General features: G+C 37.1%; 1 long non-coding RNA gene and 1 other non-coding gene across 2 annotated transcripts; both read left to right on the top strand.

The window, feature by feature from the left end:
• Positions 1–3,345: 3,345 nt before the first annotated feature.
• Positions 3,346–24,358, top strand: LOC140619958 (uncharacterized). Its single transcript, XR_012019715.1, has 3 exons — positions 3,346–3,476; positions 13,257–13,403; positions 23,945–24,358. It is a non-coding gene; the product is annotated as an uncharacterized lncRNA (long non-coding RNA).
• On the top strand, positions 19,582–19,684 carry LOC140620462 (U6 spliceosomal RNA). Its single transcript, XR_012020247.1, has one exon. It is a non-coding gene; the product is annotated as a U6 spliceosomal RNA (small nuclear RNA).
• Positions 24,359–61,550: the final 37,192 nt, after the last annotated feature.

Raw genomic sequence — 61,550 nt, 5'->3', positions numbered from 1 at the left:
ACACTATGTGCAAATAAGCCACTACATGAATAGAAAGTTGAGATTAACTTCAGGCATCAGTGAGCTTGAGGTGATAAATCACTAATGACAATCTCTCTCCTCTTTCAGATATGATTAGAGGTGTTTTAGGGATAGTTGATACAAAATGGCGGTTGAAAATTGTTATGAACACAAGTCAGATATGTATGCAGAGAAAATGTTTTGTTGTTGTTTGTTTATGGTTTTCCACATGAGCCCCCATCCCCTAGCTAGGGGAAAAATTTGAAATACATCTCTAACCCATTTCAAGCCTGATCTAATTTGATTATTTTCATAGTCTCTGAAGACAATAGTCTCCCCAGGAGTGGGAGGAAATCTCAGTTCTCAGATCTCCTCTGCTCTCCCTTGTTTAGCTCTGAAAGAAGGCAGCTGGATGTATGGGAGGGGTAAAATGGAGAAACATGGAGGTCCTGAGCACAGTGCTCTGGTCTCCTAGATGATGTTGCCTTGTCCATGTGGCTGCTGTCTGTCTTGTCATTCATGGCTAGAGTCTGTAAACTGGTCCTATTCTCCCAATTTAGTTATAGCCAGTTGACTCTATGGCCAATCCTGTCTCACTTTGGCACCTGCTGTATCCAAACCCTGAGGCTCCTGGCCAGTGTCTGCTGTTAAGACTCCCCTGTGCCTCAGTAGACTCCACGCCTACTCCAAGGATCAGAGACCAATCACCTTGGGAAGCCCAGGAAAGCTCCAGCTCCGCAACAACACTGCAAGATTGGGGGAATGACAGTATGCTTACTTAGTGCAGGAAGACTTGAAGATCTATCTTTGTGAGCCTCAGAAGGGAGTCAGGACCCACTGGACTCCTGCATCTACTCCATAGTCCAGAGAGGGGAAGTAGGGAGGCACACATCTGACCAATGTGTTCCTTGCTTCTCTTCCTCTCTGTCCCCTTCCCATTATCATCTTCCAGGCCTAGGAAAGAGGTTGGTTTTGCTTTTTGTTCTGCGTTCTATCTCTGTGAAGAACAGAACTTTGCTGTCATGGGATGGAAGGATATTTCTCTGCTATGGGATTCTCTGGGTTTAGCACCTGATATGTTAAAAAGGGAAAAAACAAAGGCATTTGGGAAATCATCTCTCAGGATGATAGTCTGGGTTAAAATGCTTTTATTTTGCCTTATCCCTGCTTTTCATTCCAGGAATTATATATTAGTCTGTTTTTCTCTTCATCATTTTTTGTAATGAATTCTCTTCCTCTATTAGGCAGAGGGCTGTCTCAGGTTGACGGGGCCAAAGGTCATGGACTCTGAAAGGCAGACACATTAGTAATGTCCAAAATCATACCACTCACCCCCACATCCACATATATCTATATATGGTTAGCAGTTCCCTTATGTCAACGTTACATGTTCAAGACAACATAGATGAGTATGCAAAGATATTACTTCAAATGAACAATTTCTTACATAACATTTGTTAAAACACTCTCTTTTGTTGTAGTTTGTTTTTAACATATGACATCTATTGGAGATGACTTTGATGACTATCATTTCTGTGGCATTACTGCAAAGAAAGAAAAATTCCTAACTTTATGGCAAACGTGATAAGCTTATGTATTAAAAAACATTTGTTTTATGAGTGACTGGAGTGAATGGATATATTTATCCCATTAAGGAATGTTGGGTGTGGGAAGAGTATATGGGGAACAATACACCTGCCTTCTAATGCTTAAGGAGTTTAGAAGTAGAGAAACCAGCTTTGCTCCACATGAATCCGAGAGACAAATTTGAGATTAAGGAAGAAGAAAATGGGTAATACAGTCTGGCTTGGCTTTCTAATAGTCAAAGTTGTCTAAATATGGAGTGGGTTGATGTCTTGAGATTCAATTATTATACTAACTGGGATTGTTCAAGCTGGGCCAAGTGACCACTTGACAAGAATATCATTTCAATTATTTAAGAATGTTAAGCTTGTTTCCAACACCCGGAGCTTCTATACCTCTTAGAATCTTCAAAACTGAGAGCTACAAAAGTTAAAATCCCTGATAAAAGATAGAACATGGAAAAAAAAAAAAAGATAAAACATGAATGATACTGGCAGAAAACTTGACCATGGCCATTCTTTGGTGATAATCACTCAGCTATTAAGTAGGAAAAAGTCCAAATTACCTATTTAAAACAGAAGCAGAGTTTAAATTACAGATTTTGACAAAATTAGTGAAAGTATGTCCATAGAAGAAAACTCAGAAAGTTTCGGCAATGGATTCTTCAAATTAAAAGAAATTGATGACAACTGATTTCCTGGTGTGGTGAAACAAAAGAGAAAAGTATCATTAGTACCAACTCTTATAAAGAGGGAAATAAAGAGTATAAGGTACAAAGTTAAAATGGTGGTGGTGTTAAATTTAAGATGATGCCATTTTTGAAGATTTAACTTATTTAGTGGATCCCAAGAAACCCCAGCTTATATCTTTATTGATTCTTTCCTCTCCTCCTTTAGTGTTTCTGCTAACAATGATAACAGATGTGTAACTGATAACTGTTAACAGGTAGTTTACCCGTGACAGGAAGACAGGTGTTGGGAAGAAGTATGGAGGACAAGACAACATGAAGGGTGTGGATAGGAGGTTGCAGCACTGGTCATCCTTGTCACAATGTCATGACCCACAAACCCACAGTCATTAGGGAGAAGGCCAGGAAAGGGAAAGAGTCAAATTGGCCAGAAACAGGTGTCCAGTGCCTGGAAAGGCAGTGGACTTGTCCAGTGCAAGGGGAAGCAGACATGTCTCCGCGAGTGGATGTCAGGAGAAAGAAGTATATAGGCGTTGAGCATGTGCTAGGTACCAGCCACTGTAATAAACACTGTATATGGTTAACTTGTGAATTCTTCACTTTTATCCTAATAGGAAAGTATTAATATTCTCTTTTTATATTTAGTGAAACTGACACAGAAAGAGCTTACGCAGCCAGGAACTAGTTGCTGGGATTTCAAATCCCAAAGCTCATGGTCTTTCCACAACACCACACTAGCAAAATGTGCTTAGGCATGAGCTGTGACAAGTGATCCCAGAGACAGGAACCAGGTGGCAAAAATAAATCAAGCTGGAATGAATAAAAACAATGAGGCACTGGGAGGTAGGAGGTGGTATGGGAAGGGCTGGGGTGTCTACGATTCACAGACAGGCAGTCCATTTGAACTAAGCTAGAATTCTACTCAGGAGCCAGAAAGATACCAAACATGGAAGACAGTGGGGGGTTGAAAAAGCAAGGGTGTTTTTAAAAAGAATCCTATGCAAAATACTCTTAAAACATTTGGGTACTGTTACCATAGTCTTGTCTTTTATTAATCCTTTATTCTTCTTTATTAGGGGTTTCCATCTGCCAGAAACTGAGGGGAAAAAAGAACTTTTGGCTTACTCATATCATTCTTCATTCTTCCTTGATTGGCACTATAACCTGTGATTATGAGCTCTCCAGGGTCACGCTCCATCAAAAGGTAAGACTGAAACAGAAAGACTCCGGAGAGATTTCAGAAGGGAGTCACTACACTGTTTCCTCTTCTAGAATTTTTTAAAATTCATTTTTCCATAGAATCCATGAATGTCCTTATAATGAATGGTTCACAAGTCATCAGTGTCATTTGAACCACAATAAAGAGGAACAGAAGGCAAAATGAGCAAGGGCAGTAAGCTTGCCATCTTACAGACTGCCGCTTGCATGGTCGGATTCAGTAATTTTTATCAACTGGAAGCCCTTTTTGCATTTGGACAAAAGCCCTAGTTCAGTCATTTTCCAAGAGGAATCATGAAAAAGGATGTCTTAAAACTAAACAAGTCAAAGGATAGACTATGTAAGATGCTCTCAAAGAATGCAGTAATTACCACAAATAAAATATACTATAATTATGTTCTCAGAAATAGGTCTAGTCAAAGAAGTCATTCGAATATGTGATTATGCGTGACAGCTAAATTAAGGCAGCATTAGCAAGGGTTGTCAATATGCAAATGCTATTGCTACCAGGCCATTCTGATATCATTTATCAAATGGAATGAAACATCTGAAAGGAAACAGATTTCTCTTATTTCCCTAACACACAGTAAACATCTCTATTTCCATACACATGAAATAGTCTCTTCATTTATTGCAATACATTGCTAATAATTAGACTCATTTTCTTTGGATTTTGTTTTTAAGGCTGAAATATTTCATGGTTTCTATATTTTATTACAATCTAGATATGACTCATTTGAAAGTTTTGTATTACTGGGAAAGTAATATTACCAGAAATTGCTTTGCTGGCTCAGGGAGTTAAAATGTGGCAGATTTGCAGACATGCCAATACCAAATTCACTGCTATGAAAACATCTAGTTGCACACATACGTACAAATATACACATATACGTATACACCCACACACATTCTCTCACTCTCTCCCCATCTCTCAAACTTCAAAGGAAATCCAGAATATCTTTTGCTAGCTACCCATTATAATTTAGTGGTGTATGACTGAAATATAAACTTACCATATATATGATCTCCTACAGCCATTAATCTAAGCTTCGGGTTAAGGGCCCCATTGAATATTTGTTTTTTTTTTTGTTTTTTGTTTGTTTGTTTGTTTTTTTCCCCATTGAATATTTGTACAGATGTTACCTTTGCTGACTTTTCACAAGTGGCTCCATCAAAGCGTAACATGTGGCTTCCATAATTGAATGTTATTTATATCACAATGAAAAGGGGCTGTGTAATCATAACAGTGCTTGAGGTCCATGATTTTTGCACTAGTGACTACAGGAACACCTTCTGTTTCCAGGACAATCATCTCCTGGTTAGTCCTGATTAGTGATCTCATTCATGGGTGGGCAGAGCCAGAGAGCATTCCATGTGTCCAAGCACCGGCAGCACTTAAGAGCAAGGGAAAGAAAGAAGTCTGGAGCTTGGGTCTTGGCAACATCTGCCTCCCACTCCACAAAGAAGCAGGGGCCGCCCTACAAATGAGGATGAGTGCACAGGTCCAGGAATGGGAAAGTAGAAATAGTGTGGCATCATAGAATGACTGCTTCTAAATGAACACAAAGGAAAATTTGATATCCAGGCCACAGACTCCCCCTCCCAGACTTCCAGACTCAATGTGAGGAGCACACAGAGCCACAGAAGAGTAAAGTCAAAAGAAACAAAACCAAACAAAACCCAAAGAATCTTAAAGGAACTACTCCCACAAGCTCACAGGGGGCCTAGCACCTTCTAGAGGGAACCCAATTTGCCCAGGATTTGGGGTATTACTCAAAGACAGGAGTTAGGGCTTCTTAGTACACATTAGTTGGCCATAGCCAATTGAAGGGTACTTGATCAGAAACTTAGGGGAGCAACTTCCTTTGTATCACCCAAATATATGCCTGCCTCTGTCTGCTTCTTCATTTGATTCAGCAAGTATTTGTGGAATACCTATTATATCTATGGCTCTGTATAGGCATTATAAGAACACCCCTGATAAATAAAACCTCATCTCTGGCTTCAGAGAGAAAACTCCCTGGTAAGAGAGACAATCCTGTAGAGAACAAGTCTAATTCAGTCTAGTAAAGTATAGATTTTTATAACTGCTTATAGTGCAATAAGAAGCAGCTTCATTGCTTAAGAGAGGAAACATTTAAGGTGAAGGACATTAAATCCCTGGTTCCATCATGGCTCAATCCCTGATGTGTATTTTAGGGAAAATCACTAATATCTGTTTCTTTTTCTCTGAAATGAAAATGATGACACCCACCTTCCCTTTCCTAGCACTGTCTTTGGGTTCAAATGAAATGTATCTATAGAGCCTTTAGAGACTGGACAGCTAGCTAGTATGAGTTAATATTAATGAAGCTGTCCATGCCACACACTGTGTTAAGTAATTTAAGTATTTTCTGTTTTAATCTTCATAACAACCCCAGAAGCTTAGGGAACATGCTGGAGACCACACTGACTCCTAACTACACTGTTGTACTGTTGATTCTCTGCCACTTACAAGTTCAGTGACTTTAGATAAGTCTTTTGACACCTTTGATCCTCATTTTTTTTTTCATCAGTAAAATAAAAATGGTCTCAATGAAATTGTCCTTTTTTTTAATTGTGGTATATAACAAGATCTACACTCGTAACAAATGCCAAGTACGTGATAGAGTAGTGTCTGCAACAGGACAGTGTTGTACAGCAGATCTTTAGAACTTCTTTCCTAACTGAAATTTTATGTCTTTTGAACTGTAACTTCCCATTTCCCTCTTCCCCAGGCCCTGGCAATCACCATTCTACTTTCTGTTTCTATGGTTTCATCATTTTAGAGACTTCATATAAGTGGAATCGTTCCATGTTTGTCCTTCTGTGACTGACTTATTCCACTTAGCATAATGTCCTCCAGGTTCATCCATGTTGTCACATTTGGCATTTGGTTGTCGTATAGTTCCTTTTTTCTTTTAAGGCCGAATAATATTCCATTGTATGTATATTATATAGCTCATTTTCAATGAAATTTCTTAGGCCAAATAGTACTGTTACAATAGTAGTATAGACTGTTTTGGGACCACAGAGAAGTCCCTTTTTGTCAGGAGTTTATTGGTGTGGCATAAACCCCAACTCATTACCCCACTTTTGGTGCACCTATCAGATCATCCTTTTATGGTTTTATTGACATTTTGAGTCCTACTGGCAGCTGAGCCTTGTTCATTGTTATTACCTTCCTGAGACCTTACAGATGCTTGTTGAAGTGACTGGATGAATAAGTGGGTAGTTGGATCTTACCTGATAACTTAAGTCAATTTTGGTCTTCATTATCTTTTTTTTTTTTTTTTTTTTTTTGAGGCAGGGGTGGGGGGAAAGATGGATTTGGGGAGGGAGGCAGAGGGAGAAGGAGAGAGGGAGAAAATCTCAAATAGGCTCCACACTTAGCTTGAAGCCCAACACAGGGCTTGATCTCATGATCCCAAGATCATGACCTGAGCTGAAATCAAGAGTTGGATACTTAACCGACTGAGCCACCCAGGCGCCCCTTCATTATCTTTCTTTTTCTGATCCCTTCTTTACCTTCTTAAACATCTGGACCAGGTCAAGTTCCCTTGCTCTGCATGCCCATAACTTTCTGAACATTATTGTGCTTGCCTATGGATGTCTGCCTTCTCCACAAGATCTTAAGTTTACTGAGATGAATACTATCTGTCATGTTTACCACTGTGTCTCCAACGCCTAGCTCATAGCAGGTAATCATTAAATATTTAAAAAGCAGTGAACTACTGAATGAATTTTCTGAAGCCTATCTTTTTCAGTGACCTAGTTTTTGGCCATCCAAAAATAAATTTTGCTCATAAAAAACCTTGCTGACCTGGTATTGCTGCTCTACTTAAGATAAAATGCTCAGCGTACTTGATTTAACATTTGTAAATATCAAAAGACTAGATATATTTTATAAGACATATTTTCTTGAAGTAACAGACACATACACAAACACACACATATACACAAGGTTGATAAAAAGGTGGTTTTTCAAAACTGCTTCAAAGTTGCAAACTGAAGATGAATTCTATTTAGTCCAACTACCTATGGATTCTATGTTAATATCTAGGTCCTAGATAGCCTGAGAAACATTATAAGAATCTAAAGCATCAAAAAAGAGTAAACAAAATTCAGTCTTATATATTAATGCAGGAGAAAAGAAAGAGACATTTCAGAAAGATTTTTAAAGATTTCAGTGTTTTCTAGTTACCCTGAGTTAAGCAGAATGAATCTGAACATGCTACAGTATTTCTTAAGCCCCGTGTTTTCACTAGAAAAAGCTAACATGAAATATTTGAATCCTACAACCAAACTTCCCTTTATCTTATTCCCTGCCTAGTCTAGCAGTCAAGGTCAAACCAGGAAAACAGAAGACAATACAAGGTATTCAAAACACAAGGATATTTAATGCAGGGAATTGATTGCAAAGCGTTAGAATTACTGAGAAGTCAAGTAGGAGTTGGGGAAGCAAATCCAGGAACTGGCAATAGCAGGAAGCTGCAAACACTAAGCACCACTGGGCTAGAGGGACAAAGGGAAGAGGGCCTGTTACTGGAGCCTAAGGGCCAGAATACTTGATGGGAACCGGAACCAGGCAGGAGACTCAGCTACTGCCAAAGAAGCCACTGAAGGCAGAGACAGATGAGAAAACATACCTTGACTTTTTTTTTTTTCCCTCCTGTTCTCTGATCTGAAAAGTACAGATTACAGGAGTCAGCTCCTCTGTGAAACAGAGAAGAAAAAGGGCAGACCAAGGAATGAATCTGTTTGAGCGTACACAGGCTCAGAACCAGAGCTCCAGGCTATTGTTGATCTGCTTATCTGGTTTCAGGGTCACTGCAACAAAGATCTGACTCTGACAGCTGATTTCCCATTAATATTAATAAACTGTTATTTTGATTTACAATATTTTATTATTGCTATAAAAAACCTCCTCTAATGTGTTGTTCTTAAGCTCTCTTCTTTTATATTCATTTCACATTTAAAGTTGCTGTTTCAAAAGATAACACTAACCTGCACATAATTATTATGTAAAAGACATATTACCAAAAAAACCCTATTCAATGTTAAGGATTATTCATAATAAGTGCAAGCAGAGGAAACTTGCCAGTTTGCTTCTTTAGAGTGGAAAGTGTAGTTAAAACTAAGATCTAAGGGAAGAACAAATAAGGAGAAGCATAATAGCATTCAAAGGGCTAGAATGCTAAAAAAAAAAAAAAAATTCAGACAAATTTCTGATGTCAAATAATCATTTTGGAGAACAAAATCTTTTTTAAAGCAGGCTTAAAGTCACCATTGTCAAAAAGTTCTTATAGAAACTTAAGTCATCTGATTATTCAGAAGACATATCTTGGAATATACAGCATGCACAAGACTTGCCCAGCTCATATTAAATATCCATTTTGATTGGCTAGTGCAGTCACTCCACTATAAAGTCCTGACTTGGACCATGACCTCATCAGATTGTAGAAGCCAGATAACTGCCAGGTGTCACCACCATTGTTCGGATGGAGTCTTTCCTACCTGTGGTAAATCATGGTACAGGGAATTGATTCTAAAGTGTGTCTTAGACAACCAGACGTGGTTTTAGTGCTCTGTCATTCCCCACTACAGCTGATTCTTCCAATCTCAAGGGCCATTTTCTTTTCAAAACATCACAGAGCGTGTGTTGTCATTAAAATCACTGGGAAGCCTGCTTAGGCATGCCCAGTCCAAGACTCAGCTGAGGCAAGCTCAGTCTTGCGAGGCATGTGAAACTCAAAGTTCCAAACCGCTAGTGCCCATTAAGGATTTTCTGGCAATTTTCATGATTAGGAATGGCCAAACAGCAACTGGGGAAATTACATTCTCACTCCCTCCAACCCTCTTGTGGTTTTAAATACATTAGATCTTTTCTGCTTTTCCTGCTTTAAAAAGGTAAATTAAGGAGGCAGTTGTGCATGACTAACCAGCTACTGTATTCCTTCGTAGAAGGGCAGTGTCTTGTTAATTCAGCACGATCTGCAGACATTACCTGTTCCTAACACAACAAATGAAGGAGCACGGTTTACCTCCTTAGAACAATTTAACCTACTTCTCTCAGAAATTTTGAATACTTAGAAGAGATCAAGGACAAATCAATTTTTTTTTCTTAAAATGTCCCCAAATGTCTCAACAATACAACCTTATTACTTAACACACCTTTAAACAGAAGCAAAAGTGAGAAATGGACACCATGGGATGAGAAAGCACTCAGATACGTCAACATAGAGACCAGTTTTAAATCAGGCCAGATAAAATAAATTAAAAAATTAAATAAATAAATAAATAAATAAATAAATAAATAAATAAATAAATCAGGCCAGATAATGATGTCTAGCAGCATATCCCCTTTCCATTCTGGTGACACAGCTCCCGAAATGGCTCCTGAGTTCCTGAGCCTGGCATGGCAGCAAGCACCACCTATAAAAGGCCATTGGAGCCCCAACAGTTCCACCAACGCCCTTTTGATACAAGATTATCCCTCAAACCTCCAAACATGATACCCTAGAACTGCACCATACAGCCATATTTCACTTTTGAATGGTTGAAATAGAAGAAATTGCAAAGTCCCAATGTGCCTTCTAAGATGACCTCCAATTCAAGTCAATACTTCAGTAACATCAGTATTCCGGATGAAAGAGCACAAAAGAAAATTCAGTACAGAGGTGTCCTGAAAGGTCTCTTCTTCCCTAAAAAAAAAAAAAAAAAATTATTTTAAAAGTAAGCTAACAGCATTTGACGGGATGGGCATTGGGTGTTATGCTGTATGTTGGCAAATCGAACTCCAATAAAAAACTATATTAAAAAAATAAAAGTAACTTTGGTGCAGAGGCATAAGGAGATTTGGCTTTTCCATCTTCATGGTCTTCATGAAACCAAAATATCCTGATAGGAAATGAATGAACTAATTAGTTACTCAATTATTCATATACTGGAACAGAGTTTCTAGATTTCTCCCCAAATATCCAGAAGTCTGTTATCCTAAAAGAGGAAAAATCTTTTAAATGGTTTATTTTCACTTTAAGAAGAAATTGATTTATTTTCCCTTTAAAAGCAACTTCAGGATGTTGTAGATACAGTCATGTAGCAATGTATCTTCTTAGTAAAATGCCCCATGTTTTACAGCATCTTCCCGCAGGATGTACCATACACCATAGTTTATTTTTCTGGTCGTTTGTCATAGTGATAACTCTCTCCTCCACCGCTTCCAAATGTGGTCCCCTGCATGGCTGAAATTACAATGCAGTTCAAATAGTCTGTTGGGTACAAGAGCCCATTTTGAAAACGTAGCAATATGTCTAAGTTTTAGTTTAAATGAAAATGACCTAAATGTTGAAATGGTTTTCTTCTTGCTACGTGAGGATCCAACTAGACTAGACTACAAAATGATTAGGGAACAAAATGCTAAAGAAAGATGAAGAGATGGGATTACTCACACCGACAGGATAAGGAAGGATGACAAGTGGTAGGAAATGAGCTGCCATTCCCTGTTCCAGCTTCTAGCATTCCAAACAAATCCTTGTAAAAGGAAAGATGTTTCTTTTTTTCTTTTCTTTTCTTTTTTTTTTTTTAAGATTTTATTTATCTACTCATGAGAGACAGAGAGAGAGAGAGGCAGAGGCAGAGGGAGAAGTAGGCTCCCCAGAGAGCAGGGAGCCCAATGCCAGACTCCATCCCAGGATGCTAGGATCAGGGCCTAAGCCAAAGGCAGATGCCTAATGGACTGAGCCACCCAGATGCCCCAGGAAAGATGTTTAATTAGAAATTCAGGTAATAGTCACCTAAGGAGACATAAGACATGGTATCTATGCCACCCCAGAATGGAAAGAAGAATATAAAAGAATATTAAATGAAAATTATTTGACAGAGGCACAGATCAAGAAAAGGTACATTCGTAAGTCCAGAATATTTGAGTTATTCATCTTCTTCTTTAAAATGTGCCAGTTGTAATGAACTTCACCAGAGCTTTTCATACCAAAGCAATTAATAGGGCATTATACTGAGAATAAAAAGTAAAATCATACCCTTTAAACAAAAGTCTTTTTTTCCTTTAAATTATTTTTTTAAAAGAACAGAAACTAGATATTGAAATTAATAAATCCAACATCTCTCACAATTTAGGCACCAATATATCTAAGGATTATCAATCTATCAGTTTTCTAATAAAACATGGAAGTAAACACACTATTAACAAAATAATAAGAAGCTAAGTGGAAAAGCATAGACTGGACTGCAAACAAATAGCGTGAGTCTCAAAATGTCCCCCTGTAAAATTCAGAAGCTGAGCAAAACATCTGTTTGGCTGGCTGGCAGCCATCCTATGCAATGATCCATGCTTTTTACTTCCTGGAAAAATAATTAAGCAGTAAATCTAAGTTTCTTCCAGCTCCCCCAAGAACTGAAAGTGCCAATGACTCAGAAGTTTATTATAAAAAAAAAGATTAACCCAGACCTTGGATTAGTAGGCTGCTCAGGACCAGAAACAAGGCAGAGATGTAGGCATGGTGTAGAGCCCTGCCCAGTGACGTAGGGCTCCTGTGTTTGGTGTTTTGGTTGTCGCAAAGCTGCCCCGAGTTCTGCGTGAGTGACCTACCATCTCTAGCTTCTCTCCATTCTCTCAATGCCTCCGCTCCGCCAAAGGGACCCCGACGAAGCAGGGACCTGCATGGACCAGTCCTGACTCTGTGAAGCCTCATTTCCTCTATGAAAACAAAACACGTATCCGCAGGAGCTGAAGTAATTAGTGCAAATTCATCTGCTTTTGCTTCGATTATTCTTATCAATAAGACAAAACACAACCTACCTAGTTCCAACTCATGAGTAAGGAAAAAGGAAAGGAAGCCCACAGTTCTATCGTACTTCAGTTTTCAGTGGTTAAAGTAGGGAAAGTATCCTATATATGCTACGTACTAATATATTTGGGATGTTGCTTCACTAATGCATAATGTAAAAGAGAATTAAACCTGTTAAGAGAAGGATTTATTCTACATTATCATTTAATTACCAACAGGTCTCTATATTCAATTATAGTACTATCGTTTCATTAGGCATATGCACTGAGATTTTCTAATTAAAACCCTCCCAGGTAACCCAATGCTTCAGTAGATTTGATTAGCATTTTTATCTTTCTTTTTCCTCATTGAAAGTAAAATAACCTAGCTTTGTATGTAAGTCAAAAATAGCAGCGTTCTTCCTGGGTCTTTTTTGCAGACACTATTCACCACAATTTCATGCAGTTTGCCTCTGGGGACAATTTTACTTTGCACAATTCTATTAGGGGATGCTATGGCTTTGTATGGAAACCAAATACTGTGTCTCCCTACACCAGCATAGTTTAAAAATTAAAAGGCTTTGGAGTCAACTCTACCACTAACTAGTTACACTTCTTGCAAATGACTTGATTTCTGTAACAATTCCACATTTGTCAATTATTGGGGACTGTTAAGAGGAACAAACAAAAAAATACATGAAGTATTTAGCTCAATATCTGTGCATAGTAAGTGGTCATTTTTATTATTGCTATTGTCATTTTTGTTGTCGCTGTTGTCATCAAGACACAGATAAGGAAAATATTCAGAGACTTCAATCATGGTATATGTTCAAAGGCAACTTAGTTTCTGAAAGTCTGTATTATAAACATCTTGTTCATAGACTGATTGGTACCCATTCATTTAATATTAAGTTTTGAACAATTTATTTGTCTGGTTATTTTTTAATTGTACCACCCATTCAGCTCTCTAAACCTCCTGGCTCTGTTTTTTGTATCTCTACGGACTGACCCATCCCCTCTCCATCACCTGAGCTCTCCTGCCCTCTGACTTCTGGTCGGATCCAGCCAATATGAGGCGCCAACAGGAAGTCTGAGACTGAGAGAAGACAGGTCAGAAATATCTTCCTTTACTGCCACACTCTTTGGGGGCCATAGTTCTAGCAGGGGTCATATTCCTTTGCAACTACCACTGGAGATCCCTCCACATCTCCAGCTTTCACTAGACTCTGTTAACAATGCTAGTTCTTCCTCTTGTTCCTTCAGGACCATGGTGGTCCTCTCACTAGTACCTGAGTTCTAAACCCAAACTGGTTTATCTATACTTTGTAAATAGTCTTTTCATTAAATTCTCATTAGACTTTCACTCATGTATGCCTCTGTTTCCCATTGGAACCATGAATGATGTGGCCCTTGCTTAATATTTTCCTGTAGCCAACAAGATTAAGGTTCATTTTAAAACATTCCATTAAGCCCTTACTATGTCCTGAGCACTTGGCTAAGTACAAAGTGCAAAGTAACCATAATATATCTACATCTTTAAATGTGTGTGTGTGTGCCACAGTCTTTCTCTCAGTCTTCACAGAGAGCTAGATCTATACCATAAATCATAATCCAGTGTAACAAATATGACATGTGTATGTACAGAGTACTATGAGCACATAAAGATTTATATTCTAACTTATATGTGGAAGTGGAGGGCAGTCAGGAAGGGGAGTAGAGAATAATAGGGAAAATCTTTTAGTTTGACCTAAAGAAGAGCCATTTAAGGAGCAGAATTATGAGAAAGTGATATTTCAGGCATAAAAGAGAATGTTTAAAAGTCATGATGAGGGAGGGGATCCCTAGGTGGCTCAGCGGTTTAGTGCCTGCCTTCGGCCTGGGGCGAGTCCCAGGATCGAGTCCCACATTGGGCTCCCTGCATGGAGCCTGCTTCTCTCTCTGCCTAAGTCTTTGCCTCTCCCTCTCTCTGTGTCTCTCGTGAATAAATAAATAAAATCTTTAAAAAAAAAAAGTCATGATGAGCTGAAGATACACAGCATGTTTAGTGAATAGCAAAGTCATTCAGGCAAAGCAGAACCATAGTGCTAAGATTGGGAATGCAGCAAAAGGTAAGTGGAAGTCGTCATGAAGTATATAGTTAAGTGGCTGGAGACTGCCAGATTTTGAAGGACATTACTGGAACCACTACAAAATATTTCAGGCTGTGGAATGATCTGACCCCAACTACAATTTAAATTGATAATTTTGAAGACAGTGAAAATAGGGTGAACAGTTCAATGGATTGTAATAACACAGATGAAAGTTAAGAGTCTAAAACAGGAGTTGAAAAGCAGAGGACATATTGAACAAATTCTTCAGAGAAACTTAGCAAGATTTCAAGACCTTTGAATATAGGAGGCAGAGGAGGAATCGCTGTAGGTTCAATCTGAATTGTCTTGTTTAGACCATGTCATAAATGGTGACTCTGTTAACTGAAATAGGAAAGAGAAGAAAGGGAGTAGATTGGGCAGAGGTAGATGAGTTACTTTGGAAAGAAAAGGCATTACCTGCTAGTGTTACAATAACAGGTTTTAAAAAAGAAATGAGTGTCACTTTGAGAAAAAAGAAAATAATCTCACAATTTAAAAAAAATAAAAGTCATGCTAGAACTGCACCAGATGATTAAAGTTAACGATGCCTCTTAAGTGCAAGGAATTTTAAAAGTAAATGCTTTAGAAGTTTCAAGTCAGGCATTCACTCTGAGATCTTCATATCACCAAGCACAGCTCACCTCTACTTATGCTGCACTTCCCCTGCATCACCACATTGTGCTCATTTGTTACCTGTCTCTCCCTCTCTCCACAGCTCACTTTGACATATACCCATAGTGTCATTACCAGTGCTTGGCACATGGTAAGGACAGGTAAGAGCACTTAATAATCAGTTTTCAGGAGAACCTGGCTGGCTCAGTCAATAGAACATGCAACTCTTCATCTCAGGGTTGTGAGTTTGAGCCCTGCATTGGGCATGGAGCCTCCTTTGTTGTTGTTGTTGTTTTAAAGAATTTATCTATTTATTTATTTATTTATTATAGAAAGAGAGAGACCATCAGTAGGGGGGAGAGGCAGAGAGAGAGAAAATCTCAAGCAGATTCCATGCTGAGTGTGGACCCCAATACAGGGCTTGATCTGATGAGCCTAGATCATGACCTGAGCCAAAATCAAGAGTCAGAAGCTTAACCAACTGAATCACCAAAGCGCCCCAGAGCCTACTTTAAAAAACAAAACAAATCAGTTTTTGGTATCATAAAGAATTTGGTAAATGCCAACATTATTACTCCGTTCTGTGTTTCACCATTAAATCCCAAAATAATAGGAGATGTAATTTTTTTTTCTCATCAAGTGCTGTAGTCATTTGTAATTTTTTAAACTGCAAGGATGCTTCCTCCCACTTATTACAAAAATAGTTATATCAATCAGATATTTCACTGAAGTACAATTAAGCTTTTGAAAACAGGATCACCTATGACAGTAAATTTCAATCTGAAAAACTCAATATTTTGCTCAAATAGTTCCCTTAGCAAAGTTCTTTGCAGCTAAAACTGTCAGGCTTTGGGATCTACACACCTTATAATTATTGTTTTCTCCTTTCACATTACCATGTTAAGAAATAACACGGGATTTTTTTTAAACTAACAATATGAACATTGAATCCCACTGTATTCTACTGAAGAGTGTGTCCACATACACAACACACACACGCACACATGCACACACACCAATACGTTCCAATATAGCAACCATGTCACCATGCCTTGGACCTTATAAAAAAAAGGTCTAAGTATGAGAGCTTTACCACCAAGTATTAGAAGTGTGTTATTACCAATAAATCTTAATTCTTTAAGTGTTTTCAAACACAAAGCATCTCTCTGTATTCTATCAGAGCTAATTAAGTGATCCATATTATGGAAATGTTGACTGCTAATTTAGGATAATACATCACTTCTCTAAGGGGACCTATAGAAGGGGAAAAGGCTAAATGAACTCATTATGCTTGTTTCTTCTTATCCTTTTAATTAAAACAGAAACTAAAAATTAAATTATATTTGACCTTGTTTTGCCACCAAATTCTTTCACAAACTTACTTATTTTCCTTTCTAGAAGAATCTAAATATTCTGTTTTTGTGACATCCTACTAAAGGAAGTAGGATCTTGTGAAAAAAATTTGAATTCAAAGTTTAAAGATCTAGATTCACTTGAAAAGGAAGAGCAATAGTGAGGAAAGGGAGTTGCTAACCCAACCAGATAGAAACATTTTCTAAGGCCTCTGTAATTAAAACAGTGTGGTATTGGCATTTGACTAGCCAAGTAGATCACCAAAAAAGAGTAAAGAATCAAGAAACACACACAGTTTCTTGGAGTATTCAAAGAAAGCGGACTCACAAATCAAGTGGGAAATATGGGCATTTTAAATGGTGCAAAATAACTGCACAGTAATAAGAAAAATAATAAATATGGAATTTATTCTTTACACCCCAAACTGATGAAAATCCCCCCCCAAAAAAAAGAAATGTAACTGTCAAAAAGTGAAATTACACAAGTACAAACATTCGTAAATTTCTCTATAACTAGAAGTGAAGAAAAGTCTCCTCAGATTCAAAATCTTAAAGCAGTAAGGAGAATAATAAATTTGACATGGTTAAAAATGCATGAGAAGTACAATTTCATAAGCAAAATTAAAAGGTCAACAATGCTATTTAAAACAAGTCTAGAGATATGAACAGATAGCTTCTAAAAAAGAAAATATAATGATCTTAATATGTTTAGTACTCTCAAACATGCGAGGCTCATAATTAAGAGAAATATAAATTAATGTCACACAGATATATTTATCTTATTTATCAATTTGACAGAAAAGCAAGAGCTTGCCCAATACTCGGTTGGAAAGGCCAAGGGGCAATAAATACATATACATCACTAAAAAGAATGCAAAATGTTACAAATGCTGTGGAAGCCAATTTGGCACTATTTAGCAAAATTACGTATTATTTATGCTTACCTCTTCTCTAAGAATCTATCTCAAAGATAAAATAATAAAATGTAAAAATATGTATATACATGGCTATTTATTATAAAATTTAAAGTGGTAAAAAGCCAGAAACAGCCTAAATTTTCATCAGTACAAAATGAACTGGATTAACTCTGAGATACTTACAATGGAACACTATAGAACTGTAAAAAAAAATATTACTTTTTCATATGTAATCTCCAGGATACACTGTTAAATGAAAACAGCAAGCTGTAGAAGCAATATGTACATATACACTGTATCATCATTTATCTAGGAAAGACAGGATATGTGTGTATATGTGCATATACATGTACACACAATGGAATATTAGGCTACAATCACATAAAATTATCACGTGATAAGAGAAAATAGAACAGATAGATATAAAAGTCAGGAGCAGGAAATTTGTAAAATGAATCTGAATATTTTGCCATTCCAAAAAGCAAGGAAGTTATCAAAAATTATTGAAATAATGTCAAAAGAATTCATGAACCATCTTGAAGTAGATCCCACTGTTCAAAGATGAGTCATTTGCAGCACCAATAAAAGGAATAACATCAGTGGATTTGGATGAACCAAATCTGTTAAAAATCCAGGAATTTGCAATGATCATTTTGAAAAAGTTGATGATGACCTTTGGAGGGTGCTGGGAAAACCCATGTATTATTCTAAACACTAGAAAACAAAGGGAAAGAATCATACAGATAACTTACTTTTCCAGTAAAAAATGCACCTCAGCATATTGAAAAAGTTGATGAGAAAGAAATTCTCCCTACAGAAATATTCCAGCTAGTATATAAAGATGTAATAAAATAATTGAAATATTACTATTTTGCACTCCCCCAAGTAAACTCAGAACCTGGGAAATGATTCTTAATGGCAACTAACATCACAGCAGAAGACAACTAGACATCATTCATCTCTTGATAGAAATTTACAAAACCACTTAAGAAGTAATATTGCACACACACACACACACACACACACACACACTAAAAGAATAGCCTAAATATGATCAAGAGTCTTGATCTAACCAATGGGACAGGAAATACACGGAGAACAGAGAAACAGATTGGGGGAGTAGCCGGATTGTTTTTTTGGTTTTTTTTGGGGGGGGGGGGGGTGTTGAGTTTTAAATGAGAATACAATGAGCAGTATCTAGAAAAGTAAGAAAGTTCACAAGATGGATTAGTTTCTTCAACAAACCAACTTCAAGTAAATATTAAAAAATAAAAATTAAGGTAATCTATGAAATAAAAAATCTTTTAAGAGATCCCCCAACAGAATGCAGTGCATGCAGCCTGTTGGAATGCCAATTCAAACAAACCAGCAACATAAAATCTTTAAACAAACAAACAAATAAAACATGTATGAAAAAATACTAACTGGATATTGGATGATATATAAAGACATTACCAGAATTTTTATGTATGAACATGGCACTATGACTACATTATTTAACAAAAGTTTTTTTTTTTTTGTTAGAGACACATACTCAAATATTTATGGATGGAATATGATATCTAGAAACTTATTTCAAAAGAATTCTGGGAGCAGAGACAGTAAAGGTGGTGCAAATGAACACAAGTGTGGCTGAGAGCAAATGAATGTTAAGCCTGAATAATGGGTCCATGTACTTTTCTCTCCACAATGGGTGTTTAAAATTATCCATAATATATTATTGGTGGAAATGTAATATGATGTAGCTGCTATGGAAAACATTATGAAGTTACCCAAAAAATTAAAAATAGAATTATCATCTGATCCAGCAATCCCACTTATGGGTATTTATCCAAGAGAATTTAAATCAGGATCTCAAAGAGATATGTACACTCCCATGTTCATTGTAGCATTATTTAAGAGCCAACACATGCAGATAACCTAAATGTCCCATTGATAGATGAATGGATAAAGAAAATGTTGTATACACATAAAATGGAACATTATTCAACTTGAAAGAAAAATCCTAATATATGCAACAGTATTGATAAACCTGGAGGACATTATGCTAGAGAACAAAACCAATTGCAGAAGGACAAAAACTGCATGATTCCACTTACATGAAGTATCTAAAATAGTCAAACTCATGGAAATGGAGAGTAGAATGGTGATTACAAGGGAAAGGGGAAAGTGGGAATGGGGAGTTACTGCTCAATGGGTATAAAATTTCAGTTATACAAGATGAACAATATTTAGGCATCTGTTGTACAACACGGCGCCTGTAGTTAACAATACTGTAGTGCTCCTTTAGCAGCACATATACTAAAATTGGAATGGCACAGAGAGTAGCATGGCCCCTGCACAAGGATATCAGACAAATTTGTGAAGCATTCCATATTTTAAAAATACTATATTGTGCCCTTAAAAATTGTTAAGAGGATAGATTTCATGTTAAATGTTCATAGCACAAATTTTTTTTAAGATTTTGTTTGTTTATTCATGAGAGACACACAGAGAGAGGCAAAAACATAGGCAGAGGGAGAAGCAGGCTCCCTGCGGATCATGACCTGAGCCAGAGGCGGACTAACAACCACTCAGGTACCCCCATACCACAATTTTTAAAAAAGAAGAGGAAAACAAGTATCTATGATAAAAGGATTAAAAAGGACCTACGTACAAATCCTGGATCCACCATTTGTTGTCTATTTAATATGACCTAGGCCACTCACACATTCTGAGCCACCATTTTATTCATATGTAAAAAAAAAAGTAGATGATAATAGTAGTTTTATACATTGGTTTGGCATCTCTAATTTTGGAGCTTGATAATTATTCATTGAAAAAAAAGAAGAGGTTTGGAAATTAGAGGTGACCCCCATTTAAATATGTCATTATTCTATGACATTAGGCAAGTACTTAGCTTCTCTGAGCCTTATTTTCTTTCTTATAAAATGGGGATCATACCAGCATTATATCATTTTTATGAGAACTATGTAAAGTTGACACTCTATAAATAGCACTTTCTCTCCTCCATGAAACCATTTTGATTCTCATTTGGAAATACTCTTCAGATAGACATACTTCGATTATTATTGTACCAATAATCTCTCCCTGAATCATTATTTAATACCTTTTTAAATAAGATTCTGGGCCCCTTGTGAACAGAGATCATTCATATCCTCTACCTCATGGAAGGTATATTACACATAGTTGGCAATCAATACATTTTGATGAGTTAAATCCCCCTTAAATAGATTAGATGCTACCTTCACAAACTGATTAATCTCCTGCAATCTACTGACACTAAATGCTGTTGCTATATGTCACTTAAATATTGTAAAATGTATATAAGATCCTGGGGAAAATGTCTAATTGTTTCCTGAACAAACCATAAATGTGATAGGTAGGAAATAAAGTAGAATTTGTAGTCCAGGTTTATCATCACAGTGACCTGGGTAATCTATTGACATGTGACAAACTACGGGATGACTGATAGCTCCAGGTTTGGCAATTCCTACATGTAATACAAACGTGTCACAGATTCTTCAGTAGAAAATTGTTTGAAGCATAAAGTGTCAGCTTCGTTTCAAAAATTGTATAGCTTGAAGAACCACCTGGCACATATCCCTGCTGTAACAATGAGTAGTGGTAATGAAGTGGTAGATTTTTATACAGGTGCCATTCACCTTAAATCCAGCAATAATGAGCATGGGAAAATGAATAGAGTCTCCAAAACACAATGGACTCCAAAAGAACCTATTTGAGGTGACAAACAAACCAACCTTAACTGTAGTTTAAACATATTTCCACTTGAGAGTAAAACTCAATTCCAGCATTCTGACAACATGGTGACAACATAGTTTTTACTTCTGAGAATTGTAAGACCCTTTGCTCATAAAACCTGACGAAAGCCAAAAGCAGTTCAATTAAAATGTCTAACTGTGATCATCTGTTATCCATAGCTCAATGGGACAGCTCAGCTCAGCTGAGGCCTAAGGAGTTGAGCTGTGCCCTCTTCCCAGAATATCCCCTAAAGATTCTTTTAAACTACTAATTGTGCAGGTCACAGTCACAAAACTCATGCCTCAGTGCTCTCTCTTGATGTTCACAAGCAAACACTAGAGTGCAGTGTAGATAAAGGGAGGCTTTCTCTCTAATTAAAGAAGGATCATAATCAATAATTTCAAAGGCCATCAAACATAACCCTATAAAAATATATGAGCTATGCATAAAGTTATAGGATCTATATTCCCCTAAAAAAAGATAATAAAATTAAATCAAGCTCAGTTTATACCTTACAAAGTAAGACATTTGAAAAGAAATCATTGCAGCATCATTAGTTCACCATAAAGTGATGTGTTTATATTTTGCAAGATGAGGACTGCACTAAAATCTTTAAAGTGTCCATACAATTGTGTCAAAGCATACTTGATGCCATAACTCACAATTTTATTCACATTCTCAGTTTACATCAAATATTTTACATATTGTGATATGGGGATTTTATTTCACTTCCTGGAAAATTTTATGCTCAAGAAGGGATGTGGAGCAATTATAATATATTCCATAGAGTTTTCTTCAATTTACATTATTACATTCTGAAGTGAGTTGAAATATGCCAAGGTTTTATGTAACTGAAATTTTCTATTATTTTCATGGCTTAAATTGGGAAAGGGAGTGGAAAATAAATGTGTAAAGGAACAAAACGTAAATCCATTGTGGTCATATGTTGCCATAATCAGGAAAACTCTGTAGAATTGTTTGAGGGAGAATCTGAACAAATGACTGCATACATTTAGCAGAGGCTGCACTCATTAAAACACACTAGAGTTTAATTTCTCCTTTAAAAAAAATCTGTGAAAAGTCAAGATAAGATTTGTTATCCATGAAATAGAAATCATAATTCCAACATACATATCACAGGAATTTTCATCATTTTAAGAAAATAGCCAAGGTACACGGGAGATGGAGAAGCTTTGTAAAAAGCAAAGGACCATAAATATATAAGTGATGACCAAGAGGATGATCACTATCCACTTATTAGACAAAAATAGATAACATTACACCCTGCATGATAACAAAGTACTTAGCACAGAGTAGCTATTATAGTTTTTAACTAAAATACTAATAGGTGTTGGGCAGGCACATTGTCAAACATACAGCTCTAAGCAAAATTAATCTCAGAATGAAGCTGGAGCATCTTCCAAGGCCGGAATGTAAAGACATACTCCAAAAACAAAACCAAAAAACCACCCCACGATGACCTGACATAGCATGTCAAAGGAACTCAGGAACCAGATGAAACAACTCCCAATGGCCAAAGCCACAACAATCTAAGCTTCAAAATAAATAAAATAGAATTGGATTAGAATCCAAACTATAGAATAAGTAACTATAAATCTGTAGTGTAATTAACAATTTAAAAATAAATGGGAGAGAATAAACAAACCTCCAGTGTAGAACAATTCCAAATAATTCATGTAGATATTTCATCCTCAAGAAGAAGCCTAACTCCCCACCCATTAAGTATGGGCTATGGATAGTAAATTCCTTTCAAAGAGTATAGGTGGGAAACAAAAGGGGGAGAAAGGAGTAACTTTATAGTGGAGAAATCTGATAACACCTCAGCCAGGTGATCAAGATTAACATCAACAGTGCTAAGTCATGTTGATGGTGTATACCCTTGATATGATTGATGTGATAAGAATAGCATTTTACCTCTGTGGTCTTCCACACCAAAACCCCTAACCCCAGTCTAACTATGAGAAAATCATCAAACAAATCCAAGTTAAGGGACATTATACAAAACATCTAAACGGTTTCCCTCAAAATTGTCAAAATCATCAAAAACAAGGAAAATCTGAGAAATTGTCACAATCAAGAGAAGCCTAAGGAAATGGGACAATGAAATTTAATGTGTTATGTTTGATGGGACCCTGGAACAGAAAAAGGACTTTAAGTTAAAACTGAGAAACTCCAAATAAATTATGGACTTTAGTTAATAATAATGTATTAATATTGGTTCATTAATTGTAACAAATGTACCAGAGTAATGCAAGATATTGATGTGGAGAATAGAGAGTTAGAGAGTATAAGGGAATTTTCTGTAGTATCTGTTCATGTCTTCTATAAAACTAAATCTAAAACTTCAATTTAAAAAGAAAGAGTAAAAAAATAAAAAAATAAAAAGAAAGAGGTGGGGCAGCCTGGGTGGCTCAGCGGTTTAGAACCTGCCTTCAGCCCAGGGCGTGATCCTGGAGTCCCTGGATCAAGTCCCACGTCGGGCTCCCTGCATGGAGTCCACTTCTCCCTCTGCCGATGTCACTGCCTCTCTCTCTCTCTCTCTCTCTCTCTCTCTGTGTCTCTCATGAATAAGTAAATAAATCTTTAAAAAATAAAAAAATAAAAAGAAAGAGGTCTATCAGGTACTCTAGCGTCTCAGTTGGTTAAGTATCTGACTCTTGATTTTGGCTCTGATCATGATCTTGAGGTCATCGGGCTCCATGCTCATTGGGGAGTCTGCTTGAGATTCTCTCTCTCCCTTTCCTTCTGTGCCTTCATTCACTCATACTCTCTAGCTCTCTCTTTTTCTCCAAAATAAAATAAATATTTTTTTAAAAAAGAAGGAGCCCCATCAAATATGCCCTTTTTTTTCTTTATAGGTGGTACAAGATTGAGCAGCAACTTGTTCTCCAACTCAAAGAGAATATCTCAATGTGTTCCTGAACACTGGATTTCTAGAAGCTTCACTAAGATGATGGTCTCCTGAAAAATCTATCTCCCACTTACTGACTCACATATATCTTCTTAAGGCATAAAAAACACTTAACTAACAAAAATACTAACCCAAAAAGATATATGCACCCTTATGTTTATTGCAGCGTTATTTACAATGGCTAAAATATGGAAGCAGCCCAAGTGTCCATCAATAGACAAATGGATTAGGAAGATGTTATAGGGGGCAGCCCGGGTGGCTCAGCGGTTTAGCGCCACCTTTGGCCTGAGGTGTGACCCTGGAGACCCAGGATCGAGTCCCACATCCAGCTTCCTGCATGGAGCCTGCTTCTCCCTCTGCCTGTCTCTCTCTCTCTCTCTCTGTGTGTGTGTGTGTGTGTGTGTGTGTGTCTAATGAATAAATAAATAAAATCTTTAAAAAAAAAAAGGAAGATGTTATGTGTGTACACACACACACACACACACACACACACACACACTGGAATATTACACAGCCATAAAAAGGACAAGATTGTGCAATTTGTGGCAACATGGATAGACCAAAAGGGGATTTTGCTAGGTAAAATAAGTCAGATTGAGAAAAACAAATACCATATGATTTTACCCATAAGTTAAATTTTAAAAAAAGAACAAATGCATAAACAAACAAAAAGCAGAATCAGACCTACAGCTACAGAGAACAAACTGATGGTTGTCAGAGGGGTGAGTGGGTGGAAGATTAGGCAAAATGGGTGAAGGAGAGTGGAAGATACAGGCTTCCAGTTACAGAATGAAAAAGTCACAGGAATAAAAGGCACAGCATAGGGAATATAGTCAATGATATTGTAACAATGTCATACTGTGGCAGATGGTAGCTACACTTTTGGCCAGCATAGTATAATGTATAAATTTCTTGAATTACTGTGTTGTATACTTGAAATTAACAAAACATTGTGTGTCAACTATACTCAATTTTTTTTTTAAGGCAGAATCAGACCTATAACTACAGAGAACAAACTGATAGTTGCCAGAGAGGAGTGGGTGGGGAGATGGGCAAAATGGGTGGAGGACAATGGAAGGAAAAATTAAAAGGTACTTTACTACATGTTGCACATCATATCCAATCAGCATGATGTCCCTAGTGTAGTGGACCACAGTGACATTTTGTCAAATATCAAAGCAATCATGACTTCTGAAAACTATATTGCAGCAGAGAGCAGACAGGTTGACACAATCAGCCAAAAGAGTGAAGGGGTAAAGCAAATACCTGGGATGGTCCTTACAATATGGAGAAAAAAAAAAAAAACATTGACCAGGTCAATAACTGCATATCAGGTGCAAAAACTATGCTAATTTTTTTCAGTAAAGATACTATATCTTGAACAACTGCAGTTTCCACCTAATAAAATTTGCAATAATCCATAATCATTCTTCAAAATTCACCCAACTTTTGCATAGGCCAAACAAGCAAGCTAGAAAATAATATGATAGGTATTACTCCCTCTCATTTTTGTCTTTGATCCCGCAAATATGTGGTATTGGTTCTCGTTTACTATCATGGTGAGCAGAAAAGTTCCAAAGTTTCCATTAGCCCTTCCTACCATGATGGTCCTAACTTCATTGGTCAAAGGCCAATGTGGGGTTTCTTCCAAGTGTCATGTATTTCTAATCCAACTAAACATTCAGAAACTAGTGAAATGACAATGAGGTGGGCCTATGAACAAGCCCGGTATGCTGTGAGTCACACCTGGGTTGACTCCATGTGTCACCTGATCACAGCCACAGTGGTGTTTGAGGTCACCAGGAATTAGCAACAGTTTAGAATCAGTGTTTAGCAATTCCCAAAAGTCTGGGTATTTTTCCCCAGTGCAGGGACGTTCTAGTAAATCTATATAGGCTTGAAGCTAGATTCACAGTTTATACCTATGGCAATGTTGTCGGATTCTTCCTCAAAAAAACCTGACTTTCCCTTCAATCAAGAAGCTCTGGGTTCTCTGAACAGGTTTAGGTCTGGGAACCTAGGGAAAGGCCATGACTCTTGTCAAGCATTTAATCACTAGTCCTACAGGGTTTTCAGTTGTAATTAAGCAATATTCTCATAGGCTTCCTATCTATTCCATTCCTAAGAACACTGTGATCAATTTTCTATACATTCTGATTATGTTATGTCTCTGCTGACCTGCTATGTCCCTGCTAATGAATGTGCCTACTTGTCTTTCTTCAACTGGTAACTTGGCTTCTGACACTCTAACATCCCATCATCTCTATTAAAATCAAGGAATGACATTAACAATGACATTACCTATGGTCATGCTTGGCTACAAAAAAGAGCAACCCCAAAACTTTTCAAGGACGCAAGTAATCCCCTCCTTAATGTATGTGTCATCATCTTGGTAAAGGGATTGAAATCTGGGCCTTTTCCTTCTTAATACTATGCCACACAAGTGCTGGTATTTCAGCCTCATTAAAGGCAGGCCACCACTGAATTTAGGATTGAGTCAATCAACCAAAGAAATTGTTAGAGTCACTTCCAACTCCATGAGCACAGTCGCAGAATTTCGGTACTTGCACTCATATCAATGTATTTAGTCCCACCCCTCTAGTGTTATTTCTATATTCTTTGGTCTAACTCCCTTAGAATCCACTTCCACATACTTTCCCCAGATTATGGATTATAATCAACAAACTCTGCAATTCTATTTCTTCTTGAATCATACTCTGTACCGTACCTGACTTCTGAAGCATACTGAGATTTGGCCGATTTATAGGTCAAGTGAAGAAGCATGAACATCCCCCTTGCAAGACCTGTACCCAAGGTAAGTTTGTCATGGGTCTTCCAGCAAAGAAATTCTTGTACCCTTCACTTGAGGAATTCAAGACTATTTTATCTGATTCCAACCAGATGTCCTCATTTTAATTTACAGGGTCTCGTTCTTTCCTAGCTAATTCCCTAACTTTCAGATAAGAAAGTCTTGAGTTTATTGGTTCAACTGATATTGTAATTCTGCAATGCTTATCATTAAATTTTGTGTTTGATTTTTGGCCATGAAATTTCTCTGATTCCAAGATCATGACATAAACAGAGAACTTAAAGACCTGAGCTTATCATTTTCTTCTTTCTGCAAGTGCTCCAGTTTCTTTAAGAAAAATGCCATAGCTCTCATAGTCATCTCTGCTGCCCTAACAGTCAAGTACAGCAGCCACTTGGACTCCCAAAGCATTTTGTTCAAATTGGCACTTCATCACAATGACAGATAATGGATGGCTTCATTAATTGTGACGCTACTGTATGTCATGGATTATCATCCCATTTCCTACTGACAAAAAGTGCAGCACTGCACTGAAGCCCAAGGACATGACCAGATCAATCTCCAAAACCCCATATTTAAAGGTTTTTCTTCTAAGACCATTCCCATCATCAATTCTATGGTTGCTCATGTCCAATCAAAAACCAGAAGCCACATAGTTATTAGAACATGGAAATTTTAATTTTTTTTTAATTTTTTTTTACTAATAGTCACACAGAGAGAGAGAGAGAGAGGCAGAGACACAGGCAGAGGGAGAAGCAGGCTCCATGCACCAGGAGCCCGACATGGGATTCGATCCCGGGTCTCCAGGATCGCGCCAAACGGCTGTGCCACCCAGGGATCCCGAACATGGAAATTTTAGTACAAAGAATTATTAACTAGTAAAAGGTGGTTAGCTATTAAAAGGAGAAAAGAGGACTATAAGAGGTTCAGAAGTAGCAAATACAGAATGCAATAGGAACATGCAGCCTAACAATGGCCAGAGGCCAGGTCCATGAGCTGGTTTACAGAAACAGCATATTCAGCTCTGAAGAAACTTGCCTGAGGGTCCAGGTGAGCCAGAGAACTAATGGCAATATTTTTAATATTTATTTGTTCATTTTAAAGAGAGAGAAAGAGGGAGAGAGCACATGCAGGGGGTAGATGCAGAGGGAAAGAGATAATACTCTAAGCAGACTCCTCACTGAGCATTGAGCAGGGAAACATGGGACTGGATCTCATGACTCTGAGATCTTGACCCGAGCCTAAACCAACAGTTGGACACTTAACCAACTGCACCACTCAGGCACCTCTGTTGGCTCTTTTTAAAGTGTGAGCTCTATAGACAAGAAGGCAGAGACCTGGAACTAAACATGTGCATGAACTTGGGCAAGTATTACACTGCGGTGTCTGACATTAAGATAGACCTAAAAGTGCACACACTGGGAGCAAAACCTGTAAAAGATGAGAAAAAACTGGAGTAAGGTAGGCAAAGAAGGGCTTCAGACCATGATGTGGGTCTGACACAGGTGACAGGGAAAGGGAAAGGAAAGGGGGATTGGCAGGAAAGAGTCAGACTGTAGTGCAAGTCTATGAAAGTCTCACTGAGCCCAAAGGTTGTCCATAGAGGAGTCCCTCGCAGGCCAGAAATAGTCAGCCCTTTTATCACCACCATGGCCAGTCATTAATTGAGGATTGCCTTGAAAGCACAAGACCTCAACTCAAAGCAGAGGAAGATCCTGAAGACACCTGCAGTCAAGGATTTTCAGCTAACTGTACTCCCCACAGTGAGTTCTCTCTTGATGGGAGATCTGAGCACACTCCTCCATGGCTGCCACCTAAGTTAGGTCCAGTTACTAACAAGGAGATAAGTATGGCCATAGTGGATAGGTATTAATAGGCTGGGACTAGAGAGAAAAATGAGGCACCCAGGGTACAAAATTCAAAGAGGCACTTGCTCTCAGGTGCCCACCATGTACTTGCACAAGACTAAAATAAGTGCCTCTAATTTGGCAATCTGTGTGAGTCCCAGCCCGGCACAAATCCAACTATTCAGATACCACAACTAACTTTGTTATATTTGGTTTTTCACATTTTTATTCACCCAACAATCCATGATAACTTTTTATGTATTTCGAAATATACCTCATCTCTGAATATTTCTTTTTTATTATTTAGAGTTTACCATTTTTATGGTTCCATTTTTTACGTAAGATCATATAACAGTAAAGTGTATAAATCTTCACTAAATGTTTAGTGAATTATTTTAAAAATGCATACACCTATTTAACACAAACCTCTATCAAGACATATAACAAGATAGTTCCCAGATAGTTCCCACATGCCCCTTCCCAAGAAGTGCCCAACCCTACCTCTAAAGGCAACCACTGTTACAAGTTCTTTTTATTCATTTTGCCTCCCCTAGAAATTCACATAATGGTGTCCTACAGCATAACTATGATGTGTAAAGAGTACATATTTATGTTTCTATACAGTTAGAGCTTTCAAACAAATTTTGCTGAAACTTGGCACCTGGGCCAAGAGTATGTCACTATAACTTTTACCAGTTCAGCTAGAAAGATCGGCCTGACTTCAGAGGTATGTGTCTACATTTCACAAAGGATGAAGCCCAGACCTATAGAGTCACTGGATTCTGTTATTTTCCTCAAAAGAATGATGGTTGGCTGGCTGGCTGGCTGGTTGGTTGGTTTGTGTTAGCAAACAGTTTAGCTGGATTAAACAAAAAAAAATCTGTCTTCCCTTTGATGAGTGGAAGCTGAAATCTGTGTTGTGTTTGTTTGTTTGTTCAGTTTTAAATCCTTAGCTGGATTTTTTTATCATCTACCCATACATACATAGTTCAGAGGTTAGCCAGAGAATTGAAAAGTGTTTATACGTAGAATGTAAGTCTTCAATTCTCAGGGACTCCTGAGACTCCTTAATCTTCCTGGGATTAAAATCTCTTACTTTCAATCTGCTGTGGTCATCCAAACCCTGGTTTTTCAAGACAGTAAGACTGTACCTTTCTACCAGAGTTTCAGTTATCTGGTATGATGCTGATAGGGGTCTGCACTCAGGCCAGGGATCAACCAGTGTCATTCCCTTCTTCAAATAGTTGTTTTTTACACTTTTAAGACCATTTATAACTGTTATCTGTAGGATACAAAACTTTCTCCACATTGAGTTTTTTAAAGGCTCAGAAAAAAAAAATAGTGTATGTCAAATCCATTTTTCATATCATTTGGGTAGCATATTGTGTTTTCCTAAATGACTGCAACATTACCTCCCTCAGTACTCTTTTATTTTCCAAGTGACTTTAGCAGTCCTCCCACCACGAGCTGTCATCTGTGTTCCCATGAAACTGACTGGGGGCTTGTGTCCACTCTGACCACTAGAATACAGTGGAAGTGAGACCATATGACTTCAAGTCTAGGTATTTATGAGGATTTGCATCCACATGGGTTTTTCTTGGGATGTTAGCTCTGGGGGACTGAACCAGCCAAAAACCATTATCCACCACCAAATAAGGGAGTGAATGAACCTTAAGTTATAGCAGATTCTAGCCTTTGAGTCTTCCAGCTGACCCTAGACATCACAAAGGGGAAAAATGCTGGTCTCATTGTGTTCTCTCCAACTACTGACCCATAAAATTCATGGTTGGTTTTTACCAGTAAGTTTTGGGGTAATTTATTACAGAACAATAAATGACAACAATGACTTAGATGTTAGGATAATCTAGCTATGTATGACATCTGTAACACCAGCAATTTCCAGTTTTATTTGGGTTGATATGGGTGCTTAAAGAGATGCCCCCTTACTCTCTCACAATTCCCTCTTAAAGTTGCAGGTTAAGAAAATGAAGTCAAATTTCCCAGATAGAAGAGGATTGATGTTGACTGAAATATATTCCTTCATTAGGGCCTCCTGCTCCTTGGAAATTTTAACTGATTTGAACCTGAATTCTCTGTCTCTATGAATCAATAATTTAATTTTTATTTGGAGTATTTATGAGTTCTTTATAACACTTCCTGGAATATCATATATGCAAGATCAATTTTTTTTCTATACAGTCAGCATTATTTGAATTTCAAATAGGACATGGATGCTTTTAGAACAATTCAATAAAGGAAGAGTTTAGCAAATTCTATCTTTTGTCAAATAATAAACTGTGTGTTAACAAGCAATTGTAAATAATAATAATATATAAGTGCATAGCTCCATACCCAGTGGGGAAAAAAGCTAAGTTATAGTGATAAACTCTTTTTTAGAGGAAAAAAATTGAGAATGGATCCAACATCAAGGGGTATTATGTAAAATATGTTGTATAAAAGTGGATTAATATTTTGAAAGATAACACTTCCATTCTACATTTCTTTTGAGTTGTTCATATTTTCTTCAAAACTTATTGATATACATGAGCTAAAATATATCTAAAATCTATCATGTACAATTATAGAAGAAAACAAGAGAGGTAGATAATGATAATGGGATATTAATGTTAGTGTGGTTAAAGTCAAACTCATTTATCACTAATGGCAATATAAATTGGTACAATATTTTTGGAGAGCCATTTGGCAATTCCTATCAAGAGGAATAAGAATGTTCATATCCGATGACTCAGGGATCCCACTGCTGGGATATAAAAGTAATAATATGAAGTTTTTATTACGTAAATTTTTTAGACTCAAAAAATAGCAATAACCTAAATGTTGAACAATTAGGGAATCGTTTTTAAAAGCCAGTGGATTCTTATGCAGTTATTAAAACTAATAATTTCAAAGGAAATGTAGTGCCATGGAATATATGTTAGTTTTCATGATAAAACATTAAATGATAATAGAATAATACAAAAATAGAAAACATTACCATACTAAATTTAAAAATAAATATAAATGTGGGCAAGTACTAGAAGGGAACACATAAAAACAAAAATATGTTGATTTTTAGGAGTTGTAAGCATCTTCAGTTTATTTTACATTTTAAGTTTCTGATATCCTTTAAGAAATAAAATAAGTTAAAATAAAATAAAATTCTGATATCCTTTAATTTGAAAACAATGATGATTCTACAATTAATTATAATAGACCCATACTCCTTAAACACAGTTGGCTACTAATTTAGATCTCTGTCATCCGCCTGCATTAATAAAAAATTATGCTAACCATTCTAACAGGTGGTATCTCATTGTGCTTTTGATTTTCATTTCCCTGATAACTTGTGATATTAAATATCTTCTCACATACCTTTTGGCCATTTATATATCTTCTTTGGAAAAATACCTATTCAGTTCCTCTGCTTATTTTTTAATTTGATTGCTTGAGCTTTTTTGTTAATGAGTTGTATGAGTTCTTTATATATTTTGAATATTAACCCCTTGTCAGATGTATGATTTGCAAATATTTTCTCCCATTCTGTAAGTTGCTTTCTCATTTTATTAATTACTTCTTTTACTTATGCAGAAGCTTTTTCATTTAATGTACTTCTTGTTAGAATGACTATCATCAAAAAGACAAGAGATAACAAGTGTTGATAATGATGTAAAGACAAGGGAACACTGTGCACTGTTGGTAGAAATGTAAGCTGGTACAGCCATGATGGAAACAAGGATGGAGATTCCTCAAAAAAATTAAAAATATCATAATCCAGAAGTCCCACTCCTGGACATTTATTTAAATGAAATAAAAACAGGATGTCAAAAAGATATCTGTACTCCCATGTTGATTGCAGCATTATTCACAAAAACCAAGATGTGAAAACTTAAGTGTCTGTCAATGGGCAAAGATGTGATAAATATATATTTATATATATAAAATATATTTTTATATAATATATAAAAATATATATATATTTTTTACAATGGAAGATTATTTAGCCATAAGAAAGAAGGAACTCCTGCTATTTGGGAAAACATGCATGGACCTTGAGGAAATTATGCTAAGTGAAATAAGTCAGACAGAGAAAGACAAATGCCATATGATATCAGTTTTATGTGGAGTTTATAAAAATGGAGAGTAGAATAGTGTGGTTACCAGAAGCTGGGCTGGGGGATGTGGGGAGATGTTGGTCAAAGGAAAAAACTTTCAGTTAGAAAATGAGTCTGGGAATCGAAGGTACAGCATTGTGATTTTAGTTAACAATATTGTATTGTATACTTGAAAAGTGCTAAGAGAGTAAATCTTAAATGTTCTCATCATAAAAGAAGAAATGGTAATGATGTGATGTGATGGAGGTGTAGCTAAGGCTACAACGGTAATCTTATTGCAATATAAAAGTGTATCAAATCAACACACAGTACATCTTAAATTTGCACAATGTTATAGGTTAATTATATCTTAATAAAACTGGAAAAAATATGCAGCAATTCATACATAGCTGCTAAGGGAGTGAACTGTTTAATGAGCAGAAATTTCCTAAAGCCAAAAGTTCTTAGCTTAAATAGATAATACATATACACATGGCAGACCTTTGCCTATTGGAAGTCCTATGATTTGAGTAGACTATCTTCATAAATGAAAAACATTTTGTCCCATAGTTCTGACTCTGCTCCAGATTTTACAACCTTTTTCCAATTTTTTTCAGAATCTGCATTTTGTTCTAACATAGCATTAACTCATCCTATCCTCTAGATCTTATAAGGAAAGGTAAAAACAGAAGGGGCTTGGAGTTATGAGACACAGTTAGGTGACAGGAGACTATATTTCACCTACTTGATAATTTTGTTTGAGATGGACCTATTGAGGGTCCCATAGTACAAGGGTTCTTAAACTGTACCATGTTTAAGAAAACTTGAAGTTTGGAGCTTTTAACATATAACTTGTACACCCAGTCCACATGCCCAAGGATGATGCTTCAATGTCTCTAACCTGTGGACCAGGATCTATGTTGTAACAACATTTGAAAGGGATTCTGATACATGTGGTCCCAAGACCATGCCTGGGAAATTTTGATATAAAATTTAAATGAATATACCTGGTTTTTCTTTCCAGGTAGTCCTCATCTGATCAAAAAAGGGAAGGAAAAAATATACATATATGGCCTCCATGGTATTCTTCTTTGTTTAATTTCATTGCTTTGCCCCCAAGTGAAAGGGAACATGGAAAAACAAAAACTGTTTTAAGAGAGAAAAATATCCAATCAGATGTTATAATTTGTAAAATATTCTACATGACTAATCAAATATATACTAAAATTATCTATAGAAAACAGTGGGAATTTACCTGGTAAGTCCCAGGACCAGGGTAGGGTGGTCAATAGGCTACTGCCCACACCTTCTCTCTGTCCTCAGTTCTTAATTTTCTGCACTAGACCAGAGTGAAGGCAGCAGCACTGCCACCAGCTGCCCGTGTCACTCTCTCACCTCCTCTGATTGTGCTTTCCATTTAATTGTGATTATCATGAAATAGGCCTTAAAAAGAAAAAAAAACAAAACAAAACCTGAGGATTCTGGCCAAATAAATAAATAAATAAAATTGGAGTAAAAGAAATCTAGTTTAAAAAGTCCATAATCATCTAGCAAAAACAACAAAACTAATCAGTGGAAGTCATAGACATGTATGTCTTTCCTGCTCCCCCACTTTCCATGAGTCTTTAATGTTGGAAATTCTGAACATTTGTACCTTCTAAAGAAAATTTCAAGAAACTTAAGATGCATGATGGGTTTAGCATTTCCATGTTTTGGCCTTCACATTTTCTATACCTGGAACCATTGGAAGCCCAGTGCATGCAAAATCTCTAAAAAAGAAAAAGAAGTATATTTAAGAATAATTGGTGGCAAAAGGATCACTGAAGATGTGATGTGTCTAGTATCCAAGATCTATAAAGGACTTATCAAACTCACAACCGAAAAAACAAATAATCTAGTCAAGAAATGGGAGAAGACATGAACAGACATTTCTCCAAAGAAGATATACAAATGGCCAACAGACACATGAAAAAATGCTCAACATCACTCAGCATCAGAGAAATACAAATCAAAACCATGATGAAATACCACTTCACCAGTCAGAATGACTAAAATTAACAAGTCAGGAAACAACACATGTTGGCGAGGAAGAGGAGAAAAGAAACCCTCTTACACCATTGGTGGGAATCTAACTGGTACAGTCACTCTGGAAAACAGTATGGAAGTTCCTTAAGAAGTCAAAAATAGAGCTTCCCTATGACCCAGCAATTTCAATACTAGGTTTTTACCCCAAAGTTTCAAATGTAGTGAGCTGAAGGGGCACCTGCACCCCAATATCTATAGCAGTCATGTCTACAACAGCAAAACCATGGAAAAGGCCAAGATGTCCACCAACAGATGAGTGGATAAAAAAGATGTGGTATATATACATGGAATATGACTCAACCATCAGAAAGGATGAATACTTACTCTTTACATCAACATGGATGGAACTGGAGAGTATTATGCTGAGTCAAATAAGTCAATCAGAGAAAGACAATTATCATATGGTTTCACTCATATGTAGAATACAAGAAACAGTGCAGAGGGAAGGGAGGGAAAAGTGAATGGAAGTCATTAGAAAGGGAGACAAACCATGAAAAACTCAAGTATAGGAAACAAACTGAGGGCTGCTGGAGGAGAGGTGTGTGTGGGATAGGGTAATTAGGTGATGGGCATTAGGGGGGGCACATGATGTGATGAGCACTGAGTGTTGTATGCAACTGATGAATTATTGAACTCTACCTCTGACACTAATGATGTACTATATGTTGGCTAATTGAATTTAAATTTAAAAAAAGAATAACTGATGGCAAAAGAATCACTAAAGATGTGATATGTTCCAGATTGACTAGAGAGATCTATAAATGTCAGTCTGTGTTGGCACCAAAACTCTGAACTGCAGGGGGGAAAAAAGTTTGAGAAGAGTTAAGAAGAGAAATTTAAAAAGCAAAGGAAAGGGAGAGAGGGAAGAAATGGGAAAGGAAAGGTCACAGGCATTGATGAGAACAATGGGAAAGTCTACTGTGGGGGAAAAAAAAAAAACACAATTGGGCAAAATAAAAGACATGTTTTAAAAGAGAGAAAACTACCAAATAGAACATAATGGCCTGAGAACATTCAGGGAAGAGCAAGTGGCATGAACTCCCTTCAATAGCCCTTGAGGACCAGTATTATTCCATCTTCAGGAAGAAAGCCTACGTAAGGAACATGGCACCAGTGCCAGCAATGGAGAAAGCTGTATTAAAAGGCTATTCTAACCTTTCTGCAGAGAAAACCTGGAAGAAATATAAAAAGATTGATGTCACCTTATCAGACAATGGAGATCTACCTGCACCTTGCAACCTAAAATGGGAACACTTTGAAGATCAATAAAATATCAATTCAAACATTTTATATGCCATTGGAAGTCATAAAGGAAAAGTTATATTCTTTGCAGATTCCGAGGCAAAGAAAGGTTCATCAGCAGCCGTATCATGAGTCAAACTAGTTCAAAACATTGTTTTTGTTTGGTCTCAATAAAAAAAAAAAAATCAGTCTGTCCAGCTTTGTTCCAAATATATGAAATCTGTGTTACAGATGATATTTATGATGGCAATGAAGTGTGGTATATATTGGAGTAAAAAATATATATATTCTTACATTTAAATTATACCTTCCACATTCCTAAGGTGTCACTTGGAGAATCAAAGAAGTAGGTCAAGATGGGGAAGCATAAAGAATTCAAGAGAAGTTCCTTTAAAGAATAATTACCTTTGCTGACTCTCAGAAACAGATTTCAAGGGATTAATCTCTGTGTCTTGGGTTTTGTTTTTGAAATATTTGGAAAGATAAGAAAAAGCATGAAAACCCTGTCACTGGGAAAGCACTTTTCATTCAGAGTTCTTCACAAATATTTATAGTATTCATGTGGCTCTCTGACATGCTGCTGGAGCATATTCTAGAAGGCAGTGGAGAAAAAGACTTAAAAAGATAAATCAATTTTTAACATCAGGGTTTTATCAAATTGCCTCAATTTTTATTTAGTTGCTGGACCCTGAGTGCCATGAAGATGTCTGTACTTAGCAAAGTTGTAAAATATTCCAAAAGCCAGCAGGAGGTTGAATGAATGAAAGTTCCATGTCCCTCCTAACTTACAACAACATGGCTATCCGAAAAATGCCAATTTTGGCTGTGGTGTTTTCGGAGATGCCTGAAGCTAAATATTGAAAACACAGGCAAATGGGTTCAACACTGAAGCAGATTGACCAGATTTTAAATATGCTATCAGGCTTGCCAGACATGTTTTCACCTTTCTATAAGAAATTTTTTTTTTTTTTTTTTACCTAATGGAATTGACTTCTCATCTGCAACTGTTCAAATGCACCCGAATTCTCAGAATGCTCTATCACTGAGTAATTTCTCTAGCCTTCTTCATATCCACTGTTTTGCAATCAGTGTGTTGGGACGTTCAGTTAAAAAAGCAGACCTCCATGGCATGTGTGCATCCAGAGGGTAACATTTAAAGAGCAGGACAAGGGGTGCCTGGGTGGCTCAGTCGGTTAAGCATCTGACTCTTGATTTCCACTCAGGTCATGGTCTCAGGGGTTGTGAGACAGAGCCCTGTGGCGGGCTCCACGTTCAGCAGGGAGTCTGCTGGTGAATCTCTCTCTCCTCCCTCTGACTCTCCCCACTGTTCCACCCCCTTTCCCCATGTTCGCTCTGGCTTGCAGCCATGCTATTTCTCTCTCTCTCTCTCAAATAAATAAATTAATCTTTAAAACTATAAATAAAAATAAATAACTAAATAGCAGGACAGTTGGGCCAGTCTTCTCAGCTGGTTAGTGTACACCACAAAAGGAGCTCTTCCAGCCTCCTGGAAGGTCATAGATGTTGAAGTCCCCAGACTTAGAGCTATCCCGTCCTGATATGTACTAGCTGAGTGATCTTCATTAAGCTACTCAATTTCTTTGTACCCTGTGTCTCTTATGAACAAAACGGGGCTATATGGCATAAGGTTGCTGTGAGGATTTAATGAGCTAATACGTGCACGAAACCTTGCCCGGGGACTAACCCCTGTCTCAATAAACATTAGACACGAATTTCAACATTTTAACTAGACCATTGTGAATTATCTAGGTTCCTTGGGACTACTGGGGTTTAAGTGAGCACCCACCACTAAACAGAACTCCAACCCACAATAAAATATTAGCCCAATTTTTAAAATGCTCTAACAGAAATGTAAATTGAATAGTAGGGGAAGTGATATAAATAAATGTCCATGATGGACAGTGGAGGGGAGAAATATTTCAAGTTATACAGTTTCCAGATTGGAATTTCAGGTTAGAGGGACGCCTGGGTGGCTTAGTGGTTGAGCATCTGCCTTTGGCTCAGGGCGTGATCCTGGGGTCCTGGGATCCCGCAGGGAGCCTGCTTCTCCCTCTGCCTATGTCTCTGCTTCTATCTCTGTGTCTCTCATGAATAAATCAATAAAATCTTAAAAAAAAAAAAAAAAGAATTTCAGTTAGACAATTAGGATCTCTATCTAGAGAGATTTTTTGTTGCTTGTTTTAATCCCTAAAAGCTTTCTGAACCAAAAACTTATAAAAGCATATATATATTATTTACTTTTTAACTCTCCAGATAATTTTCTGAGAGTTTGACTAATTATATTAATTTGGGTTTGTATAAATTCTACCTCCACAATTTTTAAGCACTTCAAGATATTAAAATAAAAATTAGAGAGCAATTAAAAAACATAAAATATGCCACATATATAAAGATTCAGATGCTACCTTTGGCAGTAAGTACTTGGCCAGTAATTTATAATTCTGCTTTCTCAACACATTAGGGTCTTTAGCATTCTGAGCAGTGGCTGTATAAATCTATCTTGCTGAGCCTCAGGGTTCCTCAAGGGTGACCCAAAGGCAACACCATGGGTGGGGAGAATGGGTGGGTTTCCAGGCTTTCCATTCATGCCCCACTTTCCCATGCCAGTTCTAGGTCCATTTTTACCTATTTTATACATGACAATAATTCTCCTTAATGGAAAAAAATGGTTTGACTCCTATTAAATAGTTTGACAGCTCTAAATATTACATGAAATTCTAAATAAAAAAATGCTTTAATGCAGGAGCCACACTTCTGGAACTCCTCTTGCCTATATGTCTTCCTGAGTCTTGCCCTTCTAAATGAAAGTATTTTTTCCAAATTTAGAAAATGGTAGGTTTCAAAGTTTTAAGCCTAACCCACACTTAGAGATGTTCATAAAATCTCTAGGCCAACTGGTACTCTCCCTTCTCTGATCTGCTAAAGAAGCAAGTGTCCACACCTCTCCCAGGGCCCAGAGTATTGTTCACACCTTGTGTCCAAGAATGGTGCTGGTCTTCCTCTGTTCTCTCTCTCCTGAGTTCATGTCTCCTTCCTCCACTGAGCCTATACATTCCCTGATAACAGGACTATGCCTTAGAATTCTTCAGTAGATTTTACTTTCTCTGCCCATTAAACATGAAGAATAAAAATAAAAAAAAAGCTGAACTAAATAAAGAAATTAGCTGTAAGTTTTCAGAAAGTCTTCTGTAGGAAAAAAGCAGAATTCTATTCTAGTGCTTAAATAGACACCCCTGAAAAAAATTTAGCAAAAATATAAAAGTATGAAATAAGCTGGGGGTGTTAATATGTTCTTGAACGACAACAAGGTAGCAAATGTAAATCAAACATCAGTCTCTCTGTAGTGAGGTAGGGTGCCAATTTTGTTTTAATTTCTAATAAACCCACAGGGTTTTTTTTTTTTTTAGTAGACTATAATAACTGAAAAATTGGATAAGGCACCCAAGAAGCCTAATAGCTCAATGGGGAAAATGGCAATGCAGATGTGGTCTTCCCAATTATTTCTATGGTTAATGATTACCACCATATAAACCTCCTAGCAAACTAACTCTAAAACTTTGAGAAATAAAGACAATGACTCAAAAAATATAAATAATGAAACAAACAGTTTGGGGATGCATTAGTAAATTATTTAATACAAAAAAAGTGTCCGATAGGAGTTAAGAGATTTGTTTTTTATTACCTTGTAATTATTCCAGGGTACAAAGCAAAGCTCAACAAAAGCAAACTTTTTTCTGTTAGGAATCCCCCTAATCACTGGAACTTCCTTTCTAGTAAAAAATGCATTTGAATTAATCTATGATCCAATTGTTTCCTGTGAATAAATATGTATAAATGTTTGTGTGCATATTCATATTAACAAAGTTATGAATCAGAAATGTGCCAACATTTTTCTTGAGTATACTAATAAATGTTTACAATAATAAGACTGTATTTCTGATGATTATAATAATCCTTTAAATTTATGTTGAGCTTTACAGTTTATCAAGTGGTATTCTTTAGACTGTTTCATTTTTATTTTTTTTATTTTTTTTTTATTTTTTTTTAGACTGTTTCATTTTTATTCTCACAGTTACCCTGTAGGAAGTTCTAACCCCATTACTGGCATATTCACTGTGTAGATGAAGATGCTCAGGCTGAAAGAGCTTGAGAGGACTGCCCAGTTACACAAGGAGATGTAGACATGCACTTAGCACAGTGAAAAAAAATATAGACACAAAGTAAAGCCAAGTGTTCTGAGTATGGATCTATTGCTTCTGCCACATAAACACTTTAGCTGCCATTATTTTAAAAGGTATTCTGAATCTGCATATCTGATATGACACAGAAAATAAAATTTTCAAATATAACATCCTGCGATGATATTAGAACTATAGTAACAGACCACAGATTGGAATCAGTAAGGCAAATAAAAGAGTAATGAATTTCATTTTTCTTCCCTGTTGCAGTCTTAACTTTATGTATATGACATCTTTATGAAACCTATACATTTGCTTTCTTTCATTCATCCGATTCACTCAGCAGATGTTTACTGGGTCTTCTATTTTCCAGGAGAGGTGTTTGGGGTACAGAGCTGAACAAAACAAAGCCACCCCACCCTCAGGATACTGAGAGTCTGCTTACAGATGCAGACAGTAGGCAAACAAACAAATACAGAAATGGTGAGAATGGTACAAAAGAAAAGAATAGAATGGTGTGAATTAAGATAGTGGCAGTCTAATTTAGAGTGGAAGAGAAGCAACCTTTTCTGAGCATGTAACATTTAAGCTGCAGCCTAAACTCCTAAACTGTCTTTCTATTTCTTTAACAATATTCCCCACATATATCCACTGTGCCAGCCTGACTTCCTGATGTTAAAATCATACAAATGCCATTATAGACAAGGATAAACAGGATAGCTCTCAGAGAACTCATTGTATAAGAGCAACAGTGGAGCTTGGAAAAAATATTTTCAGCTATTGAGTTCAAAATAATTAACACAGCAAATTTTTGCTGGGTGCATTATTTTAAAACCTAAATTCAGACCGAAGAGGTCCATCCTGAAAGATTTGCAGATCTTCATCCTTCAATGTTATCTTTTAAAGAAAGGATTTTGTTCCTGGGAGTCTGATCCAAGGATAAGTATTATCTTGAGAACACTAGGATCAAGTTTGCAATAAACTAAGATAAACTTAGTTTATCTCTGCCTCTTTGTGTCTTTCATGAATAAATAAATCAAATCTTTAAAAAAAATAATGTCTGTTCATTATGGAACCTAAATATCAAGAGAAGAGATATATATATCCCTGAAGTTATTATGAGAACTGAAATATAAAACAATCATTACTATGTGTGGTCATGCTAGGCTTTCTTGCTCTAACTATAAAAGTTTACCTAGGCTTCTATTTCCAATCAAGAAGCTTATTCTCCTAAGAAAATGCACACATACAGAAATAAAGAATAAAAAATTGGTTTTCTGATCCATCACTATGATTACTGAAAATTCTGTTACTCTTTATATTCCAAAAATTTACTTTTTCTTTATCTTAAATATAAAGAATTACACAATAGAAGTGAAGAATATGGACTATAATGATTTTTCCTGACATTTTGTTTATTCATGAGAGACAAACAGAAGGCAGACACATAGGCAAAGGGAGAAGTAGGTTCCCTGCAGGGAGTCTGATGTGGGACTCCATCCTAAAATCCTGGGATTATGACAAAAGGAAGATGCTCAACCACTGAGCCACCCATGTGCCCCAACTATAATGATTTTTGAAAGCAGTAAAAGCAAAGTATAATTAATTGCAAAGAACTAGATTCAAATATACCTGTCATATCAATAAATATAAATGGATTAAATTCATATATTTAAGAAGGAAAGAAATGAATGGATAAAGTTATCTAAACCAAATGTAGAAAGAGAAGGAAGGGAGAGAGGGAGGGAGAAGAGAAAAAGGGAGGGAAGTAAAAGAAGGAAGATAGGAGGACCCCTGAGTGACTCAGCAATTGAGCATCTGCCTTTGGCTCAGGGTGTGATCCTGGAGTCCCAGGATCGAGTCCCATGTCGGGCTTCCTGCATGAAGCCTGCTTCTCTTTCTGCCTGTGTCTCTGCCTCTGTGTGTGTGTGTCTCTCATGAATAAATAAAATCTTTTTTTAAAAAAAAGAAGGAAGATGTAAAGGGAGAGAAGAGGGAGAAAGAAGGGAGGAAAGGAAGGATAGATTGTAACCTTAATATCAGCTTGTTTTAATTCATGTCATAAAACATAAATAAAACAAAAGGTCACTATAATGTTAAAAGGATATATTCATAGTGAAGCTTTTTAAAAGTCAAGTCTGTCAGTGCACCAAAAGACACATAGCAACAAAATCCACAAAACAAAAACTATAGATGTTATCATGAAAAATACAAAAGTAGTAGAATTTTAGTCTCCTCTTTTAGTCTTTGATGGATCAGGAAGAAAAAAAAATTAAGAAATAATACAGAGGATCTAGATGACATAAAGAAGGACTGAATAAATATGGATCAAACTCTGTTCCCTTAAATAAAAACTACAACCTGTATTTACATAGAACCATCATAAAATGATCATTAGGCCACAATAAAAATCATAATTAATTCCAAAATGTTACAATAATACAAGGGATATTGTCTGATCACAAAGCAATAAAACTAGAAATTAATAATAAACCAAAAACAAAAATAAACTTTTTAAATATGCAACTTTGCACAATTATTTATCTTTCAAAGCTTTCATTAACTGCAAAATGAAAATAATACTGAAGTCATAGGGTAATTTTGAAAATCTTTGCATTATAAGACATTATACAAGTAAAATATTATCCAAGAAAAATCATATTTCTCTTCACACTTGAAAAATGACATCTTTGGCAGCTCCGATGATTTGAGCAACTTAGTCTATACTGTCCACATATGGCTATTTAAATAAACCAAATTAAATTAAAATCTTAGATTTCAACACTAGCCTCATTTAAAGAACTCATTAAAAACATTATGCTAAGTGAAGGAAACCAGTAACAAAAGACCACATATATTGTATAATTCCATTGATATGAAATGTACAGAATAGGCAAATTTATAGAGGCAGAATGTAGATTAGAGGTTGCCCAGCACTGGGTGGGGATGGGAGAGAAGAGAGTGACTGTTAATGGGTACAAGTTTTCTTTCTAGAGTGGAGTGACAGCAATGTTCTAAACTTAGATTATGGAAATGGATGCACAAATCTGTATACTGAAAACCATCAAGTTCTACACTTTAAATGGGTGAATTTTATGGTATATAAATTATATCTCAATAAGGCCGGGGGTCTTTTACTTGTGAAAAAAAGAGTTCATTAGCTATATGTGGCTAGTGGCTACCACCTTGGACATCAGAATATTTCCATCATTGCAAACAGTTCTGTTTAATAGTACTGGCTTGGCTGATATTCATCAAATCAAACAAATATCTAGAAGTTCATAAGAATTATTTAAGCTTTACTTCAGCAAATTAACAAGGTCCATCTAGTGAGAGTCTCAGATGAATTTTTTTTCTCACTTCACTTACTAATTATAGCAAAAGATCATCCTCTCACTTAATATAATCCAAATACATTAAGGTGCTAATTGAATATGCTGAATAAGCTGTGCATACTAATTGTCACTAATAAGTTTAATGCTGATTGCTTAAGTTTATAACAGCTACTCACCTACCTAGTGGTTCAAGTCAACTTGATATCCCTCACTCTTCATTAGGAAAATGTGTTTCATTAAGTTGATGTCATTATATGTGAGCCCAGAGGATTTACACCATGGGTAGTCCTTTTAACGTTCAAAAGTATACCAAATGTGAATCCTGAGCAAATTGCTCAGGCAGCTGAAAGTGACTCTTACATCATCCCCAGTTTTCCAGTAATGCTTAGAGCATTCCATTATGGTAAGCTTTGAATCAAGAAGTACTTCTATGTCGATTACTTTCTTCACTCATTCAGTATATTTTTGAATGCCTAGTATTAATTATAGTCTTGTGATCCTGGACAGTTCACTTATCTTCTCCAGGCTTCAGATTCTCAAAAGGGAGGGAGAAAAGAGAGAGAAATTAGCAGCCTAATTATAGGCTTATGTCCCCTTTTCCCTCCTAGTTGAGGTAACTCTACTTTAAAAATTACTGGAGATTAGATCTTAATTGTTCTCACCACAATAAAAGAAATGATAATTATATGACATGATAAAGGTGCTAGCTAACACCACAGTGGTAATCATATTGCAATATATAAATGCATCAAATCAACACATACACCTTTTATTTACACATTATCTTTTAATTATATATCACTAAAAAAATAGTAGAGCTATTTGGGGAGCTTGGAGAGGTCACAAATATACCTAAGAATTTTTTTTTTTTTCAATAAAAAGCAGACATAGATACCACTATGAATAATGTCAGAGAGAGGAAAAGAAGACCAGCTGCTCCCTCCTTGTTGCAGTCCCAGGTAAAAACTTAAGGCCCTATGGCAGCCTGAGACAGCCCAGCAAGCTGAACATGGATCATTCTGCAAATGGAAAACTCTCTCAAATGTCAGTGTAACAGAAGTTGGTTGATGCTTCATAGGCTGCAGTGCTGAAGAAAAATGAGCAGAGCATCTTGGGCTAATTCTATAAGTACAGAACAAGACTGTGACCATCTGATTGTTCCTTCCCTCTCACACCTATGAAAACCCCAACAATAAAGGAAGTTTTCCATTCCTGCCTTGATACAGATTCCAGCTTGTCTGTCCTTCTGAGGTTGGCTGGACAACTGGAAAATAAATATCTGTCTTATTTTTCACCATCTACTAATCCATTTCACCTTCCCAGGAGCAAAAAGCTACCAGATCTACCAGAAGAAATAGGAGAAAAGGCCAGCTGAGAGGAATCAGGGACCCAAAAGAAAGAAGGTAGGCAAGCCAATCTATAAATGTGTCCCCACTGGGCCAGAGCTAATGGAAGAAACAGAATAGGACCACTAATGAAGACTATGGTAAGAGATCTATTGATCAAAACAGTGAAACTCTAAAATAAACAGCTAATATCTGGGCAGCCCGGGTGGCTCAGTAGTTTAGCGCCGCCTTCAGGCCGGGGTGTGATCCTGGAGACCCGGGATTGAGTCCCAGGTAGGGCTCCCTCCATGGAAGCCTGCTTTTCCCTCTATGTCTCTGTCTCTCTCTGTGTCTTTCATGAATAAATAAATAAAATCTTAAAAAAAAAAGCGAATATCTGAAAATTAAAATATAATAGAAGAATTAGAATTAGCAAAAAGAAAATACATTGGCGGAGGAGGAGGAAGAGAAGGAGAAGGAGGAATGGAACAATTTTGTGTCCTGGAAAATCAAGTGAATAAGTTGTTTCATTACACACAGGAAAAAAATTAGAATTATGAAAAAAAATTTAGAGATGCCACTCTACATACAACTATTAAAATGGCCAAAATCCAGAACACTGACAACATCAAATGCACTGAGGATGTGGAGCAACAAGAATTTTCATTCACTGCTGAAAGGAATGAAAAAGGTACAGCCACTTTGGAAGACAGTTTGGCAGTTTATTATAAAATTAAACATAGTCTTGCCATGTAATCCAGCCATAGCGCTTCCCAGTATTTATGCAAGTGAATTAAAAACTTTAACATCTACACCAAAAAAAAAAACTGCACATGGATGTTTATGGCAGCAGTTATATTCCTAATTGGCAAAAATTGGAAGCAACCAAGATATCTTTTGGCAGGTGAATAGATCAATAGGCTTTGGTACATCCAGAGAACAGAGTATTATTCAGCACAAAAAAAAGAAATGAGTTCTCAAGCCATAAAAAGACATGAAGGAAACTTAAATACATATAATGAATTGATTTTTTAAGTAAAAAGCAGACATAGATACCATTGTGAACAATGTCAGAGAGAGGGAAGGAAGACCAGAAACTAACCTGAAAAGGTTACATACCATATGATTCCAACTATGTGACATTCTGGAAAAGGCAAAAACTATGAACACAAATTAAAAAAAAATCAATGGTTGCCAGGGGTTAGAAGGGAGAAAGGGATAAATAGGTAGACACAGAGGATTTCTAGGGCAGTGATAATACTCTGTAGGATACTGTAATGGTGAATATATGTCCTTATAAATGTACAACACCAATAGTTAACTCTCATGTAGGTATGGACTCTGGCTAATAACAATGTGTCATTGTAGGTTCATCAATTATGACAAATGAACTGCTCTGATGGTAGATGTTGATAATGAGGGAGACTATGCCTTTGTTGGGGCAGCAGGTATGTGGGAAATATCTGTACCTATTGCTCGATTTTGCTACAAACCAAAAACTGTGCTAAACAATAAAATCTCTTAAAAAATAAGTTTAGAGGCATATGAAGAAAACAACTTCTTGAAATACAATATGTAAGAGATAACAAGCAATTAATGAAATAACAGTACATTTTACTGAATTGAAGAAAAACTTGAATTCAGAGGATATGGGAATCTCCAAGTGCTAGGGAAATCTAAAGAGAAAAAAGATCTATATCTAAATATACCCTTGTGAAATGTCTGAGATTTAAGAGTAAAGAGAAAATTATATGACCAGTCCAAAATAAAATGTGACTTTCAAAGTAAAAGCCAACACTCTAGTATCAGACTTCTCACTGCAATAGATGTTAGAAGACAGAGGAATATAACCTATAAGAGAAAAGAACATCTAGGAATCTTATTCCTGGGCAAGAGAATGTTTGCAAACAGAACAAAACAATGACATTTTCTCTAATGGTAAGAAATATTGCAAAAACAAAAAGAAAATAAATGGTTGAACCTAAAAAGAATAGGTAAAGCATATGAAGGAAATGCAAAAATAATATACAGATAGAGTAATAGAATATAAAGTGAAATTTAAGAGCAAAATAATGTTTTGTTTTAAAAACCATAATCTCCAAAGAATATGTAAAAACTATATATTTGCAGAATAGAAATAAAATTAAAATATATAAAACAGAATACTAAAAATGGGACACTGATAAATTATGAGAGGATTGTGACATATCTAAGTATTTGAGATCATATAGATGAAATCTATGTAAAAATATGCAAGATTTGAATAATATAATCCTCAGGGTTGGACTACTAAATACACATTTAAAGAGAATATTTGGGCCGCCTGGGTGGCTCAGCGGTTTGGCACATGCCTTCAGCCCAGGGCATAATCCTGGGGGTCGGGGGATCGAGTCCCGCATTGGGGTCCCTGCATGGAGCCTGCTTCTCCCTCCGCCTATGTCTCTGCCTCTGTGTGTGTGTGTGTGTCTCAAGAATAAATAAATAAAAATCTTTTTTAAAAAAAGAGAATATTTTACCATCTAAGAGAAAATAAACATTCTTCCTTCATTACCAGTCATATTTACAAAAATGTAATCACCTATTAGACCAGAGGCAACAACCTTATTTGATTCAAGAAAAAAAGGGGGGAAGGAGGACCATATCTTGGACATTCTGCAATAAAACTAAAAAGCATTGCTAAACAAGGTAACCTAGGAGAAAGTTCTAGAATCCTAATCATAGGAAAATATGTAACTCCACATGCTGTTATATTTAAAAATGAAAGACTGACTATAAACTAGATGATAAAATGACTTAATAAACTAGGAAAACAGTAAAAAAATAAAACAAGGAAATTAATACAGGTAAACATTAAAACTGATAATACAGGATTAGAGAAGCTGTACACATACACACACGGAAGCCAAACAGCGGAAGTCTGCAAGGGGGGCAGAAGTCTTTCTCTACCATTCAAGGTCTTCCAGCTAGACTAAGAATTCAACTACATGAGACAGATGTACAGGAGGAAAACCCCAAGTATTATCACACGTGCATGGAGGCCCAATAATGAAATTGTGACCCCAAAGAAATGACCAAGACAAGCAGGTTTTACACACTTTAGACAAAAAGATGATAAATTTGTGAGGAATTTACAGGATAAGGAAAATACGTGTTTGGGAGCTTTAATTAGGAAGGAATTCTAAGTGGAATTTGGGCTGAGTTAGTAGATTAGTAAGAAAGTAACAAGGTTCATTTCTACAGCTTTCTCGACTTTAAAGTCCCCACCTCTAGTGATCAGGAAGTCTTTTTCCTTCTTAGTACAAGGAGGGTATTTTTCATACGGGAGATATGTTTGCTGCTTTCAGGGAGACCGAGGAGGGTCTGAGGGCCCTTGTGTTGACTGTTACCCCAGTAGCTTCAATTCAGATCATTATGCTATTGGGGTACATTTTGGGGTGGGTTGTCCTGAGCCCCTACAGATCTAATTCCAGCTGTGCCAGTTCTTGCTAAGTAACTTGAGCAATAGTTTTATTCTCCCTGCACCTCATTTCCCTCATCTGTAAAGTGGGAACAAAATAATAGCTGATATATAGGGCTATTAAGAGAATTAAATGAATTCACAGTTGTAAAGATTTTGTACAATGCCTGACAGATGTGTTATATACATGTCATGAAATCATAAAATAAAATAAAGATAGCAAATATGATAAATCAAGCACTTTGATATTTTTAAATATTTAAAAATAAATACATTTAATATTTATCGATTTTTAAAATAAAGTAACAAAATAGACAAATTCCTAACAATCTGGTTAGATCTCTTGCTTTTTTATAGGACAAAAATGGGAACCGTGTTAAGACTCAGAACAAAGGGCAGCCCCGGTGGTTCAGTGGTTTAGCACCACCTTCAGCCCAGGGCATGATCCTGGAGACCCAGGATTGGGTCCCACATCGGGCTCCTTGCATGGAGCCTGCTTCTCCCTCTGCCTGTGTCTCTGTGCCTCTCTCTCTCTGTGTCTCTCATGAATAAACAAATAGAATCTTAAAAAAAAAAAAAAAGACTCAGAACAAACAAGAGTACAATATAAGCAACACTGATTTGTAACAATTTAAATGTTAAGCATCCAGGTGATGCTATATATATGTAGCATATAATATACATATTAATATATGTATAATATGTATAATATAATATACATATATGTACATATAATATATGTATAATATAATATTATGTATATAAACATTTTGTAGAAGAATAGAAAAAGGAAATGGTATGAAAGAATTCGTATAAAAACTATTGACAATTATTCTCTGACCTGAAAATGCAATGAATGTCAGGACACTAGGATAAGATTAAGGAGAACAAGAAGCAATCAATCCAATATTTCTTTTTTTTTTAAAGATCTTACTTATTTATTCATGAGAGAGAGAGGCAGAGGCATGACATGTGACTTGATCTCGGGTCTCCAGGATCACACCCTGGGCTGAAGGTGGCACTAAACCACTGAACCACCCGGGCTGCCTCAATCCAATATTTCTTAATTAAAACATGTATTTTACTTTTGTACTTAAAAATAAGATTAAGACGGAACAAAACCTCAGTCTCCTAGAAAAATAAAATTAGTGGTTTCAATTATTTCAAAAGACCCCTCTAACTCAAAAGTATTCCCAACTGTTCTATGTTCAGAAAAGGATAGCAGGATTTGTGAGAAGCCCCTAAGACCAACCTAGCTCCTGATTTTCAGTCAAATTGAAAAACCGGAGATGAAACAAAAGAATTGTACAAAGCTATATAGGAATAACTGCAAATATAATGAAATAAAAATGTTTTCACAAACTGCTGCTGGAAGTTAAGGAATATAATACCCACTCAGACCGAAATTAAATATTAACGAATTGAGTCAAACAGTATATTTTAAGAAATAACACACCATGACTATGCAAAGTTTGCCTTATGATTAACAGATGAGACATTAGTTGATATTATTATATGTGTCATTATATTCAAAAATGAAGAAAGAAAAATATTATACAAAAAGATGCTGAAAACAATCAAATTCACCATGATTCCTCAAAAATTAAATAGCAATGGAATAAAAGAAAATCCACTACACAAGATGCTAGTATTTATCAGACACTACATTAAAATTATTTACATTGTGAAATATTAAGACTATTTCTCCTAAAATCAGGAATTAGTGATGTCTTATGTGATTTCTAGTATTCAACATTTTAAGGATCTAATGAAAAAGAAAATAGAATTATTTTTACAGATGAAATGCTTTCCTGAAGAAAAAAAATAGTTCAGAGTGGTTTGCATAACTTTCCTCATATCCCTTCATCTTCCTGAGACTAGACTGTAAACGGAAGCCTTCTCTGAATCATACTTATGATCTGTTTTTCCTCAGCAAGTACTTGGCACATCAACTTCACTCTGACACCAAAATTCTTGTATTGTAGTCTTGTGTTTTAATTTTTCTTCTAAAAATGATGAACTAGTTGGAAAGCTCTCAGAAGACAGAAATCCCCAGAGCAGTTGGTGTATTTGCTTATATGATAATTTAGATATATTTGGAATTAATGCTCTCTCATCTCTGAAGTCTTGCTATGGTCATTTGCTTGTCCCCCATTCTCTCCCATGTCCTTGACACCTCACTGTCACTTAATGCCAGAGTTCTTATAGTGTATTCCTATAATCTTGTATTATGTATGATCCACACAAGCTCTTATTTCTCCATAAATCTTTTACAGATCACTCTAGTCAAGTGGGGAAAAGATTTTTCTATTGATCTCCTAAAGGCTGTCGTCTAAACAACTCTTCTAGGGCTTATCTATGCTTTTCTTCCACAGAAATTGTCACACCAAGAATGGGCACAAGGTAAGATTTGTTGAGTATAAGAAGAAAGAAGGGGAGAGAGGAAAGGAGGAAAACAAGGAAGAAGGGAGGAAGATGCTAACACAGAAACCAACACAAAACAAAATCCATTGTAAATATTATTATTATGGAGCTTTCTTCATGCTTCTTTAAGGAATTAGGTAATGAGCCAAATACAGAAGACATAAATTCCCTGAATTCAAAAGGAAAATCATCCTGTGCCCTTCTAGCATGTTTGCAATAAACTTATGCAGAGAATTAGAATCCCTGGGATTCCTATTCCTGCTGCAGACTGCTGGGTTTCTGCCTGGAACAATATGGGGAGAAGAGGAGCTGTGACCATCCTCTGCAACAAGCAGGTCCCCCTGTTCTCCATGTATAATGCTAGGTCTCCCCCACATCACTTGGACGTGAGGTCTTAACCCTGGGTCCTGGTTCTCAGTCCCCAGCAAAGGTCATACCCCAAGCACAGAGCCTCTTCTGTCCACACAGGAGAAGAGTGAGGTCAAGGTTCATCGGCCACTGGACTCAAGTCAGGGATGGCTTCATCATGGAGCCCTTTCCCCAGCAGCTCTAGTTTACTCCAAAAAGTAGAGAATCAGGGGCAGGGTCAGCTTTCAAGACTTAAAGCTTATATAATTTGGGAGGCTCCTGTTATGGTAACAATACAAAATTCTGTATTCAAAATTACATACAAAAGCAAATACTGATTTAAGTTCTAGTATTCCTTTTAGGTATCTATTTTGGGGATTATTGTGATTTTTTTCCCTTAATCTTCATGATTTTAACCATCAGACATTTTGTTTTCTTTGTACTGTTACAGAAGAGTTTTTGGCATCTTGAAGTTTCTGCCAGACTTATTTTAGTTTGTATTTCCACAATATTTTCCCATCATAGCTGACTTTTGGTAGGGTTAATAATTCCAGAAAAAAAATACTAATTAATTTGGATTCAGGCATATGCAAGAGCAACTCAAATTAAGTTTAAAATCACTATTATGCTATATTGAACTACAAAATGTGATTAAATACTCCATATAAAAAATATACTGCTTTACTGAGGAATACACATAGGTGTTTCATCACAGGAACACTTGTTTCTTTAGGCCATTCTGCTGAGTGTGTTTTTATCTGGAACTGCAAGATTTCACCAGGAAAAGATGCACTGAAAAACTTAAGACACAGTCCAAAGCCTCAGGATACATAAAACATGTAACGTTACACACAGCGGTACACATTCTTTGTAGTAGTCCAAATTTGTGCCTCAGAAAGTAGAATTCTGGTAAATTGTACTTCATATGATTCTCATCCGAAAAAAAAAGTTAAGGAATAAAAGATATTTTCTACAAACACTATACATTCCTGACAAAAAATGAACTTCTGTTTTACCTAAGCATATCTGAACACCAAATCTTCCACTTTTAATCCTACACATCTGATGATTAGAATACTTTTGCAGGCTAGCTTCTAACCCCATACATTTCAGACTGTATTTCATATATATATATATATGCCATAGTCAGATACAGTAGAACATGACAGATTGCGATGCAGCTTCTGGTCTTACAATTTCTGATGATCCAGATGAGTTGGCCCAAAAGGTGCTAAGAGAATTCCTGGAAGCCACACCACACCTGAACACTAATGGATAACCTGTTGTCCCACTAAACCTAACGAAATCTAGGCCCCACCCCCCCCACCCCCTGCCCCGCTGAAGTTCTCATCAGTCGGATCCAAAATAATAGTGAAAGGGAATATAAGGGAAGGGAGAAGAAATGTGTGGGAAATATCAGAAAGGGAGACAGAACGTAAAGACTCCTAACTCTGGGAAACGAACTAGGGGTGGTGGAAGGGGAGAAGGGTGGGGGGTGGGAGTGAATGGGTGACGGGCACGGGGGGTTATTCTGTATGTTAGTAAATTGAACACCAATAAAAAATAAATTAAAAAAAAATAATAAGACTTCATGTGATGGCCAAAAAAAAAAAAAAAAAAAAAAATGCTTTGGCCAGTCCACTGCCAACAACATAAGGGTAGGTGTGATTGCAGGAAAGTAGAAGAGTTACAGTGGAACTGGACAGCCACTCTGATTGTAATTAATTGCAGCCACTCTGACTGCAAATTTACTTTTGCAAATTATAAAAACCAGAATTATACAACATATTGCTAGCAAACCCTCCCAGGATCTTGGAAGAAGCCTAGCCAGGTGAGGGTCTTAAAGACTGAGCTTCACAGTCAATCTACCTCTGAGGAGAAGATAACATATTTTCGTATTGACGAACTTGCCCATTCATAAAATCTGCTTACTGGAGAACCTGGAAGGCTCAATCGGTCAAGAATCCAACTCTTGATTTCTGCTCAGGTTATGGTCTCAGGGTTGTGAGACCCAGTCCTGTGTCGGAGTGTGGAGCTACCTAATACTTTCTCCCTGTCTCTCTGACCCTCCTCCATATGCATTTGCGCACTCTCTTTCTATATATATATATATATATATATTAAAAAATTTTAATAAAATCTGCTTACCATTCACTATCCTTAGATTTGTATCCGATTATTACCATCCATTACCAATCAGCAGTTGGTTGATATACCAACTGTTTCATTCTTTCTGAAAGGAAACCAAACTCCTTAGAGTTTGATTTCATTATTTTATTATATATTTTTTTATTTCACACCGTATTTCCCAGAGGCAAAGGCTCATTCAAAAATGAAGTATCTGAAAAAAAAGAAAAAAAAATGAAGTATCTGGCTCCATTCAACTAAGGGCAGGATCACCTAGTCTGAAGCCTGATGGTAGGAGGGACAGAAGGGACAGCTGTGTGACGACAAGGAGAAAGGGATGTGTGATGGTGATGGGTCCCCATGAGCCAGGGAGGATGAAAGCAGCCTGAGTGTAGGCCGAGTTGGAGGCTCTGGAGGGAGTTGCCTGTGTGGATGGCCTCTCACTCGGTGAGCTCAAAATGCAATGGCAGTGGAGAGCAGAGTGGGTATGTCTGGCTCCCAGGGAGAGCACTCCCCAGGCCACTCCATTCCTCATGCCCTAGGCATGGAGGCCCCATCTGAGTCCAAGTGAAATAAAAAAGGCTGAGTGCTCTGTAATGGCATCCCCCACCCATTTTTAGTCACTCTAGATGTCTCCCCCTCTGCTAGGGAGACCCTGAAACCAAAAGGGCCCGGGGAAAGGCTAAGGCTCACCCACCTGCCAGAAAGGGAAGTGAGATGCCTTTGCAAGGCATTCTAAATGGTCTGGAGGAGAGGAGCCTGAAGGAGGGGTCTTGATAAGAACCATGAAGAGTGTGTGGGTGTGCTTATTATCTCCATGGGGAAACTGAAGCTACAATTGTACCAGAGAGCATGCTATATTCAAGTGGGCACCAACATTTGAGAGTACCTTTATCCAGATCAACAAAAATAGGTGTACACAACCATGTGTGAATGGTAACTCTGGGTATCGCATGCACCTGCCTCACTTCCCACTCCCTGAGGTCTAGCTGCTGTCCTCACCAGCTCTACACTGGGACAAGAACATGCTGAGGTGGTGGGGCCACCCCAGGCAAAGGCTGCAAGCCTACAAAAACCTTAGAGCTAACTAGGCTGCTTCTCTGGAAGTGTGTAAAGATATCCATCCATGACCATAAATAGCAGCTCCACCCAAGCTTGCCCCTGCTACTCCCCTCTAACTTAAGCTGTGTGTCCCTTCAGATGCAAGAGATTTTCTCATTCATTGGAAAAAAATTGTTTTACCTCCTAAAACCAGCAGCAAAGGATTATGCCAATACTCAGGCCATTTCATCTGGGGATACAATGGACAGTACTATTGTTAAAAAAAAAAAAAAAAAAAAAAAAAAAAAGAACAAACCCAGGCGCACCTGGATCTGACTTAACTCTTGGTCTCAACTCAGATCATGATCTCATGGGTGGTTATCTCATGGGTCATGAAATCAAGCCTCCCTCCCCCATCTCGTGCTCAGGCTCCACACTCAGCAGAGAGTCTACATTAGATTCTCTCTCTCACCTCTGCCTCTTCCCCCACCCCACGCTCCACACACTCTCTCTCATAGATAAATCAATCTTTAAAACAAACAAAAAAGATCAAAATGAAGTCATTTGCCCCCCATGACAGAAAACCAAGATTTAATTAGTTTCACTTTATCCCAGGAAAATATGACCTTTTAACAGTCAATCTGAAATTTCTTGACCAGCACTAGTGAGGTAATCCACATAATAAAAACCTCCTCCTCATTGTTCCCTTCCCCCTAAAAAAGATGTTCTGGCCTGAAATAATCCTTTCTTTTCTTTTGCTAATAACATTCTTGGCCCACCTTCCTGCCTATAAAAACCTTCCATTTTATACAACTCATTGGAGCATCTCTCTTTGCTAGATGAAATGCTGCCTGATTCATGAATCACTTGATAAAACCAATTAGATCTTCAAATACACTCGATTGAATTTTGTTTCATAACACTGTGTTTAAGGCAGAGAAGTGCCTAGCAGCAGAATCCACTCTATGACTTGGTTCAGGGTCTTCCAAGAGTCCAAGAAGAACCGTCCTTTGTTGAAGAACATCAGAGCCCATTGGACCACAGTGACCCCAGGTTCTAAAAATAAGACACTCAGCAGGATTTGCTCTTTATTAAGGAATCTCAAAGGCTGCCATTCTTCGTATGGTTCAGAGGTGACCATCATGTTTAAGAATATGGAAGAGAGCAACATGGCAGAAATTCCTGGTACCATGATATCTGAGACCAAGGAGACAGGAAACTTTGAAGCCCATCAGAAGGAGCAAAAGTGTAGGAACAAAGCTCTTTCCAGCTCAGCTTCCTTAGTTTTAAATGTAAAAAATCATACAGTCTGAGAATGAAATCATACTTTTTTTGAAGTGCTATCTTTTTTTTTAAGTAGGCTCCACACCCAGCACATGCAGCCCAACATGGGGCTTGAACTCACAACCCTGAGATCAAGACCTGAATAGAGATCAAGAGTTGGATGCTTAACCAACTGAGCCACCCAGGAATACCTGAAACGCTGTCTTTTTAAGTTTATGCATTCCATAGCATAGTGGAGACCTCACAGTGGATTCCGTGACATTAACTGTACTACAGCTAGAGACCCCAGTTTTCTAGTAGAGCAAAGCCCTACTTCACACCCAAATGAATAGAGCCAAAGGAATGCTCTATCTGCTGCAACCATTATTTGCCTTTGGCTCCCCCAGGCTATGGCTAAATGTCTTTCTGTGGGCTGAGATGCACCAGAACTTCCCTCTCTTATTCCTCTTTTTCCCTCTGCAGGTCCCTGAACATAAAATTAAATCAATTCTACTAATAAAACAAGAACAGGATTCATGTCCTCTTCAGATATTCAGGGAAGGGAGGCAGCACACAGTAGTATTTGTTGGCAATCAGATAAAGACCACCATCTAGGGGATCCCTGGGTGGCTCAGCGGTTTGGTGCCTGTCTTTGGCCCAGGGCGTGATCCTGGAGACCCAGGATCGAGTCCCACATCGGGCTCCCTGCATGGAGCCTGCTTCTCTCTCTGCCTCTCTATCTCTATGTCTCTCATGAATAAATAAATAAATAATCTTAAAAAAAAAAAAAGACCACCATCTAGGTCTAGCAATTCCACTTTTGGATATAGATCCTAGAGAAACTCTCACACATTTACCTTAGAAGACAACTACAAAAATGTTTTTAGCAAAATAATTCAGAAGAGCAAAACATTGGAAATAGCCCCAATTGTCCATCACCTGGAAAGTGGGATACTATACAATAATGGCAGATAACTTTGGAATGAATCTCACTGTGGAATATTAAGACCAAGTCACATAAGAACACATGCGTTATAGTTTCATTGATAGAATAGTTAAAAAATGAGACCACTTAGGGCAGCCCCAGTGGTGCAGCAGTTTAGTGCAGCCTGCAGCCCAGGGCGTGATCCTGGAGACCCAGGATCGAGTCCCACATCGGGCTCCCTGCATGGAGCCTACTTCTCCTCTGCCTGTGTCTCTGCCTCTCTCTCTCTCGCTCTGTGTCTCACATGAATAAATAAAATAAAATCTTTAAAAAAAATAAAAGTCAATTTTTCTAAAAAAAAAAATGAGACCACTTAGAATGTATACTTGGCAAAACTAGAGAAACACAATTATCTCTAGGGTGGAAAGGAGGAAGATGTCATCAGAGTTGTAAATGCAAGAGTTTCAAAAGGGTTAGGAATTATTCTCCTTCATAAACAATGTGATGGGTATTCAATTATTTTAATATTTTCACATTTTGACATTTCTGAATTCAGGGGGATCTTAAAAGGTGTACTTGTTATTGTGATAGAAGTCTTAACCAATTTCCATGTTCACAGTATGTGCTATCAAGCAGAAGTCTGAGAAATACTTGTAGTAAGTACAAAATAGAAATTCAAAGGGACAAGAGAAGATGTATCCATAGGTCATGAAACCTATTTCAAAGGAAACATCTACATTTATTCTACTAATTCTCACATCAGAGATGCCACCAAAAGTATTTCCCAAGTTGTTTATAGCCTTGGATAGAGGCTTAAGAGTAATCTTCAAAGATATTTTTGAGTATTCTTTTGGCATAAGTAGATAAATACGTAGTTGAAATATTTCTCATAGTTCTGTGAGATTTATGAAAAATTTAAGTTTAATAAAAGAATTTTGAGTATAGCAATCAAGTATTTACTAGAAAAATGTAAATCCAGTAACATCCAGCTGAAGGTCACTTTTTCTTTCAGAGCTTTACATACTGCCCAGCAGGGTAAGTGAATCTCTTTGTGTTTCTGAGAACCTTCAGTTCCTTGGCCACTATCCCAGTATTACTGTAGAGTTCTACTATAAAATATGAATAAAACAATTCCATTCAAGCGTTGCTCTGCACACCAGGGTTAAGGAAAAAGAAAAAGAAGTCTTTCTTTTTCCTTTAGCTCTAAGCCAATATGTTGCGTAGTGTCTATAAGATAAGCTAAAATCTCATTCCATTTCATATCAATTCAAGTAAAAAAACTTACTCCCTGATATTTTTAGGTCCACTTTTCATTTGTGAGGAAGATCCCTGAACTAGTAGGAAGCAATTCTTTGTACATTATAAGAAAAAATAAGGAGAGCTGCAGAATTGGTGGAAAGGGATACAACTGGGAAAATAAAAGCAAAAGAAATGATAAAGATTTTCTTTGCCCACAGATGCATGAGAAAACAAATGCACCAGGAGCAAAACATATTGATAGCTCACTAGGAAACACCCCATAGAAGGGCTGCTGGCTGGCTCAGTGGATGGAAAATGTGACTCTTGATCTCGGGGTTGTGAGTTCAAGTCCCAAGTAGAGCTTACTTTAAAAAAACAAAAACCTCAGTGGAACTGCTAAAATAAACAAAAGAGTTACTTTTGATTTTTGTAAAATAATTTATTTCCATTTAGAAATAACCTGGACATAAACTCAGTACCTTCATTCACATGGCCCACATCCCTATCCTCCCTAAATATACTTATTTAAATATGAAGGTAAATATGAAGGGAAGCCACTAAACTTCAAAACCCATCTATTTTCAGAGCCATAGGGAGGATGATTTTTTTTTTTTAAGTGTTAGGTCTTGTTTATAAAAAGCAGTGTGTTCACCTGCAGGAAGAGGTAACATCAACATGGAAATAAGGCAGACAGAAATGCCAGCCGCATGACCAGCCTTATGTTAGCCAAGAAAAGTCTGACCACCAGATTTTATAGAAAGAACTAAAACACAATGTAGGAAGTAGGCAGTTGCTGGGAATCCAACACAGCTTCAGCAAAAAAGTTATCCCATCCTGAAACAGTATCTACTGATCTTTTTTCCTCGGTTCTGCCTTTAACAAGACTCAACTGTCCCACCTGCTGCTGCTACTGTGCCCTTCTCCATTCTCTCTTAGCTGGCTTCTACTTCTTCACAGTTTCTACTTGGGCTTCTCATCTGATTTTGTGTGCTGTCTTCTTCTCAGAAATCAGCCACACTATAAAACTGCTACCAGGTCACCAGCATAACTATCCAGCTTCCATTGGCCAAAGATTCACACCAGAACTACTTACAGGCTTCTGGTTAGGCTGTGGACCAGCTATCCTTGCATCAAATGCCCTGGCTTGGTCAGATCAGCTCTGGACAAGGGCAATGGTATACAATGGAACCCAACAGTTCCATATATAGGCAAGTTTTCAAAAGGGAGTTTGCATGAGACTTGGTCTCTTCAGTGGAGAAGATACAGTATTTAGTGCATCCTCCATCACACAATTTCACATTCTGATGTTTTCTCATTTTTTGCATTATTTCTTATAATAAAAAACTTCAATTTGTTTTAAATATGCAATTTTGGATTGGGTTTTTCTTCTTTTATCCCAGATCTATTGAATTTCTATGTTAAAAAAATAGTAATATACTAGGTATTGGGCATGAGAGGTGGGAAATAAAACATTCTAGCAAAAGAGATATTACAACAAAAAAATTGAAAGAAAATTCTTTTTATGCGTGGGAGAATAGTAATCAAGAAGTGGTCACATTTACGGTCAGGGAGACCGGGGTTCAAATTCCAGCTTTGACATTTCCTAGCTGTGGATTTTGGACAAGTTGCTTAATGTCCCCAAACTTTAGTATCTTTTCTATAAAACAGATAATAATAGGACCTCCTGCAGGAATCTCTAGGATCTGTTTTTAAGCGCTTAGGCGAACACACATACACATGAGTCCACACATGCATGTGCACACAAACATCAGCTTGGCACTTGCTATTATGAGATCCCAGGATATCACATTCACTCAGAATTCTTTTCTAAAGATTTTATTCATTTATTTGTGGGAGAGAGAGCGCGCACAAGTGGTGGGGAAGGGCAGAGGGAGAGAGAGAAGCAGGGAGCTAAGGAACAGGGAGAGCCCAACACAGGGCTTGACCTAGGATTGTGACCTGAGCTGCCTTAGATGCTTAACTGAGGCACCCAGGCACCCCTCACTCAGAATTTTTAAATTATGTTTTGCAAAAAGGGAAAAAATGCCTTAGTTCTTGGCCAAGTCCAAAGTGATAGTGGAGAAATGTCTCAGCAAAACACAAAGACCGCTTCTTTTCTTTAGAATTTATTCTTTACTATCTGTACCCTATGCCCACTTGTGATCCAATCAGTGAGCCAGTGTTACCAGCCAAACATCACCCTTCTATACCGCATGAAGTCCATGCAGGGAGTGTTTTCACCCATCTCTCCTTGTTACTAACAATTCCGGGATCACTGGGAACAAATGCTTCAACCTGTAATCAATAAGTATGCAGGAGCCATCTGGAATGTGTGCCAGAAAAGGCAGTGCTAAATCTTTCCCATTCTCCTCTCCATTTCCTGGCCCTTCTATAGTGAGATAAGAACATGTTCTAGTTCTGGAGAATTAAATGTGCACAGAAGTGACACATATCACCTCTGGGCTGAGGTGGTAAAAAGTTCAAATGATTTTCTATGCCTTGGTGATTGGCAAAAATCCAGTGGGAATAAATCTTTGTTGGACTAAGCGCAGCAATTGTAGACTTAATTTGTTTCTGAGGAATACTCTGGCTTCTACTGACTCATACAGAGTGGCTTTCAGTACTATAGGAAATTATTAAACTGATCCAAGTAAAGATGCTCTTTGTATTCCAGGAGGCAGAGATTGTAAATCATTTTGCCCTCACCCAAGAGCACCAGTCTCAATTCACTTCCTGAGTTGCTACAATTCTAGGGGCTACAGAGGCTGAGCCACAGATGGGGTGTAGCAATGCCAAGAGGACAGAAGACAATGTGTCATGTCTTCCACAAACCATCAAGTTTAATAACACACAGAATTTTCTTCTTATGCCAAGTTCTTTGTTAGCCAAAGTAAATGACCATTATTCAGACAACTGTTGTATCAGCAGTCCTATAACAGCTAATAACTTTAGAGTGCTCATGATTCAAAGCGCTTTGCTCATAATAACTCATTTAACACATATAACAACCCCTTAAGGTTGATATATTGTCGTCCCCATTTTCAAGATCAAGAAACTGAGGCTTGGTGAACTCTCACAATTTGGAGGAGACAACTGGTTCATGGTGAAGCCAGAAGCTAATTATCTAGTCTGCAAACAGATTCCCTTGCTTCACAATGTGGTCGGGATACGAAACAGCATAGCCTACATGAAACGCTTTGTGAATAACCACATCTGCCCTAAACATCCAACAAGCATTTGCCTTTATCACGACTATACTGATGATGATGGCTGAGAATGGTAGGAGTCATCCTTGAGCTTCCCGGAGAGCCAAGTGTTATGTTGCCACGTGGGCACTGTGGTCCATTTGCCACTGATGTGAATAGATACAATTCCAAAGACAAGAACTCAACCTCCAGTTGAGCTGAATGAGAAGCATCCAGGTAAGACTAAAAGTGCCCATAAGTCCTATGCTATGTAGCATTTCAGCAGTTGTTGGTTAACGTATCTCTCATGTTCCTGTCACTAACATAAGTAATGTACACCGATAATCACTATCAACGGCATTGTTGTTATTATCAGAATGACAGATAACCATACAGGTGCAAGAAGCGTTTCCTGTTAAGGAGTGCTTGGTGTCCTGGGCAATAAATGCCTACCCGGATAGCAATTCAAAAGTGATGACACAGGAAGTTAGGTTTTAATTACTTCACTCAGCAACTGGAATATACAACTTGTCAATCTTAAGGAATATAAATCCCCTGTCAACAAACAAAAGGGAAGACATGAAATATTGAGGGAGGCTGCCAAGCAATGT

Source organism: Canis lupus, chromosome 28 (assembly GCF_048164855.1).
Source record: "Canis lupus baileyi chromosome 28, mCanLup2.hap1, whole genome shotgun sequence".
Lineage (NCBI taxonomy): Eukaryota > Metazoa > Chordata > Mammalia > Carnivora > Canidae > Canis > Canis lupus.
Note: the sequence above shows the minus strand (reverse complement) of the source record. Positions and strands in the feature narration are given on the sequence as shown.